The sequence below is a fragment of the Falco biarmicus genome, chromosome 5 (assembly GCF_023638135.1).
Source record: "Falco biarmicus isolate bFalBia1 chromosome 5, bFalBia1.pri, whole genome shotgun sequence".
NCBI classification, from domain to species: Eukaryota; Metazoa; Chordata; class Aves; order Falconiformes; family Falconidae; genus Falco; species Falco biarmicus.
In genome coordinates, this window is record NC_079292.1 from 5,757,905 (window position 1) to 5,829,993 (window position 72,089).

Here is a 72,089-nt window from a genome sequence, read left to right on the forward strand (position 1 = left end):
CTCTGTGCTTTTTCTGACTGCATCTTTGGGTTTTTTGCCTTGCTTCTGAAAGATCCTCTGCTCCTTTTCCCACTTTGGAGCTCACATCTTTGTAAAAGTGTAACTCTAAAATTTCCTCTGCTTCTGAGTGCTTGTAAATGTCTGTCTTTGGGATGGTGTGACACAGATGGGAGCACACTTGGGATAGAGGCATCTACTGGTTAAGCTCTTTGACTCCACTTAGAAACTTAAATATTTGATCAACTATCTTAGTGAAGGGCAAGGGGTAACACTCCTCTGTTTTTCAAAAAGGAAAATGTTTTCAGGCTGCAATGTTTTCCTAAACCCTATTAACCATATTTCCTAGTGAAGTTAGATAGCCTGCAGATTGAAGTTCAAGAAAGTGTGTTTGCTGAGCCCATGAATATATGAACATACCCTAAGGTATTGATTTGCTGTCATGAGCTGCTGAAAACCAGAAAAGCATTTCACTTAAAAAAACCCAGGGGTTTAGTAACTTGCTATACCTTTAGACCTCCTTCCCATGTTAAAAATTAACCACTGTAGTTAACAAATGTTTATCAGCTAACAGCAAGTTCACTTTGCTGATTCTCCAAGTATTCAAATAGAATTGACATCTGATCCATAGCAATTTCAGCTCACGTGGTTACAGACACCTACCAGATCAGATAGGTTCAGCTTTCACTGTTCACTGCCTCTAGGCTGGGATTTGCCCTTGACCCACATTTTTCAGCTGCTCATATAGAAAAGAAATGGGTAGATTATAATAAAAATCCAAAACAGGGCTACGTATCTATGGTATGATACATACATAAGACTTCGAGGCACCGAAAAAAAAGTGAAAAATCTATATATCAAGACCAGCATATGAAGAATTCAAAGCAAAGCTCTACATATTTTACACACACACAGATGCCATAGTAAACATACTCCAAAGAGCACTAAGGGAACTAGTTAATGAAATGTTCAATAAGAACATCTTGTACATTTTACTGAAAGAACATTATGTTGTCTGGAAGAACAATTTGAAGGAATGATTAATACCATCACTGGCCCCTGTGAAGAATAATTGCAGGCGTCTGATTTTATTAACCTAAAATGGCATACGCTGTATCTAGACTGTATGAAAGAGAACATGAAGAAAAGAATGTTGTATATATGCAGTAAAAAGGAAGCATTAATTACCAGTCAAAACATATATTATAATGGAAAAGAAGCACTTGAAATGCATCAAAATTTTTTGATAGCAAAGGGTTTTCTGGATTTTACAGTAATGATTAAATGAAGTTACACAGTAATATATGGAATACCTATTTGTTTCATATACCAGATCAGAGCTGTAGAGATTATTGCAATAACTATAACATGTTTTCCAGTGTGAAATAAATAAGCCTTAAGAGTCCCATTATTTCATATCTCTGTGTGGGGATTTATGCACATCCCTCCCAGCACCATTAACAGAGATAAGACTTATGTATGCAAATCCTAAGATAGCATGTGTAGAATACACCGGTAAATTTTGCAGAATAGCTATTAGACTGAAATTATAGAGGAAACACAAAAACGAACTGTCTTGTAAGAAATTAAGTATTCTGGGCTTGATCTTTATGCCCAGAGCATGACAGATGGAAAAAAAGTATAAATTGCAAGATTAAGATGTAAAATAGTACAGTAGAGAATGTTTCTGCCTGTACTCCTGGTCATGGGCAGGCAGTGCCAGAGTACGTTGAGGTTATTAACTGGAAGATGTTAATATGAAGGTGTGCTGAGAGGGGGAACAAAGGGCTCTGTTGAAATTATGTGTCATAGGTACCTGATTTAGGAGCTGGAATTGCTCTGGGATTTGAGGTCAGGAGGGTGATGAGTCAACCAAGCTCAGGTGCCCAGGGCTGGCACACCCTAGTTTCCTGCAGAAGCGATGGGGAGGTATGCCGATATTAGGTAGCCTGGTTCCTCCTTATATGTTGCAGGACATAGTTTCAATCTATGGAAAGCAATGTTACAAAAAAATCTTGGAGGACAAAGACAAATGTGCTAAGCACTCCTGGCTCTGTGGAGCCTATTCCCCAGAGCAGTTCATGAAGCTCAGGACTCCCAGTAACGTCCTGGGACTGGGGCACATGTTGCTTTCCTTGTGCAGTCTCTATCACTGGCTGGGCTTTGCCATTTCTGATTTGTGGGTAACCAGTTAGCAGAGCCCTTCTATACACGTCTTTTCTTTTTCCTCCCCCCTCTGGGGTTGAGCAATGGTTGAGTTCCTTTACCTTATTATGACTTTTAGGGTAGCTTTACGTTCAAGATCTCACCTTGCCCGTGACTCAAACTGTGCATGCTATGACTTTGATGTGTGCCTTAGATGTTTTCCAAGAAATGATGTGACACTATTTATTTACCTGCAACTGTACACAAAGCTGGGCAGATGTTGCATCTGTCTTTCTGGATGACAAGATAGTAGCTGATGACAGAAAGAATCTCTGCCACCTTCTCGTCTATTAATTATGGTTTTATGTAATTAATGTAAATAATGCTCATTTTGTACATTATGTAATTACAGTACAGCGTTAATTATACCATTTGGAGATCTACTGAATATGAAAAACATATGGTGACTTTGTTTTCCTGATCAACCAAATAATTTTAGACAATATATAATGTTTAGACAACTTGTGATTTAGGGAGAGTGGGAATGTTGTTGGGGTCTAGTTAATTTTGTTGAAGTTCCCATTCTGTCATGAAAAGTGGGAAAACACAATAGCTCTACTAGCTTTTCTGTCATTATATTGGTAAAAGAATCAGTCTTGTAATAGGCTATAGGGCCCATCGACAGGTACCAGAGCTCATTTGTGCTGAGAATTGTACAAAAATGTGACAAAAAGAAAGTCCTTGTTCCTGAAAGCCTAAATAAATTTTCTGATCTGCAACACAGCTAAGTGGAGCGGTTAATATTTTCAGCAACTCTTCATTCCTCTAGTATATAATATTAATTAATATTTATTTTTAAAGTAATAATTTTGTTTTGCAAGTGACAATGACCTTTCCAGGTTTCTTTTAGCAAGAATAATTTCCAAGTTCAGATAATATCTACTTCCCTACTGCTTGTGCTAATGGAGAATGCTCTTTCTGTCATTTTGAGCTATGAAATTTAATTGCCCAGAGTGGCTGATACTTATTTTCAACAGCTGCTGAAGAAACTCTTTAAAATGCTATAATTGCATATACAAGAATCCTTAATTTAATGTATGCCTTGTGGCATTAAAAATGTAAGTGTATGCAAAGGAGATAAAAAGCTCACAGGCCTTCTGAAGAATCTTCATTTGGGGAGGAGCACATCATGTGCTTTTTTGTGCTCTCACCTACATTTGTTATAGACGGAAGTAAAGTACTTCATTTATATAGACTTTTCCTCAATTTTACAGGTAGCAGTGAAGGGCGGTTTCAACTCTTCCTTTCATTAATTGCTTTTTCAACGAACCCGAACACCTGAATGCCACACCTCATCTTTGGTAGTCTTTGTGGTAGTGCGTCTTTGGGTGACAAGCGCAATATAATTTCTCCCTAGAAATATTTTCATGTCATAATTTGTAGTTCAGTATACAAATGAACCTTTTTACCTGAAAGGGAAAAGTCTTTGGGTGCAAGCTAGTATCTGCTATCACAGACCTATGCGACATCCTGACATGCATTGTGCAGATGATGTATTTGAATATGTTTTTGACAAAAGCAAAAAAATACTATGAAAAAGTCTTCAAGAGAAAGCATTCAGAAATTATCTGCTGTAGTAGGTAATGCACTGATTTTTGGGTGGTGGCCAGGTATTGCAGCACTTACCCTCCTTCATGCTCCCTGGAGGGTTCCTAAGGTTGATGGCTCTCCCTGGTCTGGTTGAGGTTCACTAAAAGCTGAAGAAAAATCCAGCAAAGCCCAGCATGAAATAGCTGTGAGCAGAACAGTACAGTACAGTAGCAGATAGAGGTTTTAAACATTTGACTGTTAGGTAAATCAATCCAAATATTTATATTACAGTTAGCAGTCTGGGGTAGGAAACTCTTTGTACTAAATACCAGGAGCTGCCAACTGAGACATGCCTTGATGTACTCTATGTACCAAAGAATTGAGAACTTCTGCCCTGGAGGGGTAGGCATATGAAAGAAAAGTGGTTATCTGATATCAAAGAGTACTGTCTAGATTAGAGCAGCAAGATGTAGCTGCTGAAGTGCTGAAGCTCTCTGAATTTAAAAAAAAAAAAGACATTTTACCTACTCTGTGGGGGCGTGCCTTTTCCATTATACAGGTCACAGAGTAATGGTTTAGCTACCTAGGCATGTCCTCTTTCCAGTGATAGAGTCACTGGCTTTGCCTAACCTAGGTCATATAAATGCTGCCAGGGGATCCATTAAGTGCACAGTGTAATTCCCACCGTTCCCATAGAGGAATGGTGTTTTTTCTTAGCTGTATGTTTGCTGTCGATGAACTCCAGCATTGAAGGACTTCCAGGATAACAGCTCTAAAATTAACTCACAGGTTCAACAGAGAGCCAAGTAGAGATTTCTTGCTTAGTGGAAGTTCTGAAAATAGAAGGGGGTGTCTTAAATAGGCTGGTTTTTGCTGATCAGCAACCACAGGTTTCTGTTCCCTTCTATTTTGAAGAATCCCAACAGAAAAGAAATCATTTCAATGAACTTGTGAAGCAAACAAAACACAACAAAACTCACTCAGCAATCAGAATTTACTTGGAAGTTTTTCTCCTCCACCCTTAATAAAAAGCCCTAGGTATTTGCATAATCCACTCTCTGGCTCTTGGGACTCAGCAAGTCATCTGTTTTTAGGATGTGCTGGAATGGGAAGAGAAGTGGTGCACATGGGCAGAAAGCACATTTATATGTTGTCACTTCTGAGCTGCTCTCTGGGGACTGACCTTGCAGAGCAAGCAGCATTTTCCCTGAAACAGTGTGGAAGCATTACCAGATTAATATGGAAATGTAGGTTAAAAATGTTCTCTGTCATTGGGAAGCTACAGGAATTACTTAGCTGCTACCAAGGGATTGTGAATGAGTTTCAGGGCAATTGAGCACTGAATTTCCTAGTGTATCACAATTACAGAAAGAAATGTGCTGTGAGTGGGAGAGCTTTTAAAATGTTATTAATTACTTCATCAAAGGTTTAATACCACTATTTGTGAGGATCATGCCTTTCGTCCCCCTTTTCCAGCAATCATCACATTTCCTTTATTCTTTCAGCTCATGTATTTGGATGCTTATTGTACTTATTTTCCAAGCTTGAGGTTGTCAAATACACTCTGGGATGAGGAGGGAAATGAGTGGAGGTAGGAAAATACAGAATTAGAAAGATGGTATTTATTACAAAATGTTTCAGTTAAAGGAATTTTACTGAGCTGGAAACCAGACATTTCAATTCCCAGATCTTCCATTGTCACCTACAAATGTATTTGTGTCCATCCCGACCACATCTGCTTAATTGAGATCTCTTATCCCACATGAAGGAAATTATTATTATGCACCCATGCCACAAGTAAGACAACGGAGAATTTGCAAAAAGCACACTGTCAAAACTGGGAAGAGATCCATCAGCGCCAGTTTGCTTTGCGGTGGACTGAGGAGCATGTACACACACAGCTGGCTCCGCTCCACTTGAAAGTGGGAAAGGGATGGATCTCCTCAAAACATGGTGACAGGGTTGCTTGTGGTCGTGTAAGCATTCCTTCATAGAGGTCCTGGACTTTAATGGATTTGTTAGATTCGAGTGTTGTTTAAAAGAATTGGCCCAGAGTTAAATAACTAGGGTTGCTGAATTGTCTGAAGGAATACAGAAAGCATTCACGCCAGCATCTGGTGTCTCTGTTCCTCTAAGCATCTAGGATCTCAAGTCTTTCTACTTACACTAGGAGCAAACACATTTCCATTATAACTTGGCATCTTCTCAGAGCATCTTGTATTATTCTGTAGACATCCCTAGAAAGCTCTTTTCCTTAATTAGAAAAGGAAACAGCATTTCAGGGCTACTGAACACACTTAGCTTATACCTACTTGTGGTAGAGAAGGTATTACAGAATGCTTTTTATGGTTTAAACCTGGTATAATTTTCATGCAATTCTGCAGATTTTGAATGGGCCTCTAACACTTGTTGTTTTTTTCTTTATTTCTCCCTACTTTTTATTAACTGCTGTTTAATCATGGTTGTCCTAACCTCAGCCTTTAAAGGTCTGGGTACATTTCAGATGGATATTATGGTAATCGAATTATTAAGGCTGGATAAGAACTGGAATACAGTTGAAGCAAAAAACTACATATGATATAAAACTTCAAAGACTTGGTCAGCTAAATTCAAATAGGGTTCCAGGTCATATTTAGTAAATCACCTCCAGCAACAAAAGGGGTCAAGTCAGCCATCACTTTTTTTCAGGAAATCTTGCAGGGAAAAGGGAATCTCCTTTCTTCTGTCCTGGAACCATCAATTCCATTCATCTCCACTGGTTGAGGCACATCACTGTAAAATGACAAATATTCCTGCAGAGTTACAAAAGCCAGTCCCTTTTGTTTTATTCACTGCCTGCGTGGTAGCGGAGGGAGTGACTGGGGGGAGAGGGCAAGTGCAACACAAGGTGCGTGTGGCTTTCAGGGGTCTGCGGGCAGCGGTGCCCAGGCGGCCAGGGTCGCTCAGCTGCTGTGACACTGAACTGCTGGTCGCCCTCACGCTTGAGAGCATGGGGTTGTGTGGTGGCACAGCTGCCCCCCCCCGCACCACAGCTGCCCCCCCCGCACGGCTGGCAGCTGTTTCGCACGGGCTGTCCAGCAGCCGTCAGCTGGCAGCAGCCCTCAGCTGTCACTCCTGGCCTCATCCGTATTCCAAATGCTGGGCAAAAAGGGAGGTTAAAGACCGCATAGCCCTTCAGCTCCTCACCTAAATCCAGTTTTGCAATAAAACTAAGACCATAGCATAAAAGATAAACTGGTGTTATCTAAGTCGCAGGGTGTGAGCCCGAGGTGTCCTCCAGGGGCTCATTCCAGGCTCTGAGTTCCGGGCAGCCAGTTTTGTTGTATAACTATGTCATCATCAGCTGAGTTTTGGTATTTTGTTTTCCAGAACTGCTAGTGCAATAATAATAAGCCCAGTAGTAATCTTTGCAAAATCCCTTCTCATTGCCTACTATATTGAAGTAGAATGGAAACAAATTGGCAGCAGGCATCTAGAAAATTAGATATTAACTTTCAAAAGTGCATGCTAGTTTGCCCTGTAATAGCTGGGAAGCAAGAACATTATGTTTCAGCACTGAACTTTTTTGTGGAATCAAAATATTCTCTCACTATAGCCTGGTTCACATCTGCTGTGGGCTTTAACGTTGTTAACAATACTTGTGATTGCAGTAATAGAAATGTAGTCAGGGAAGAGAAAAGGAAAAGCCCTCTTATTTGTATTCAGACCTCTAACTCTAACAATGCAGTTAATCCTACTGCAATTACTGTGAAAAAAAAAAAAAAAGAAAGGAACAAATCTGAGAAAAGAAAATTAATGTGAAAAAACCCCACTCCTCTGCATTTATTTAATGTTAAGGATGTGAAATAAACCCACACAATCAAAGAAGTGCACAACTGTGACAGGAAATTTGGATCAAAATCAGGATCTTGATAAAGACTGTTATTATAAAAATAGTGTAGTTGACCACAGAGGAAAAAAATACTCCCTTTGACTATTTAGGGCAAATCAGATAGCTGAGGCTGTTATTAAAGTGACCATGGGTTACAGGCTAGAGGTAGCAGCATTACTGGAAGGGAAGTTGCATAACGGCAGTCACTGCTCTGCCCTGGGCCTCTGAGCTCACCAGGCGCTGCCCGTGGGGCAGGGGCGCTGCGGCTGCTTGGCTTTCTCCTTCCCAATAGACCTGACCGAATAGCACAAATCATTTGCTGCAAGAAGTAAAAGAGAAGGTATGCCCACCCTTCCTGGTTTCAGCAAAGGGGCACCTGCCCATTTTATCCCGTTTTCCATTTACCATTTTTCTTTGAGCATTTTGGTAGGCTCCTTATTCCCTGTCTTTCACTGCTGCCTGACATGAAGCTTTTTTGGACATTTTCTGCTTTTGGCATCTGTGACTCGAGCCCCTGCCCATCAGCTTCTCAGGAACTTCAACATGAACTTTCCCAGATTTGCTCCTTCCTTCTTGTCACATGAAGATCTGTCTGTCCCACTCTCTATAGCTTCTTATTACTCATGATGTCCCTCGTGTTTTTTCTTCCCATCTACTAGTGTCACCATCCTTCCTGATTGGGTTTCATCTCCCTTAAGTTATGTACACATTAGATATCCACGCCTGAACTGCTCACCCAGGCTTCCTTTGGCAGCTGTTTACAGGAATAGACACTCGTATTGTGACTCATCTGACTTGTTTTAGATGTCCTCATTGGGATGAAATGCATTCTGGAAATGCCCATATATCTTACTGAAAATAACAGGGAGTTATCCAAATAGGCCAGATGGAGTTGTTGGCATTGTAGCTGTGTAAAATGAGGTATGATGACTGCCTCTGATATGTTTCTTCAGAAGGTAGCATAGAGAATAAATACATCAAGAACTTTTTCAAAACTTCTTATGCCTAAATCTTAAGTCAGTTTCTGAGAATGATTAAAGAACCCAGATAAACTTCACACAATACCTGACTTTTATTACAAACAAGAGCACTATTTTCAGACTATTAAATAATGCTAAAAATGATTCAGAAGCATCTGTTTTCCTTATATGTTGACTTGTTTCCTCCTGCCCATAAAATACATACTTTTAATCTTAATGACTGATAAAAATTGTGGTTTAGCAGAAACTTTATGGTATACTGTTAAAAGAAAAGAAAAGAATTTGTAGATGTTGGAACTTAGTGCATATATATTCTGAAACTATCTTCAATCCTGTGCAATAGGATATTGAAATTGTGAGCTGTCTAAAAACTACCTTAGGGCGTTTTTTTGGATATATATATATATTAAGCACATCTTTTTGATTGTTAAATTATATTATTTTATAATAAAACAGTTTTGGTTTTTAAGTTAGTCTCCTAAATCAGATCTGTCAAACTATTGGGTTACATCATTGCTCATTACACATCAGGACATACAATAACAGATTTTACATGACATAGTAGCGTTTTACAATTTCTCAAATCACCTCGAATATAACCGTGTTTAATTCATAGTTATGTTGGTCGTCTGAGTATTGGCTGGTTCTGCAAACACGAAGCTGCGCAGTTAATACATTACAAATGCACCTTCCTGCCTCTTGCAGTGAACCACTGCCCTGTCGCGGTGCGCTCTGCAGCCCTCTTCACCGGTGAGGCCAGTGCTGAGATCTTTCTGCTTTACCCCAGTTCACTGAAAAGATCATTGTGGTCTGTCTGGCCCAAGCATTTGACTCAACACCCTTTTATTTCTCTCAGTGGCTTATACTTCGCTGGTGCATCTAATCGGTGCCTTGCCCTGAGGTCTCCACAGAGTTTGTCCCTTCCCTATGTGACCATTTTTTGCTGCTTCTGGGTCATTCTTAACCCTGTTGCAGCACCAGTGATTCTGTATCCAGTTCTCTCTTCATTAATTTTTTTGTCTTCCGTTTGCGGTGTCTCCCAGGCAAATCATCACCTGGGATTCCTCTCCTGACTGGCCTGCAGCTCCCTCCTCCTGCAACTTGCTTCTCAATACAAACTTTTGCCAATATGGCTACAAAATTCAACCTATTCAAAATTGCTTTATAGAAGTACAGGTAAGGGTATGGCATAAGTTCACGATATGGAACAAAACAAAACAAAGTATGAAATACATCTCATATATTTTAGCCTTTGTTCCCATTCTTAGCATGTTTGTTTTTCTATAACCGTAAGTATTCATATCATGCATTTATAAAGCCTAACACAACCTGCATGTTACTGAAACATTAAAGATTTTCAGAGATGCAGAGGTAGAACCTGTAAACATTAATGCTCATTATGGTTCAATATTTGGTACAGCACCATATACACAAAACAGATGTTTTTGAAAGTTTAATCTTTTTATCTTGAATGCTTCCATGAATTCTGTTATTGTTGCATTTCCTAATTATACCTCATAATTTATAGTATATTTGTCTTCCTAATACCAATGCAATGCAAATACGTGCTATTGTTCCCATTTAGCAGATGGAGAACTAACGAATAGAGAAACTATGACCCAATAAAGAGCACTGACATCCAAAGCAGAGCAAAATTAAGGTGTCTAGATTATTAAAAACAAACTTAAAGCCACATTCGATAAACTTCACTCTCTATGAACATCATTGTAACTGACTGCATACTGCAATTGTCAGTCAAAAAAACTCAAAATAAGGGTTATTTCTAGATTTATATCAGGATTTAATGCACAGTATCTGATTACTGATATCAGTTACCCATGAGGCACCATGCAACAGTGGACACAGAATATTCAAGTTTCACATCCTTGTATATGTGAGAAAACTCGCAATAACAGTAGTGAACAAACATAAAAAAAATTAATCACACCCATGTAATATTTACCATTAAAGAACAAAATTACTTTAAACTGAGAAAACTAGTTAAAAAGAATAATTAGCTAAAAGGGTAATTTTTCTTCCCTGAACTAGTAATTGAACAGCAGACAACAAGGGATTATTAGTAGAAAAGAAATCATCTATCAGAAATGAAATAAAGCTTTCCCTCCCACCCCTACCCCCACCCCCCTACCTCCCCCCCCAAAAAATGGGGGGAAGAAGTATTTCAAATGTTTGGAAGGAAAGTCATCTGTTAAAGGCAGATTCATTCGTGAATAGGATTGTAATAAACAAAGACTCTAGTGCAAGCCTATAGATGATTTTTTTTTTTTTTTTGCATTAGTGGTCATTGTAGGAAAGACTAAGGAGGTATCTATACTGCAGATTTTCTTTATGGGTAAAATACACGAGGACTGTATCTGTGTGAACTGGTAATAGAAGAGACTAATACCTAGCAATCTGATAGCAAAACAATAAAAAACATCAAATGGGTCATCAGCTGTTAAAATGGGCTTTTATTGGCTCCAGCAGATCAGTAAGTCTAACATGCTTATCAGAAAATTTGCTAGAAATTATAATAAAAAATATTCAGTGGACAAAAGAGTAAAAATGATATATTGGGCAAGAATCAGAACAACTTCTGTGGAAGAAAGCCACACTTTGCAAAACTATGACAATTCTCTGAAGGAGGCAAGGATTATTTGCATAATGTTGATTCAAACTTATGAACTTGAATTTTCAAAAAGAGACCAACAGCGCTAATTAAACCGAATTGTCATGGGGTAGAAGGGTAAACCCTTTCCTGGATTACTTGATGAAAGATAGGAAACAAAGGATAGGGTGAATAATCATTTTTGACAGCAAGGAACCATCAGCAGTCCAAGGATCTGGATTCATAAATGCTGTGGAAAAGTGAGCTGAGAGGTGATTTTTTGTGTAATGATACAGAATTAATCAGGGTAGTAAAAGCATAAGCTGCATGTGAAGAGTAACAGAACAGTCTCATGATATTAAGTAATGAAATGACAGATGAAATCAACGTCAATAAATGGAAAGTCATGCACTGAGAAAAAATAACCTTCACTGTTCATACACAGTGATGGACTCTAAATTGACTATTACTACTCTTGAAACCAACCTTAAAGTCCCTGAAAACATCAGTGAAATGTTCAGTTGACGTGCCTTCTACAAGAAAAACGTGACAATTAAAGTAGGAATTATTGGGAAAAGAATGAGGAAATAAAAATTTCAGATGGATATGTAAATCTATTGTACACCCACATCTGAACAATAAATGTGGTTCTGAGTAATCCATTTCTGAAATGGATCTAGAGAGCACAGAGAAGGGTGACAAGGAAGAACTGCGCTACAGAAAAATTTCTATACAAGCAGAGGTTAAATAGATAACACTGGAAAAATGATTGAGGGGAAATTATGAAGCCTGTAAAAATAATAATAAAAAAGTTTGGAACAATGAGTAAAAAAAATAAATATTCAGTGTTTCTTACAGAATAAGAATTAAGAACTAGTGCATCTATTAGGTGCCAGACTTGAAACAAATGAAAAGAAGCACATTTTCATGCAATAAAGCTGAAAAAGACATGGAGGAGAGTCCGTCTTCATATATTAAATTGTAGCTACAGCTTCTGGCTCAGGAAGTCCCAAGGGTGCTGAACTGCAGAGGCTGGGATGCTGTATCAGAGAAAGGATCATTTGACTTGATCTATTTCCTATATTCTTTCCTTAACAATCTATTAAGCTACATTTATTCTAGGAAACTAAATAGAGCCACAGCAGAGACCCAAGTTTAGAGAACTCAGCGGTTCTGACAGAAGTTGTGCTGTGCTGTTTGTCTGCAAGGCTGAAAACGTGCCCTGACTTCTTTTATTCACTGTCAGAGGCACAGCCTTGGTGGCCACAGTGAAAGTGGTGGGCAAGGGACGTCTTTGGCTCCATGCAGGGCAATTATTTGCTCTTAACATTAGCCTCCCTTTCTTTGCCTTGTACACATTTTTTAAACATCTTGGGGCTGGTTAAGTCCTTTACCTCTTTTAAATCCCTTACCTCTTTCCAACTGCATCGTGCAGAAGTGCTTTGTTCAAAGTGTGAAACTATTTTTCCTTTTGTAAATTTTCATTTAGCTGTAAAAGATGTGCTTAGTAAATTCTCTGCCTGCTTATTTTTCTGGAGCATGGTTAGACATCTCTGTCATGTATGTATGGGGGACTCATTCTGGTGTAAAGGAAGTGAGTTTTGTTCAGATATAGGTGATAATCTGGTTCAAATCCAAACCACGATAATTAAAACTCAGGTCAGCCCAGAGACAAAACCAAGTGCAGATCTCTCACATGGGCTTTGTTCCATTCCCACCCAAGCACTAGGGTAACTCTAGAAACAGAAAGAGAACAAATGTTTGTTCCCACACTACTGTTACAATAAAACAAAAGCTTCCAATTTTTGGAGGAATTTTGGAAAGCTGTAACATTTTTTGTTTTACATGCTTGCTACAGATGAAAAAGTTTTTCTGAAGAGGCTTTTTGTGCTCTTATGACAGTCATTTCCATTTGTTGGACCAACCCTTGCATTTTCTCATGGGCCACTGTGTGCATCTACTATCACACTTCTAGTCAACCCATTTGTAAATTTTGCTGCTTAACAGTGCTCCACAGGCTCTCTTGCAAACCATCATGGTTTCAGACCACAGCTTGAGAACTAATGATGTGTTGGATAACTGAATTTTCTTTTTCCTGCTGATGCCTTTAGTTCAAGCTAATCCCAGGGGCACTGAGTTAACCACCATTCAAGAGTCTCAACATGTACGCTGATTACAGAACTGTGTTTACTGTACACAGAGCTGGCAGATCCCTTGGAGAGGGTCTCTAGACAGCAGATCACTCCTTACAGCTTGGTTTAGGTGCAAAGTCAGTGTGGGCTGAGGAGCTGTGTCCTGCAGCATGCCTGGACTCATGTGCCCCTCTCAGGATGACACTCACTGGAGGCTATTGCCTCCCCAGCCTTCCTTATCATTGTCCAAATGTCACCTACCTATACTTGCTCTTTCCCCAGTAAAAATTATTTTTTATCACAAGCCCATTTCTCTAATAGTTGTGTTGATTATGACATTATTCTGCAGCATAAAAAAAAAATAATTTGCTTCCATACACGTGTCTCTGACTAAAACATCTGCAGGGCCTGACAAACATATATTTTAAAATACAGGTTAGTCATATTTCTAACTGAAATCAGGTGATTTCGCAGATGCTTGATAATTTTAAAAAATAGGACAAAAAGTTTTCACTTTTAACTATATGCTTACTTGAAGTGCATTTATTTTCTGAAAAAACAGCATTGTAACAGCTGTTGATGCAAGGGATTTTTTCAGGAACTGCTTGTATGCTCTCAGAGAATGATGGTGAAGATACAGCAATGATAAGAAATGAAACAGCTATCAGAAGTGAGACTATAATCGCAAATATTTGGATGATTGTGTAACAATGCATGAGTGAATTAATTCTAAGAGCAGTCATCTGAGTACATACTGAACTGAACAAGAACATTCCCTTTAAGAAATTATTAAGAGGCTTTAACTATAACATAAATAACAATGTGGCACAAAGTGTTTGGATATGCCTTTAATGGAGAGGAGATAAGCTGAGATAAGAAAGGAATTGGAAGAATTTTGTCTAAGGACAAGAAGTATTATTCTCAGACCCTAATGTTATACATGTGATCATGGCCACATTGTTAGAATAACATGAAGTTTTTTGGTAAATGTACATGGTGGTATTGCTGTTACATAAATTATACCCGTTGCTCCAGGTAAACCTGGGAATTTGACCTTGACACGTAACACAGCTCTGATCCATTGATCAGAATGAAGCAAATTCATTAGTACCTAGACACTGCAGCCACTTCCATGCTCACAGATTTATCTCCTAGGCAGCAAACCCGGTGTGATTCTCGCACGTACAAGTGTGGCTGTGACACACAAGTGGACATTTTCCTGAGACTTGCTCTAGCCCTGAGGGTATACGGCTCAGTCCAGGAAACATGTCTTCTTGGAGCAGGATGCAAGTGATATATCCTGAATGTGTACACTGGTCAAATAAAAAAAGAAGTTAAAAATTACCTTTTTTTTTAAAAAAAAAAAAAAAACTGAAACAAAAACCCAACACTTTTTGCTGTTCTTTTGAATTAAAAATTTACTGTGAATAGTCCATATCTGAGTTAGCATGCTTGGTCAGCTCAAGCTTGTAAATCACATAATACCACTTCTAATGTGATGTTGTGTGAGGTGTTTTCAGAAAAAAGAATCATGTTAGCTGTTTCTTTTCCATGAAGGTATGGAAACAGGATCATTTCCAGTGATTACAAGGTAGCATCAGAATAGTTGTGAAGATGGCTGAAGAAAATTCTTTTTTTTAAAAAAAATCTAATATCTATTCACAAAAAGACAGTCTTCATGGCTGTGCACCTGTTCAGTACCACTGAATGGACCTAGTGCAGACAGGACAGATACTTGTATGCTCATGGCCAACTGATCTCTAAAACTGGTGGTCTGGGGGGATGGCAGGTGTGATAGTGTGGGCTATTTGCTATGAAACCTTCCTGAGAATGTGTGTAAGTGCTCAGGTGGCTAGCCTCAGCTATGTCCCTTATGGCAGCTATCACCCACCTCCACAGGCCATTTAAATTGCTTTAGTTGACAAAACTACAGACACCTCAGTGACAGCGCATCGTAAGTGTTATAAAGTCCAGTTGGAAACTTTTGACAAGTGCTCGCTAGCTCCCCTTTGCTTATCTTACTGAAAACCAGAGAAAATATATCCATGGCATGTTCTCTAAGAGAACCCTTAAGGGCATGTCTACACCAAGCTCTGTCTGAAAACAGAAACAGCATGAGAAAAATGGGAGAAAGTCAAGAGGGAGGTGGCTATGATGACCAGGTTATTGTCTAAGAGACTGGCACAGAAGGAAAAGTTGAGGCACCTGGTGATGCTTATTCAGAAAATTGGTGGGGCATAGTCATCTTCATGTATATAAAAAACCTGTAGAAAATCAAGGAATAAACTGGAAAACATATATTGCCAAGTCTGCTATGTCTAGGATGAGAAATAATAGGCCTAAAGTGAAGCAGTATTTAGCATACTAGGAATAAAATGGTGTAATAGATTGCTCAGGGAGGTTATGAGATGTTCATCATTGGAGACTTCAGGAACAGACTAGAAAAATATATGTCAGGAATTATGTGGACAGAGCTGATCCTGCTTCCGGGCAGGGAGTTGAGCTGGATGACCTCTTGAGGTCCTTTCTGGTCTTATTTTCAATGATTTTATGACTGTGGCAGTCTACCCAGCTTGATGTGTTTGGGTGCAAGATCTTACTAACATGACCATGCTGCATTTCAAGGCAGAAATGTTCCCTTCACTGAATTAATGAACCCACTTAGTGGTAGCTTGGGGGTCCCTGTAGCAGACTGTGATATGGCCTGCAGATCTGCTATTTAGCATCAAATAACCACCTTAGACATTTTAAAGATACACTCTGAAGAACAGGCTGGGTACAACATCTATTGAGAACACCGTTGTGCTCAGGGGTCAGCTAGGGAGACAGTTCTGTTAACCACTGTCAAACACCATCTGAGGGAGTCACACAAAGTGACACTTCTCCATCCCAGGCATCACACATTCTTTCCACGGTCCAGCGCATGTGACCACTTGGTTCAGTCTGCGACAGCCAGCCTTGCAGGGGGGTGCAAGCAGCTGCAATAGGCTGTCCTCAGGCTCTCTTTTTAGCTGCTTCTGTTAGGGCTTGTGCTTTAGGGGATGTACACCTATGTGTTGAGTGCTGATGACACATGGCGCTCTGCTTTGCAGACCATAATCTGCTGTTCTCTATTATAGGGGTCGGCTTTCCAACCTCGCCACTTTTCCTTTGATAAGCAGCTCACATTGCTGTGCTATTTCTGGTCTACAGGGAATTCCTAGGGAATACTGCAAATACTGTGGCGATACTGTCTGGTGTCAGCTGAAGTGTGTGAGAGGGTGCAATGTACTGCTTTGCCAGGGAGAGAAAATTGGGTCATGTTAAATCTAGTACGTATGTCAGCCATTCTTCATTTGGCATAAGTGAAGAAAGCCATTGATCTTTATTACAGAAGAGGTGGCCAAAACACAGGCTACATGCACAGCTAGTGTGCGAGCAAAGCCGTGGGTCCAGGGGCTGCCTGAGGTCCTCAGACTAGAAAGCTGGGGAATAGACAGGGCTGCGGGGCTCTCACTTTCTCAAGTTCCCACTATAAAAGCATCCTTTTGCTTCATACTGCATACAGGCTCTGGCTAGCTCATTTAATCTCATCTGTGAGACGCAGTGGCTGGATCCTAAGTGTCCCACTGGCTCTCAAGCTACATATCTGTAGGCACTTCAGTTGCACTTTCTATGTCCAGGATGGGCAGAGCAGCCAGCAGGGAAGATGTCCTTGCCCAAGGACACTCAGATTATTTTAATCCCCAGTTGTTATATGGAAGAAGTCAGCAAAGATTTCTGCTGCAGCAAAGATCATAGGTTTTCTTGAGATCTGGCAGAAGAGCTAGTGGTGCTCAGCCTTGCTCTGCAGTGTACAGGCCTTGACAAGAATTTAGAAGAAATATGCTTGATTTACATTATTGTGGTAATTTGTCCAATTTATCCCAAGAGGGACTGTGGGCAAGACAGAAATTCAGCATGGGGATTTTAAAACACTACACAATGCAGAACCTGTGTTGTCCTAGAGGACTGTTCCTGCAAGGAGATGTAGTAAGAGTAATGCTGGTGTTCATCTGATACGACAAGGGACCTTGAATCATGAGATATCTTGAATCTCTTAGGAGAAACAATAAACCCAAATATGAATCTCTTAAACCTTTCAACAGAGACCTAAAAGTATGCTAGTGAACCAACATTCAGATGTTATGATGAATTTCACAAGACAAAGCTTTTGTCTTTCTGTAGTTCATTTAAAGCTACTGAATTGTGATTTATACAGGACTGGCTATTTTTACTGCCAAAGGGACTAAACGTCACAGATGAGTTTCTTCCCACTGGAATTCAATCAACTTGAGTGCAGGATTTTAAAATCTTATGTACTCATTCTAGTTCTGAAGTTTGTTGATATTTTTTTTTCAGATCAGCTCCCTAAATAATATTGGCAAATGCTGATTCAGGTTTTCATAGCATAACATATGCTGCTGCTTTCTCTAATTAACAGAGTTTCCAAAGTTTCTTATCCACATGCATGTGTGCACACAAACACAAGCCTGCACATGTGTCTATGCGAAGCACTTGAAAGAAATCAGATGACAAATGCAAAATGGCATGAAATCTGAAAAGTGAAAACAGATTAAGATGTTCTTAAAATGTGATTTTACTCTAAAATGTACTGACAGAAATTTTCACTTTGTCAGGGTGCTATGGTAAAAAGCACATTTTTTCATTAGAATAATCAGGAGTATTGTTTTGTCACTGTATAATAACTTTAACCCTGGAACTCTTCAAAGACAAATAAAATGATTATCATAATGCAAATGTCTCTCAGCTCACAGTGCTGAGGACCGAAGGACACAGGGGCTGCATTCTCCTCAGAACGGGGGATGGACCCACTGCAGTCTCCCTGCTTCTTTCCTTGGTTATTCTGGTGTAAAATGAAGCTGTAACACTTTGTCACCCTGTTTCTCTGAGATGATAGAAACTTTTTCATCGTTCTGTGAGCAGCGACTGTTGCTGCACAGTCCCAAGGTCATCAACGCCATTCACAGGCACAAGGAGGAGGATTTCAAACTGCTGCTACTCCTTGGCCAGGGCACAGTCAGGTGCTTGTTGTAACGGCCTTGTCAAAGTTGGTAGATGAGTTAAATATGATTTAAGCTAATTCTGCCCTCAGTTACTAAACCACTTTGCTCCAAAATGTGTTACTAGCTTCTGGTTGTTGTTTTTCCAGGCTTGTCAGTTGGCCGATCTTACTGATGATGAGAGGGATTGGCAGTAATCTCTTGCTGGTATCAGCCAGATAGCAAGTCTGCATATCAGTGAGCTTTCGTAAACGTTTGCAGTGATCTCTAGAGGGACTTTGTATATTTGATGCTGGCTTTTTCTGAGTAATGGTCACAATGAAATGTCCTCCCTCTCCAAGTAATTTTTTTTCTTTGAGGTTTTCATAAGACATTTACATTCTTTTCTATTAACAAATAATCTTAATAAAATAACTTCATTTGCATAATATCATTTGCAAAACTGATAATCTTTTGATCTTTAGTGAAAATGGGCATGATTTCTTTACCCTTAGTCTTTTAAAGCTCATCTACTGCATCAGAGGATCACATGTCATGTTGGCTTCCCTTTTATTTCCCTGTGTGAGCTTTATTGCAAGATACACATTGTTTTGTCTATAGACAAACACGCTGAGTAGCCTTGTATCTGTGCAGCTACACTGCTGAAAAGTACAGTCAATAAACACAGAGGCATTTTGCTCTGTCTCATATTTAGACAATATAGTGGTCACGACAGACAACACCTACACAGAATGTCAACAAGCTCCAAGTCCTTGTGATCAGGCTCTGGGTTTGTCTTCGGCCAAACTTTGATTTAAGAGAAAACAAAAGCTCAGGTTAAATCCCTACCTGGTACAAACTGATGTAGTTCCACTGAATTCAGTTAACACCAGCTGAGAATGTAGTCTTGTGTTTGTTGACTGGAAGCTTGTTCAAGTACCTTATCCAGGCTAATTGTAGTTAAAATGATTGCATCTATTCTGACCCGAACAGCTGAAGGTGTCACATTTGGCTGCAGAAGGTTTTGTCTAAATAGAATATGAGGCAATGTGTCTCCCAGAGGTCTCAGTTCACACCTTGGGGTGCTGCAGCATGGCTGCAACTTGTTCACCACTGTATTAGCAACTGGGATTATATATAAACCTTGGGATGAGTGCAATATCATTTGGGAAGCTCTGTTTCTGTTGTTTGAAAGTAAGTTGGACAAACCTGGTGTAACTTTTTCATTTGATTGCCCTGCTATGAAATTTGAATTTACTCTAACTGAAAACCAGTTTCTGTAGCAAAATTAAGGAGCACATGTTAAAAAGAGCAAACATTGCCTGATTTAATGGTTGCCTGCCTATATTCATAGGGTCTGAATACTGGAAAATAGAAAAATTCACTAAAACCTGCAATATTAGAGAGCTTCATATGGAGATAAAGGAGAGAATTAGTCTAAAACAGGTTTAAATTTTTTTAAAAAAATCTATTTGTTTTTATTGTATTTTCAGTTTTATCAGTCATGGCTTAATGTGATTGCTCTAAGTTACACATATCAACTGTAACCGACTTGGAAGTGAGCTTGAATGTAGTAGTAATGAGAGGAGTCCCTGGATAACCCCATCTGGCTGGTGACTGGAATCAGCATTTTCCCTGAACGTCATGATTTTCTTACAGACATACAAGAACTTTTTTCTGCTGCTTTACAGCCAGATGTTGCCCTTTCTGGCTGGACACAGGATTATTCCAAAGTAGATCTATCTTTTGTTGGAACACCTGGGTGGAGAACAAGGTAGAGGAAAGTTGACGGTATGGTTAAAGTGTGGCAATCCTAGTTTCACAGAGGGCAGCCAGAGGCTCTCACGAGGCTCTGGACTCTACAGGAAAACTTGCAATGGATGGATGTCCACACCACACAGGCTAGAATATCTCTGAATAGTTTTAATTGGTTACATTTAGATAATCAGCTCACAATCCCTTCTGGACAATCAAGAAATAAAGATCTTGCCACATATATTACCAGCACTTGCCATACTGAAAATCACTTTGAACATAAAAGAGCTGGCGTTAGATATTGTTTCTTGTTCTGTTATTTTACTAAAGGCTTCTTGCACATGGAGGCAGCATTTAAAAGTTTCGTTGGATACTCATGTGGTCTTCATACAATGTGAAAATCAGATTCATGATAATTTGTCAGCTGGAACCTATGAATGATTTGGAAAATGGATTGTTGCTAGGCCATGCATTTATTCCTGCTTTTTACTATTAAGAAAAATAAAAAGTTAAGATTGTAAAGGAGAGGCAAAACATTGCATTTTTAAAGATTGGTTATGTTAGATCAGATTAAGAGCTTCTTAATAAGCCAAATACATGACAGCATAGTCATGTAAGAGACCAAAATGAAAACTTTTATGCTAAAATTGCAGGAAAATAAACACGTCTGACACCCCAGGTTGCACAAACCTCATAATACTACTGGTTGTTTTGTGAGAGCACTGCATTTAGCATAGGACAGTAAATTGCAGTTTACAAACCATTTTCCAATTTGCTTTCATAATGTAACATTTTTCCAAGCAGCTCTACTCCACCGGGCATCCCGGCTTTGGATTATTCGTCCGTTAGGTAACACAGACTCCTGCCAGACCACTGGCTTCCCTGGACCCAGTCGTGTTCGCTAACCCTGGGCCTTTGGTTGTTTACAACCCCTTTAACTTTATATTGCTTGGAAATTCAGCATGAACTGACCTCCTATTCTAAATCAGCTGGGCAAACAAGAACAAATTTGACACTTCCCTTAAGACAAAAAACTAACAACAAAACCAAAAGCCAACTACTGGATAGTATGTTGTTATGCAATATGTAGCAATTATACATATATGAATCTCCAAATTTGTTATTTCCATTAGGTATTACTTTATAGTGCATATAGTTCTATTCATCACACTAGGAGCACGCTGGGGCACAGCACGTTCAGTGGTATAGAAGCTCAGAAATATCGCTAGCTGCCAAACCATATAGAACTAGGTTTGCATACTTTTTTTTTGAAAATGTCAAGAACCTGGCATTCTACTTGCTTTGTTTGATAGTCACACACAAAGGAAAAACAACTCAAATTCTCAGTGGGTATGTTGTTATTCTGCAACAGAGCAAAATGCAGAGAGACCTGGCCTGACAGAGGTGTGCCTGAACGAGGAACTGCTAGGGTTGCTTCAGCTCTTTACTGAGCCAGAACTAGAAAATTGCCCTTACAGAAGGCCCTTTAGCAAAGGTACTTTGTTTAATCAATACGTGCTACATATTTCCAAGCTATACCATGTTACATTGCAAAGCATCAGCAAGTATGTTTTATTAAATTTTGTATAAATGTCATAAACCACAGACCTTCCCCAGATAATTTTCAGTCCATAATAATAATAAATGCAGTAGAAAACATTTCATTCTCCTGTCTCAGTAATACATCAGTTCTTTTGGACTCTAGGATGTCTGTTCCATCCAAATTGCCCGTTCCTCTTCTCTCTTTCCTTTTATCTGCAAATCATTATCCTTGCCTTTCCTCACACCATGCACTGCACACAAGATTGATCTCGCCTCTCTCTGCCACAGCTCCTACTGCCTACATTGTTCATTCCTAATTGTTCTTAATATCAGCACGCTCACTTTTTGCCTTGCTTCTGCCTGGTAACAGACCCCACCTTTACCACTGTTGATCAAATTACTTCTTCCAGATTGTCGGTCAGCAGAAATATTCATGTCTTTAGCAGGATCAATTAACAGCACACCTCAGAGAGCACTGTTACTGCTTAAGGGGAGAACAATTAGTAGCTTATATAAATGGACAACTTCTGAATTGATTAAAGTGATCTGTAAAACTGTCACACTAAATGAACATTCTAAAAGGCCTTTGTTCCTCCCCCCCAAAAAAAAGTCACAAAAGAAAGTACTGTAGTTAGCAAAACTGATATTGAAATTCAAGAACCGGGCAGATTTCCTATGCTGTAGTGAGTATGCATTGCTTAATTCTTCTCTTTTGGCTTGATTCTTACTTACAATATCAAAGAAGTAGAATGTTTTTTTCATGATGTCTTGGAGTGGGACAATTCAGAGGAAATCCCCAAGTGAAACAATGATTCATCGGTGATGACTCAGTCAGTATTTATCCTCTGAAGTCAGCACTAGCCCAGTGCTGGGCAGATGGCAAGGCTGCTGGTTTGTGTGGTAAAAAGCCAAGCTGCAGACCCCAAAATTTCAAGCAATTAAAGAAGCCAAAGCAATTTTTGTAAGAACAAGGATTTTAGTATGCTCCAGCCATGTTTTGTCATTGTCATGTTTTAATGTTTTTCCAGGATTTTTAATTCAATAAACCATAGTTTTTGGTAAAGTACAAAATTCCTAACAAGATTTTAAATGGTGATTTGGTCTAAACTGGAGGCAAGCAGCCAAAAAGCATGGTGAAAGTGAGTGGCTGAGCTACATATCTAGGGTTCTCATTTGGGCTCTGGTTCCACAGACTATAGGAGACATCCATGCATGAAACTGCAGCAATATGGTACATTAGAGAGACTATAACAACAAAATTTGTCAGTCCCTGTGACAAGGATCACATTAAAGAAATGAGGCATTTTTATGGAGAAAATAGCTCACATCAGTGTATTTGATCAAAAATCTCATCATTCGTAGGAGAAAGTCTACACATAGCTTCCAGTGGGTTCAGTAGAAATGGAAGACCTTCTTCCTCCATTAACATAGAAAACCCCAGTTTGGTATTCACAGCATGGGGCTGCCTCTGAGAAGAAAAGTCATTGTTCAGAGGCAAAATATCTGATTATTTCTTGTGTGCCAATTCATCACAAAAAATCTCAGGCCTGCTTCAAGAATGCAAGAGACAAAATTTTCTAGTATCTTGTGCCTAAAAGATGAATTTATTCATTTTTTTATCTGGTGCTCTTGTATTATGTGTGATGAAGTCACGTTCAGACCAGTCAGCATATAATTAAACAGCATCAATAATCTTTATCTTTTCTTTTACCTCCTTCTGATTGCAAAAATATTTTGAATGCACATGTGTATAGCCAAGAAGAAATTTAAGACAGAAAATTGTAGGTGAATTGTTCAGTTATGCTCTACCCCTAGTTAAAATAGCAAAAGTTATGTATGAAATCTTGGCCAGATCTTGCAAAACCTTTGTCACACTGTTAAACCATGGGACTTCCACACACCAGCTTGTATTTTCTGCAGTTGCTACTAGCTTGGACAAAGCTGGAGTGAGGCAGCAGAAGTTATGAGATACCAGTAAATGTCAATGTTACTGTTATCTGGTAAACCAGCTACATCTAGCCTGAGCCAGTGCTTATTCAAGTACAGTCAGATGATCTATATAACTGTTTCCAGGTACTCATGGTAGGAACAGCGAGACCTTTTGAGGAAGAGATAGCTGGAATAGGCAATCATTGTATGAACATGGTTGGGTAAACATTTAGACTGGGGAACAGTGAACCTTACTTTCAAATCCCTTTGTACAACTGCAACAACTTTGCACAACAATTTCAGAGAAAAAACCCTCTTAATAGTATGAAGAAAAGCATCCCTCAGAAGAACAGTAAATTCCTACCACTCTTGGCAAGTTATGCCAAATTGGTTAAGAATCTTTTTTCCATGGACATAAGGGTCCAGATTCTGAATCCAAATGCCCTGCTAGAGATTGCTTCCAAAGGATTTTTAAAGGTCCTTTGTCATTCCCCACTTTTTATGCTGCTCCCAGTTCCACCCTCTGGGCAGAACAGCCTGGTGCCACCCCGATTTATTCTGTAGGACTTGAAGTGGAGGCCAAGGTGAATGTGCCATGGGAGCATGAAAATCACTTGGAACTACTGATGATCACTTGTCTGGCTCCATAGGCGCCCTAATATGTGTGCAGTTATCCACAGGCTAATTGCCGTCTCCTTGGGGCTGGCAAATGCTGGCCTAACTTCTCTTGTATACACCAGTTTAAACGTATGTTGGACTGAGGCACTTACCCACAACACAGAGGGATTTTATTGCATTATTATCTTGTCTTGTTTGTCCCTCCATGTGTCTAGTGCATCTGGTTGTAAATCAAGATGTTAAACTTTATGGAATAAGAATTTTATTTCTGTTTTGTGGTCATAAGAAAACTAGTGTGGAAAATCTGTTCCTCATATGGCTTTATGTAATAGTATGACACATGCTTTTAAATATTTGGAGTAATTTAATTCCTTTTCAGGTAGCCAGGTCAAGCCTTTGGCATTACAGTTTCTATTTTCACAATTTCATATAATAGTGCTTTATTTCCTTCAGTGCTAGAATGCAGTTTGTAAAAATATAAAGGATTTTCTAAGTTAGTTACAAGTAAGATAGGTGGAAAGAAAACAAAATTCATGGAGTGTTCTTTACCTTTCTACTCTAGTGCTTGATGTTTTTCCATGAGTATTTTATGGAAAACCATGAAGAAAATAGTTATATGACAGTTTAAAGTGAAATATGCAACAGTTTTTAATTTCAATATTGAAGACCAGGGAAAGGCTTACTATAAAAAGGAAACAGCAGTCCCAAGTCTGATATATTTCCAAGTTCCAAATCCAACTATTTCTGCACACAACGTTTTGCTGTTGATTACAGTATATTGCGGTAGCATTGTTACCTACCACAGCATATAGCCAGAGCCTGAGAAGCTCTCTGTAGCTGGTTGTTTATATTCTTTAGCCTATGTCTGCAATGGAGATCAAAGGGGTGTTGTCGATTCATGTGGTCATACTTAAGTCGATTTAAATGGTATAGGTCAACCTTAGAGAGTAGTATAAATGACCTGGGTAAATGACAAGGTTAGATACTGTCTTCTGAGCTGCTGTTGGGAAGCTACTGTCAGCATCTGATTTGCATAGTGTAATGCAGAGGTCGAGAAATTTTCCTTGCAAAGGACTGAAATGGCTTTCTAAACAACTTTTATGCACCATAAAATAGTATGTATCTTAAAATCATGAGGCCGCGGATTATATGAAGTGAAGTCACAGGCTTTATTCAGTTCCCACCCTGAAAGTCCCCTCTAGCTTGGAAGTTTCCTCCTTGAAAAATCCCTTCTTGCTAAAAGCTAGGCTCAATTTATATGTAAATACAACAGACCAGTATCAGCAGCACCTCAAAAGACAAACTGTAGAAGAAGAAAAACCCACACCTAGACGTTACATACAATATCACTGATTTCAACTCGTCAACAAAGTCAAGCACTAAATTCAGGCATTCTGAATCTTACACCTGCAGTCTGTGCATGCAGGAAGGGAGTTTAATGATGCCCAGGACTGATTTCTCAAGAATGTTTTATGAATGGAATTTGAGATAAGTTCCCCAAGGTATAGCTTTCGTTCTTGTGCACTGAAAAGAAACACAAGTTACCCAGCTACTGAACAGACAGCACGACTGGAGGAAGTTTGTAATTAAAGATCAGGAGACAAAGTTATATCTTGGCCTTATTGGTTTATCTTGACAAGCTGCAATTGTCTGATTCTGCTGGTACAGATGCGTGACTGCCCGTGAGCACGCACACGGAGCATTTCCGAAATGCATCATAGTGTCTGTGGAATGTGGCTGTTATCCCAGCAGTCTCCGCAGACTTTCCCAGAGCAGATGTATATCTGCACCTGTCTGCCTTCCCTGCTCGTTCCCACCACTGCTTCAAAGGATCCTGCACTTCACAAGTGCTGTGTTTGCTGTGCGGCTCGTGCTCTCGTGCAGCTTCCCGTGAGTGCCATAGCAGAGGGCTACTGGCTGTGGGCTTGCATGTGGCCAGATGGGCTTGGGGTGCAAAGGCAGGGTGTCCTTACAGAGACATGGCCACTGCCATGTGAGGATGGGCTTCACTGCAACAAAGAGTTTAATTCTCATGGTAACTCATCACTCTTAGCAGCAGACTTTGTGGTATTATCATCTTCTCTCTTGTTTTGCTGACTTCTTTCACAGGTGAGCTATCTTCTTGTGTGTTTTAACTTAGTTCTTGCAAACAGGACTTGTCCAGGTTGAGCACATACAACCTATGCAGCACAAATCCCAGAAGGGTCCTTGCTTGACAGGTAGCCTGATACTTCAGCAGGGAGAGAGCAAGAAAATGTGTAGGCAGAGAGAGAGCCCCAAAGAAATGAAAATACAAGTTGTTAGTACATGTGATATGAGATAAAGTTGATCAAATGAACTGACTTGACATACTGACTGGTTCCTGGCAAAGTGGTACAACGTCACCCAAAATCCAGCATACAGCTTCCAGGCAGGAACCTCAGCATCAACTTGTAAGTATAGGGGTAATTTATAATCTTCAGTATAGACACGGCTTTTAGTCCCTAAATTTAGCAATTTGGCTTTCATAAGAAATGCCTTTTTAAGAGAACTAACATGTTTTTGCTAAAAGACATCAATGTTGATGAAATTTGATTTTGGAAAAAAAAAATCAGAGAAAAGCATTTTCTTATAGTCCATGTCCCTTTTACTCTTTTTCGTTTAGAAACCGACTGCTATTTAAAACTTAAAAGGTATAAAACTGTTACCTACAGAACAGTTGAGTTAAGCAAAGCGCTTTCGATTTATGCTTAGGTCAAATGCCCTATAATGAAGTATTTTCAAAATTTCATTTTTGTGAAATAGTTTTAAATGATGGCTTTCCAGTCCCCGTTTTGACTTTTTAGCTGCCAATATTTCTTTTTAAGGAAACCCATTTCTATGATGAAGTTTACTATTCATTAATTACCTTTTCTTCATTTGGGGTCCAAGGAGTAGACATATGTGGCTGAGGCAACACCCACAGAATCTACTTCTTTACCTTTGAGTAAAAAGTGATTTTTCTACTACTCTTGCACTGCATGACAAAGTAAAATGAGCCACATAAACTAAAGGAAGTTCTTATGCTTTAACTTTTCATCAACATACTTTACATTAATAGTTTGTGTCATTTGTTGCTGCTTTAGCAGGACAAAGCAGGCAAGGAACTGCCAGCCAGTCACCTCTTTTGTTCATGATCTGTCCCAAGCCAACAACTCTCAAACGTTTTCCTTTGTGTTCCTTCCCATAATGCCTCCCCAGCAAAATCCTGGCCTCCGCTCCCATAACGTGCTATGAGCTGGGACTGAAAAGGGTGAACCAGGAGTTGTGCTGAGGAGGAGGATGGCACTTCAAGAAAAAAACATAAAGCATTCCCCTGTTTGAATTTATGATGGTGGTCAGAGGAAGCCTATGTGTCCTAGGGCCTCCTAGCTACCTCCTGCCAGCCATAACCCCATCTCCGCTCCCAGCAGTTTTGTGGCCATGCACTTCCACTCAAAAATCCCTTAATTTTCTTTAAGGCTTGTTCCAAAGGTCACAGACTGCTGCCCTGAGCTGAGGTCATGAGAAAAGGGGTTTTCACAAGTGGTTAACATGTAGGTGACTGAGCAGTGGGGGAGAATGGAAATTTTACAAGATGTGTGCTGCTGAAATTGAAAACAACTGTTCATAAAGACATATTCTGTCTAAAAGAAAAGTATGCCATGAAAGAGTACAGGAGTAGGCATAAATGCTGTATCATAGCCTATATTCAAGGTATACTTGCTAGCGTACACACACATATGCAGAGTGTGTATATCTGCATATATGTGCATATCATCAGAAGCTACTTCTCAGTTGTGCCTATCAAAATGGTGCCTGTGGTGGAAGCGAGCCATCTGCTTCACAGTATTTCTATTTTTAAGATTTGCAGTAAGGCAGTTTAACACATCCAATGTCACTTCAAGCCCTCCTCCCCCAGATGAACTCCAATATGTCACTGGGTTGTCCCATCAGCTCTACGTTGTCTCTGTAAACAGAAACCCTACCTCCCTGCAGACTGAGTCAGCAGCTGTACCGCAGGACCTATCTTTAAGAGTTACAGAATGTGTAATCTGATGTCGAAAAAACCAAAGGAGGGTATTTGCCACCTGACTCTGGAATGAACAGCGACCCTTTAATAGGAGTTTCTGCTAGTCTGTCTTCACATACATGGATGAAACTTCTGTGGCATTTGCTTGACTTTTGCAAGGCTGGAGGAAACCCCTCTGCTCCAAACTATTTTTCTGGGAGTTCTGACTCTGAACTTCTTACCTGCCTACATGCCATTTTAGAACTGTTGTGCAATGTGCTTATCAGCTTTGCATATCAAATGTGTTATGTGCATATCATATTCACTTTCAATTTGGGGATTTAGACCAAAATCCCCTTCAGGTATCAAGAAATTAAATATGACAATTCAAATCTGACTGAAAAGCCTCTGTGGTGTACAAAAACCCGATAGGAGCATGAGCAGACCTAAAGAAGTATTATGAAACAGTGTGTTGACATACAGCGGCTTGCATTCTACACGCCATTAGAACTTCTGCACACATTTTAGTGCCCTCCTGCCAGCACAGCTTATATGAGTTCCTCCTAGCATTATCATGAAATGTACTCAAGAAATAGGCCACAGATAATGGTTCTAGTTAACACTATGGGAGGGCAAAGATGCTTGTGCTAGAAACCACTACAAGAGTTTTCCTGTTGTAGGACACATATGAGAGTACCTGGGTGGACAGGTTCCTTTTCCCTGTTGCATTTTGATGGAAAAGTTACATGACTGCTTTCACCACAAACCTCAATGGAATGGAAATACAGTTGAGATCACACCAGTTTCCTGTGGCTGATGATATGGCATGCTTTATTCATAAGAAAGTGGCACAGGTATATCAGTACTTTTTGTCTTTTATTGCTTGAAGGGTTAAAGTCACTCATACCAAGAAGTGACTTCTCCAGAAAGAAACCAACACAATTCTTTGTCACAAGTTATGTTGTGTGGGAGACTAGACGAAATGGAATTAGCAGTGTTCTCCACATCAACAGTGCACAGCATGATCTTGTTAAAGAATTATACAGCCTCATAATCCTCAAACAAATAACATTATGCTATAATGGATTGGTTTTTACTTCCTAAGCAGAAGTTGGTAGGTTTGTTTTTCCTATTAAACCTAATTTTCATTTCAGACAAAAGATAAATGATACATTGATGTATTTACTTATCCTTTTCTTGAAGTTTACAGCTGGGAAGAGGAACTTTATTTTGTGAATCTGTTGTTGTAAACAAAGCTTACTCTTCTGATTCATAATTTATCATTTTTTTCTTTTCTGCTGCTTTGCATCTGAGTATTGATGGAAGAAACTGTTGGTTAATCAAATGCACTTGCCATTCTTGATAGCAAACAACAATGAATTGTTAAATAGACCATTTATTTAATCTTGCTTTCACAAGTGGGAAAAAAAATTATTCCTAAGTCAAAATAATCACTGACTAAAAACTCCCCTCTTCTTGATTTTCTGTGCTGCAGCCCACTGGGAACAAGATTCACTGGGAAAGGGCATCCCCATCGAAGTTCAGTCCCTTACCCTGCAGAACCTCTTCTTAATGTATAAATGATAATAGCGATGCAAGCATGGTGTCAGGTCAATTAAAATTTTTATATAATTTTATTTTTTTCTTACTCTTCTTGTTCAGTGCCTCAATCTTTAAATGAAACATTTCCAAATAAAAAATATAAATGTATCTTTCAAAAAATATTGAAATAAAGCATTCTAGCTTTAAAAGAAAAGGAACATTTTTAAAGCCAAAATTATTTAACAGTTGTTAACACATACTTCTAAATAATGTTCATGTACTTGAGAACATATTACTCAGATGTAAAATTAAAGGTCTGAAAAACATTATGCCATGTAATTAAAAATCTTTAGACACTTTTGGCCCCTGGCTATTAGCCATTAATAACTGCTTTTCTGCATTGGATTGAGAAGGGAATAATCTCCCTGCAAATTAAAAAACCTTAAAGGCAAATATATAAGAGCTCTTTCTATTCCTGAATTTCCTGGGCTTATCTCATCATGTTGCCACACTCTACAGTTTCTTTTCGCCATGACACTGTTTTCTGCCAAATTGGAGGAAAAAAAATTAAATTGTGCAGTAGCAAGGATCTGGTCATGCTCATTTTTCTTTTTGTGGTCATGTTTTCTTTATGGTAGCTAAGTAAAAATACGACCTCCCCAAACACTGTCATCAGCAGCTAGTTTGGAGCAAAGCTCGGTCTGAAAAAACATTAAACATAACAAAAAAACCCAGTATGTCCACAAAATTTGAACGATGGTTATATCTTCCATGATGGATCCCACTTTGACATTTTTAGTGAATTACAATATGTGTACCAAGGGCATGTCACATGGTTTCCTGTTGCTTTTATCTTTCCACCCAGTGCCAAGGTAGTATAGTCCATTACAATATGTGTACTATTATTCTTTCCTGGAAGTGATGAAGACAGTGACCTACTGTTGGCAAATATAGCCCTTCCTCTTAAAGTCCTCATTAATCCACTAGTTTGCAGCTCAACTCTGTCCTTGAGTAAGCAGTGTGTAGAACCTCTTCCTCACTCCCCTATCTCCAGCATATATGTTTGGTGGCTGAGCAGGCCTGGCAACGTGGTGGAGGGACAACCGCCCCATATGACACTGCCATAATCCAGTACTAAGATATCAAGCAGAGATGGGATGTTATAAACATAGCAGACACATGCTTCATGGAAATTCTGCAATATATTTACCTAAGCACCGTAAACATTTCCCAAACACTGGGATGGTATAAATAGATTAGTAACAATCAGGAGGAACAATATTTTTGCAACAAAATTAGTGGTAGTAAAGGAGACAAGGGACAGACAGCTAAAAAAAGAACCCAACAAAAGCCCCAGTTAAAATGAAAGGGATGTTTGTAGAGGAGAATTAATTAACCCTCACTATAACAGAAAAAAAAATAAATCACTTTGGCTGCTCACAGGAGCTGGAAAAATGCATTCATTGTGAAGTTGTAGATTTCCCTACTGACAGGGAAACTACAGTTAGAAGAGATATAGTTTACCAGTCCACATCTTCCCTCTCCTACCCAGTGGGGTTTTGGCTTGCGGGTGGGGGGAACCCACCCATTATCTCCTGCCAGGCTGCCACCTGCACACTAGCCCCTGCGCTGCTGCTAGATGTCAGCAGTGCTTAGAGCAGCATGAAGGCTGGTGAAACCAAAGCCAGCATGGAGCTGCATTAGCATCCTAGTGTTTCTTCCTACTGTTCCTACTGACCATTTCCTAGTGTTCTCTGCAAGGTTAGATCCAATGAAAGACCTGATTGCATTGACCCTGGATGCTAAGGCAACTGGTATTTCAGCAGTCAGGCCGAGAAGATGACCCAGACCATTAAGGGCACCAAGGTTCTGGATTGAACACATAAGTCAAGGCAGGCACTGCAGAATAAAGTTCACTCGAAGTTGGAATTCACTTATAGCTAGTGAACAGAGAAAGCTGATCCCTCCTCAGAAACCGAGCTCCTCCTCTGGAGACACAGGAAGTCATGACCAGCTCTTCCCATCACATCTTTTCTAGAGAGCAGGCGCAAGGACAGCTGCTCTTTCAAAGAACTGGGCCAGGAATTGCTCTTATAAAAAGATACAGCTGATGGACACAGTGCTCTTTTTGAAGTGATAGTTTCAGGATGGGAGCACTCATTCAGGACTGGTAGGCATCAGCCGGATCTAGACTGCAAAGCAAAGCAGAGCATGGGACTTTTATCTGTCTCTGAGACCAGGTTGCACTGACTGATCATGTTCATGGAACATGCCACTTGGCTCTGCATCTCTTTTTGGTCAACAGTGGTATTTCTAAAGCCCTCTATGGAATCTTTTCTTTTGAAGTTTATTTTTTCCCACTGGAAGTGCCTGAATAAATGTAGGGGTAGTGATGCAACCCATCAGAGTGGTGTCTTTATAGCATGAGAGTGAGGATGTGGGCAAATGTGGCCTTGCCTAAGCTGTGTAGAAGCTGAGTCAGGCTCTACTAATAGGTAAGTCGCGAGGGTGACTAGTAGTGCCATGCTTGAGTTTGTTTTTCGTGACAGTATGAGCCCAGCTTGGTACTCTAGGTCTTCCTACATTTCCTTTCTCCCAGGACAATCTCAACCATGAGCTGAGGGAGAAAAGTCTCTAGCCCTCAGGTGGGAGTGCAGGCCTTGGCGAGAGTTAAGAGTACAAGGCTGGCTGGATCCAAGTGTCTACCCTGAGGTAGATCCCTCCCCACAGGCTCATGTTGAATGCAGTGAACTTCCCTGGGTAAAATGCAAAACTGCACAGCGAGCTCCCTGCCTGCATGAGGAAAGATTTGGGCTTACATCTTCTGACAAACCTCTGATTGCTTGGCAGACTTTTGGAAAAGAGAAACAGGGCCTATGTGTGCGAGCATGCATGTGTTGGGGGAGTTGTCCCAACATCCACTTTTGAAGAGATGCTGCTTGCAGATGCATTTTCTGAGGAGCTTAGTTCTGTCAGTACGGCTATGTTTGAAGCCCATTTACTTGGTTTGCAACCCCTCACCCCCACAAAGACAGTTAGTCAAAGTAATGACTAGTAGTTGTATTTCTACAATGCTTCACGGAGCATTAATGGCTGAGTGGCTTTGGCTGGGGCAGTCTGCACATGCACAGAGAAGAGTCCTGGGCACCACAGGACCTTAAAAGTTAAACATGGAGGGCTGTAGAGAGCAAAAGTCTTCTAGGGTGAGAAAGTGAATCATTTTTTTATTATTACTGTTGTCCTCAGTTTTATCTCTGATCTGTTCCATGTCCCTTATTAGATGCACTTCTGACTTGCACTGATTTCTGCGTGTTGGTGCTGAAATGGGGTGGCCTTGGGTCTAAAAGCCATGAAAGAGTAAAATTATTTTCCCCACTGATCATGTATAGAACCTGGAACTGATTTTTCAGTTCTCTGTTCTAATTAATACCTACCACGCCCTCTCTGGGGGTGGGGTGGTTTAGGGTTATTAGAAGGCTGATTGTTGAATATGGACCCCTCTGACTCCTTTCCTCGCTGATTAATTCTGTTATGTCAATATTTATGTTATAATCTCAGGAATCTCTGTATTTGTGTTTGGGAACCTATCCAGAGTTTGACTGTCTGGGAGAAAGTAGTCTGTTTTGTGTATGTAAAAGCTTTTCCAGGTCAGGCAGAAAAGAAGTAGGTCAAATTTTATATCCTCAAATTTTGATCTGAGGGATGGGAAAACAAAAATAAAAAAACATCACATGACTTAATGCTTATGCTTTGAGATTCTTTTTCTGCTAGAGTTACTCTGAGGGCACTCACACAGATCTGTATACACAGATACTAGGCCAGTGACTTATAAACAAGCTCAGTTACATGAAATGACGCACATCAATTTCATTAACAGTTGTATGATCCAGGTACTCATTTATACTCACTTCCCTTTGTTTGCCTTGGAACTGCAGTACAAGCGGGGACAGTAAAAGGCAGAAGAATAAGTCTGTCATGTATTTAGCTGATATTGTGTGGAGTTGCTATCTGCACACAAAAGAAGGTGCTCTATTCATCTCATTACTATGTCTTATCAGTCCTAGATCAAGCAGTGTATCTGCTGTCATTTTTTAAAATTGTCAATTAGGTTTTAATTAAATTGACTTAAAGCTTTAATGACAAATTGTATAGCTGAAACCATTTAGATCCTTCTTCCTTTATGAGTTACAGCTTCTGAAATAGAATTGTGCATTGACACCTTTTTTAGGTAAGTTTTTTAACAGCAACAACAGACGCAGTAACGTCCTGGACCTTTAGCAGCCAGGTGTCTGTAAAATAGCTCTTCTCTGGGGAGGTGAAAGGAATGCAAAGGGAAGCATTAACTGGTTTGGCTGGAAGCCTAACCTGCAGTGGCTTCGCCTGCACTGTGGGAAAACTTACTGCAGTGTCACAGCCCTGCTACTATCAATTAGTGTCAATATGCACAAAGAACACCAGATATAAGGGCAATGTTCTGGAAATACAACAAGCAAAATTATGTTTTGCAGCAATGCTGAACTTCCACTTTGTATGTGAAAGAGGATCCAGGAAAGGGAAAACAAAAGCAGATTAGTCATATATCTAAATTTAGGGTTTTTTCCATATATTGCTACTGTTTCAAATAGGTCATGGAAACTAATGAAGTCAGTGTTATGAGATGAAAGGAATCCCACAGTGACCTGATATGAACTCATGGAAGCCTGATAGGAGGATTTGGCAGAGAATGTGGAGGAACTTTTTTTATCATCCAATGACTCCTTTTAACAGCAACTCCTATCATGCTGTCAGCTGAGCAAATAAAATTGCCCCACTTCTCAGGCCTTCCCTCCAGTATGTTCTAATATCCGAGAGCTGACTTGATTTTCATAGAACCATAGAATGGTTTGGGTTAGAAAGAACCTTAAAAATCAGCCTTCACTGAAGTGTCCAAGGGACACTTTCCACTAGGCCAGGCTGCTCAAAGATCCATCCAACCTGGTCTGAACACTTCCAGGGAGGGGGCATCCACAGCTTCTCTGGGCAGCTGTTCCAGTGTCTCATCACCCACATAAGGAAAAATTTCTTCCTTATATTTAATCTAAATCTACCCTTTTGCAGTTTAAAGCCATTACCTCTCATCTTATTGCTTACAAGCCCTTGTAAAAAGTCTCTCTCCAGCTTTCCTGTAGGTCTCTTTAGGTACTGGAAGGCTGCTATAAGGTCTCCCTGGAGCCTTCTCTTCCCTGGCTGAACAGCCCCAACTCTCTCAACCTGTCTTCACAGGAGAGGTGCTCCAGCCCTCTGATCATCTTCATGGACCTCCTCTGGACTTGCTCCAGCAGGTCCCTGTCCTTCTTGTGCTGGGGGACCCAGAGCTGAACACAGTACTCCAGGTGGGGTCTCATGAGAGCAGACCAGAGGGAGAGAATCATCTCCCTTGACCTGCTGATCACACTTTTCTGCAGCCCAGGATATGGTTGGCTTTCTGGCCTGCAACACACATTGCCAAATTGTGTTGAGCTTCTCATCCACCAACACCTCCAAATCTTACTCCTTAGGGCTTTTCTCAACCCATCCTCTGCCCAGCCTGTATTTGTGCTTGGGATTGCCCTGACCCAGGAGCAGGACCTTGCGCTTGGCATTGTTGAATGTCGTGAGGTTCACACAGGCCCACCTTTCGAGCCTGTCAAGGTCCCTCTGGGTGGCATCCTTTTGCTCCAGCATGTTGACTGTACCACAGAGCTAGTGTCATTGGCAAAGTTGCTGAAGGTGCACTCAATCCCACTGTCCGTGTCACCAACAAAGATGTTAAACAGTGCTGGTCTCAATACTGAACTCCCAAGGAGCGCCACTCTCCACAGGTCTCCACTTGAACATTGAGCCATTGACCACAACTCTTTGAGTGCGACCATACAGCTAATTCCTTATCTGCTGAGTGGTCCATCCATCAGATCCATGTGTCTCCGGTTTAGAGGCAAGGATGTTGTGTGGGACAGTGTCAAAAGCTTTGCACAAATCCAGGTAGATTACATCAGTTGTTCTTCCACTATCCACCAATGCTGTATCCCTGTCATAGAAGGCCACCAAATTTGTCAGGCGTGATTTGTCCTTGGTGAAGCCATAGTGGCTGTCAGCAACCACCTACTTATTTTCTGTGTGCCTTAGCATAGTTTCCAGGAGGATCTGTTCCATGATCTTGCCAGGCACAGAGATGAGACTGACCAGCCTGTAGTTCCCCAGGTCTTCCTTTTTTCCCTTGTTAAAAATGGGCATTATGTTTTCCCTTTTCCAGCCACTGGGAACTTCACCACACTGCCACAACTGCTCAAATACGATGGATAGTGGCTTAGCCACTTCATCTGTTAGTACCCTCAGGACCCATGAATGCATCGCATCAGGTCCCATGGACTTGTGAACCTTCAGGTTCCTTAGATGTTCTCAAACCTGATCTCCTACATCAGGCAGTTCTTCATTCTCCTGGTCGCTGCCTTTTTTTTTTCTGTGACTTGGATGGTGTGGCTAGTGCACTTGCCGGTGAAGGCTGAAGCAAAAAAGTCGTTGAGTACCTCAGACTTCTCCATATCCCAGGTAACGAGGTCTCCCATTTCCTTCTGGAGAGGGCCCACATTTTCCCTAGTGATCCTTTTCTGACTCTGCTTGAGGGCTGCACATGATTCTCCCCAGACGAAAAGGGGATATGTTGACCAGGAGAAGTGTTGCCCCACAGACAGCATACAGACCTCCTTCTCAAAGAAGGATAGGACATGGCACACAAGACACCTGCCTGCAGTACAGGCATCCTACTCTTTTCTGGTCACTGTGGACACAGTTTAGAAATAAAGACGGTTAACCAGTGGTTGTTCAATTATCTGTAACCTCTCTGCATTTCTCTGTGCTCTGCAGCTCTGCACTGGTACAGTAAAAGAAGTGAATGTAACAGCCTATAGAAACTGAACCTAATTACATGCAACTGTTCTAATTTATGTTTGACACTGCTAACTGCCTCCCATGGGTAACAGGGGCAACACTGACATATCCTTAATGTCAGTGTGTACTCGCCAAGACCTGAATAGAGCTTGTAAATTGGAGCACAGTTTGCTTAATATTGTTAATAGTAATTGTGATCAATTTTCTAGCATCTAAATTCATCAACATGACTGTAACGGCTGAAGCCTGGCTTAAAATCCATTCCAGGCTATCAGTATTTGTGGGTCTTTTGCCCTGGTATACTGCTACATTTATTTGCTTACATTTATTCAGTTCATTTATGTATGTGGAAATGACCTTGCTATGTGATTTTAATGTTTTTTGGAAATGAATTTTTGCCCTATCTAAGGACATATTGCTCAGGTGTTCAGTCTGTGCAAATCAGAATCAGCCTGTTATTAATCACAATTTTGTAGACCTGCTTGGAAAATAATAGTGTTGATAGGGAATTTTATTATTGTTTTCCTGCACATTATTCTAGATTATACACAGTTCAGAGAACGCATGCTGTGCTCTGCCTTTCTTAGAAAGGGGTAATGGGTGTGACTCCTTGCTAGTGGTAGAAATAATGCAGTATTGTGCACAACTACGTGAGCCAACTCTAAGCAAACCATCTTGGATACTGGGAGCAACCCAAGTTTTGCCTGGGTTAAAATTAGGGCTCATAAAATGCTGGCACCTGAGCGAGTTCATTTAGAGCCAACATCAGCGTGCCCGTGTGACACTGCACTGTACCATCCAGAGAAACTTTGAGGCCCAGGGACTTGGGGCATTTCTGGGCAGCAAACACGGGAGTTTTGAGAACCTAGGACTTGAGGTTATCTCTTTGGCTAAGTGTCCAAAAACAGTGCAGTAGTACCTGATCAATAGCTTGGCTGCATGATAATGCTGATGGTGTAAACTGGTGAAGACCCTTTCCAAGCTGTTGAAGCTATTGGTTTTGGAACACCTACCCTGGAAAGCAATAAAAGCAGCCCTGGATGACTCAGCCAGAATTCCTTCTGATGATACTAGTTGCAATACAATTCCCTTTGCAACCGTCAGTCTCTTCAGTTTACTCGTATCTTTGGCAGAAATCTTGCCCTTGAACAGTCATTATGCAAGAGAAAGACTACAAAAGCAGTTCAGAAAAGTCACCCTCTGGTAAGACCTAAATGTCTTTTATAGAAGTATTCTCCTAACCTGAGTATACACATAGTAATTGCCTATAAACCAACAGCTCTTTTTCTTTCAGGTATTCTGCAATATAAAGAAAATAGATACAACGGAGTGAGAGTTATTTTTGACTCAAGATGGCCACACCAACTTGAGTAAAAGTAATGTACTTCAAGGAATAAGAAAAGAGGCACTGACCTACTCAAACTTGTGTCTTCATGATTCTACTACATGGTAAATCACTTTCACACCTTCACATCTTCACAGTATTTTTGAAGTAGTGTTTGGTCTTTGATTCCCAGCTTTTAAAAACCTGAGATGCGGACCAAAATTCTTGCTTGTCTGTCTGCTTACCTAGTCTTCAATGTATTTTTTTTCGATAAAAAGAGGACCTGAGCTTCTCTAGATTTTATCAGCTTTCCTGATATGCCATTATGTTTCACAAAAAACCAATACAAAGCTACCACCTCAAATTGTCAAATAGTATCAGGTGTACTCAAAGGATCATGCATGTCCATGACTGGCCTATCTTGTGGATTAAACTCCGTCCATGCTTCTGGACAAAGAGCTGAGTTTGTTTAAAATAAGATTATTTTAATCTTGTAAGACAGCACAAATTTGAACCCCAATGTGTATGTCTTTTGGACATATTATTTTATTTCAAGGAATTGACAGAATTCCAGGACCCTTATTTCCCTTAACATGGAGATGGGGAAGAAAGAGTAACTCTCTTTCCCAGGGATAATAAATAAGATGCATTTCCTTAGTAATGTAAGTTCCAGCCTATGTGGGACTTTGGACTTGCCAGCACAAAGGGTCCTCATACACGGTCTTGTGTCCGTGCGTGTCCATTGTGTTAGAGCTCAGCAGTCTGGGTTGGCTTTTATCTTTGCTTTTAGAAATGTAAGCACAAGGGGCTTACAGTAGGAAAAACAGTATTTCACAAATATAACATTTAAACAGGCTATTATATATCATATATTTTTCCTTGCTGCAGTGGGTTTGCATCAGGCAAACATATTCCGCCCTTATGTGTTCTGTTGTTAAATATTTATGTAAAATACCAATAACTATTTTTAAGAGTGCTATTTAAACTTGTTTACTGATTAAGGCTCCCTCCCGCCCAAACTGGAGGTCTGAATATCCTGTTTTGCATAGCACTTTTGCTATCTCACACTAGTACATGGATCATGAATGAACAGGAAGAAGATGTAGATGAAGTCTTGGAATCAGCAGCACAGAAACCTACATAACCAGGCCAGAACAGTCCAAGACAACTGTCACAACTAAGCTAGAAAACACCTCAAAAGATCACTCAATCTGTCTTCCTGCTGAAGAAAGCTTTACCTATTGTACTCCTGACAGTTCATCTAATTTATTCTGAAAGACCTTCAGACCTGGAGATTTCATGACCATCCCATACAATCATTTCAGTGCTTCACTATTTGTATTGTTAGGAAGCTCTTCTTAACATCTTAAATGAAGTTCCCTTGTTGAAATTCAAACCCATTGCATTTGGTCAACAGCGTGCACGTGGACCATGTTGTCTGGGCTGGCAGACTTCAAAGTATTTGAAGACTACTAATAAGATTTTCCTCTCTCTTCCCTTATCTAGGCTAAATAGCCCTACTTCTTTCATTTTTCCCTCCTAAGCCATGTTTTCTAATCAATTGCTCATTCTTGTTGCCCTCTTCCTGATGGCCTTCCATTGCTCCCACCTTCTTTTGAAGTTCCTTATCTAGTCCTGGGCAGAAAACTCCAAGAAAGACCTTGCCAGGGCGAACCATTGCTCATCTTAGAGATCACGCTCCTGTTTGTCTGATTTTGTTTTCCTACAGTATGACTGCTGATTCAAGTTCAGGCGGTGATTCAATGCAATTTCTACAACTTCTTATAAGGAACATTTTTTTAACCCCTTTCTGACTTACCTAGATCATTCCTTCCAACAGTACAACTTTGGTCTTGTTCTTATAGGCATGCTGGGTTTTTTTCTCCAGATCATTTCTTCAAATAATCAAAATTATTTTGAATTCTGGTCCTATCTTCAAAAGTGCTTTCAGGCCCTTCCAATGTGATTTTATCTGAAGATCTAATTAACGTATTCTTTTTTCTATTAGTTGGGATTTTTCATTGAAAATATTAATTATCAGGTCCAAGACACACATCTGACAACTTCACTAAATACATCCTTACATTTAAACAGTGAACAAGGAGGGGAGAGAACAATCTGTGGTTGAGCCAATTTACTTCTCTCCAACCCGAAACAAGAGGACAACCAGTGATCAGACTATGACTCAGGTGCAACTTGGCTTTTCATGTTCTTCTGAGGCCTGTGTGATCAGTCACTACACTAGATATGTAATGGAGTCTACTGTAAGTCTTTTCCTGCAAGGAGCAAATCCTGTGCACTGGGATATTAAGTAGAGCTTGTGATACAGTGACAAGGAAGATGAAGAAATCAACATTAGAAAATGAGATGAAAGAACATGAAGGGTATTGCAAGGTTCCTTGAGTGTGTGCAAGGGGAAATTTTCTAAATGAAATTTGGAGCAGCTCTGACTGCAGGCTGGAGTTAAAGGAGGAATGTATATTGAATATTAGACAGACGTCCAACCGTGAGTGTTGGACAGATGTCAGAAACATCAGAGAAATCAGAAGGACCAGAAAGTGAGCTGTGAAAGGGATCATCATGTTCTCTTCCACAAGGCAGGAGAAAAGAAGGATTCAGGGTTTTTTTAGCCCAAGGAAGAGAAGGTTTTACAGTGAGGATATGACTTCGCAATGGAACTTTAGAGAAAACTGGGCAGAAAGAAGTTTCAGTTCAGTAGGGAGACTGGAGAGATGTCTTTACAGAGGTTGGAAAAGACAGCAATGACAGATACCAAGGTTCAAGGACTGATTACCCAGTGAAGTGGTTTACCTGCATAAAATTATTTACTCTATGAATAAAAAAGAAAAGAAGAAGCAATAAGTAGTTTAATCCTTCTGAAACTTGATCCAGACCCACAGAAATCAATGGAAAAGCTACACTGACTTCATGTGGTTTGGAATAAATCCCTTAGAGTGTGCCATTGAAACATTACAGGATAAATTAATCCCTGGTGTAATTTTATTAAAGCAAATTGAATTTATCCTAAGGATCTGTTATTTCAAATATGCATTCATTCTTTCATTTACACATTCTCCCTTTTCATTGATACAAGTGGGATCTCAGTGTGCTGTAAACCGTGTGCTTACTGGAAAAAAGACAGGAAATGTACACTGTGAAGAACATTAGCTAAGAAAAAATAAGGTTTCAAAAAATATTTGTTCCAGCATATATTTTTAAATACCTTTCATAATTATGAAACTTCCAAAAAAAAAAAAAAAAGGAAAAAAAAAGCCACAGAAAAATCCCCCATACACCATCAGGGGGCCACTCCTCATATTCCATTAGATTTGTGGTTCCTATCTGATGAAAACGGCACTGAGCTGGAACAAACAATGCGTCAGGGATGATTATGTAACATGAGATGAAGAAATATTACTCAGCCCAGTGCCAGGAAAGCTACAGGCAATTCTGGAAGTCACATGCTTTCTGGTGGGTTTTTTTTGCATTTCTGTTTTTGTGTCTTGTACAAAAGGGTAGCCCTGTTTCGGAAGTCAAGTTGCAGGAGGAAACAGCCAGTAGAGAGGATCTTTTCTGTGTTTGTGAATTCTGGTTGAACCACAATGAGCACATTCTTCCTTCCCTCTTTTGTGTGTGTTTGGAGTTTTGTTCTTCTAGTAGTGAAAGTTAAATGGATAGAAAGGCGTCAATGGGGACATTGTTGAACTGACCTCTGGTGACCATCTGAAAACAAACGAGGGCCACAAACAAGATGGACACTGCCCTAGCTAGCCATATCTGCATCTATTTTCAGATTAATTATTGTATAGTGGATTCTGTATTATCGTGTTTTGCTCACAGTGTCATTAAAGACTAAATGTCGGGGGGGGGGGGGGGGGGACGGGGACAGACACGGACAGGACCAAACCAAACCAAACCAAACAAGGGATTTTACATAGTAGCATACAATATGTCTGAAAAGCAGTGATAAAAGGATAATTAGAGCTATGAAAAATTTAAATGCCATTCAAAACAGATCGTTGTGAGCACAACTGTCAGTTTCAGCTGTCCCAAACTGGCAATACCACCTCTGTGTGAGGAAGGCAGGGGCTGAACAGGTCCTAAACCTCAGTGCAAAATTCAGTCAGTCCATGGACAGGTTGGTTACACAAGGCTGGCAGAATGACTATCACACTAAGCAGATCTGCCTAACCCCATAGTCTGAAGTTAGTCCCAAGCTTCAGTTGTGTAAGATACTGGATCAGAACCTATGAAAATTGCATTTAGAACTAGGATCCTTCTATACTAGCATGCATCCACTAATTTTTATCTTGATAATTTCCAAATTTTGCACAAGTGTCACTAATTCAGTCTGTGAAAGACTTAATAAAGTTACCTCAAAACACTGTCACGTGCCATTTGACACTTCAGCATTTAGATGGTCAGTGACAGCTGCATGTGATGTGGGACCTGTAAGAGACAATCTTCTTCCAAAAAGGACAGCCTGATGTAAGAGGAACAGCACTGTACATTCCTGCTCTGGTAGCTAAATCCCACCCTAATCACCAAATTCAGATCACAAAGGAAAACACCTGTATTCAGGTATGTAGATATGCAAGATACCACCTGGACACCTAAGTATCACTCTTAAATTTCCATTGACAGTAGTGATCAAATCTCAGTTAATTTACAAGGACAGTTTAGCCACATGTTTAATGTCTGCACAATTTGGTTTTGGTGTCTTGATTTGAGGGCTAAACAGGGTTCATATCCTGCTAGTATTTCTCATGTTAGGTTATAGCTTAGCCACCAACACATCAAATTCTTGTAGAAGCAGCTAACTATTGTGTTGAAACCAGAGTTATAGTGAGTCAAAACTTTGGGACAGTACATGAAACAAGCCTATTCTTATTTATTTCTCTCTTGGGAACTACTTAGATGCTACAAAATAGACACTAAATACTAAGTTTCAGAGAGCTATTTCAAACTTGCACCTTAACCCAGATTCATTTGCAAAGTAGGTAAATAAGATTAATTAGTTGGAGGATTACGTTTTGTGTTGTGGAAGTAAAAAAAATAATTGTCTGATCATGTGAATCACTGGTAATATCTAGCAAAAGACTTTACTCATGCCTGTGGGTAAATCAGGCGATCAGGAAAAAACAAAGATCGCTAAGGGACAGGTGCAGGAGGAGCTTCCCATCTACTGAATCAGGAATCTCCCATGGGCGCTGTAGTGTTTTGTCTCCCTGTTTTCCATAAAGTCACTTTCCTCAGAAAAAGAGAAGCAACCTCCCCTTCCCCCACCCCCAGAAGAAAAAAAAGGAAAAGAAAGGAAAAAAAGTGGGGTTAATTTTTTTAGAGAACATCTCTCCTTTCATTGTTCTGTATTCTTTTCTATGGAATGACCCTGGATAGCAAAAACAAAACACAAGACAAAAATGATCCTTTCATTCTCTTCTATTGCACTCTAAAACAGATGGTGTTTTTGACTCACGTTATAAGTGGTATATAAGGAATGGTAAGATTTTTATAGAAAATCCCAGGTAGTTTCCTCCCAGGTTTGTTTCTTTTTGTTCATTGTCCTTTACTTACCATTAATGAGGAAACTGATATCAAGAGAGATATGCATTGTCTTTTATCACTTTTAATTTAAATATAGACAGCCACAGCCTGGCCTCAATCCCACAAACTATCCAAAAGGTATGATTCAAGTATATTATGTATCCTTATATTTTGAAAACCCTTTAAACAGTTTTTATATTTAATGTTTTTCTTCCACAGCTGATGATCCAGTGGCTCAGGGAAGGGTGGCCACCACACAGAGAAACTTTCCTAACTTCACAGACATCTTGCAAACACCTGACAATGCCAACAAAAAGAATAATTGAAAAAAATGCCAGAAGGATGTATTAAACATTCTTGATTGAGGAATGGATTAAGCTACTTTTTTTAAACCTAAATCTGAGCATATTTGTGTTCTGAGGACTTCAAGGCTACAAACACTGTCCCAAAATCAGACAAAACAGGGCAGATTATTCTCTCAGTTATATTGTTATACAGGACATCTGTATTGAATTCAGTAGATTTATGAGCAGATGTAAACCCAGATAGTCTCCACCAAAGAATATTTAAACCCTAGATTAAATGTTCTTAGCAAATTTTGAGTCTATGCATATTAACAATTATAATATTTATTTAATGTTTTCTTTTAATATCCATTTCAAATGCACTGTTTGGTACTTGGAATGTACTTCAGCAATGAAAAGTACTCATGCCTCCCTAACAGGAATAACGCCTCTAGAAAATTTTCAAAAATAATGTCACATTTTCTTGAGCCCTGGGGTGGTTTGGCCACCAATGAACTGCTTTTCTGGGAAGAAAAAAGAATGGAGAGGAAGTATAGCCTGAATTTGTGCTGTGTATTTGCTACTCTTTGAACTGCACACAAAAGGTGATTCAGATCAGTAGCATCCCTAAAAGGCATCACAGTTGAGTACTGAGAGTCCAACCACACTGTACTGTGAGCATAGAATCTATTACTATGGCTTCTGTGGCTCAAAGTTAAAGGTGATTTTTAAGAACAAGTTAATGACTATTAGTTTTCCTCCTGCTTCACACCATAATCAGATCATTTCAAACACCCTAAGCAGATATTAGGGTGTATTACCGTGTGTCTTCAGGAAAATCTAATGAGAGGAACCAGTAGATAGTAAGCAAAAACATTGTTGTTATTTATGTGCTGACACGAAGTGCAGTTCAGCTCTGTTCTAGGGATTTTATGTACACTTGGGGGAGAAGACTTGTTTTCTGTTTGCAATAGTTCAGGCTGACTGAAGTGAGGAATCCTCATTTCACAGAGAGGAAACAAAGCATTTGCTGAAAAAACTTCGCTGAAGCAGCTATTAAGCCCAGACCATGGTCCATATATGAAGTAAAAGACCTCAACAACGGTCATCTTTCAACTAGAAAAAATCAGAGTGCTGCCACAGAACACTTCATGGGTAGTAACATTGAGCGTGAACTGGTAACTCCACTGAAGATAAATATGTGTGCTTGTTGCTTATTTTCTTAATGATGGCAATAGAGACTCCCTCTGTAGAAATTGCAGGATGTGTCAGCTAGAATGTATATATGATTTAGTCTACTGTACCTTTGCCTATGTAGTTGCTTTCTGCATACCAATTTATCTCTCTGAGAGAGAATTTCAGACTTGCAACAGATTAACACAGTTCTCCTGTACTGCTTTTATTTAATGTGCAATATAAACAAGTGGTTCCTCTTCTGGGCCCAAACATGGAATTCCCCCAGAGCTACCCTGGACAAAATGAGCACACCCAAGGTGAACAAAATTAAAATGAAAATCAATAAGCATAATGATTCCATCACTGTCATTTCCTGAGTCCTCGGGATAGCCTCCGTTTTGAAAAAGGTCACTTAGATTTGAGGTTTCAGGGTCGAGTACTCTTCAGTGCTTACTGCCTAGCAGAATTTCCAATCTAGTCTGAGGTTACCAGGTGAGTGAAGGGAATTCAACACCTGAAAACTAGTGGTCCAAAAAGGGGGTTGGTTTTAACCATTATTTGAATACCGTGCTTGCCTCACACTCACAGTGGGGAAAACTATTCATCACAACTTTTCATCATCTCTTCCATATGTAGATGAATGAGAAGTGTAAAAGCATGTGCAGTAGCAAAAGTTACATTGTACGCCTGGAGTTCTACTCTAATGCCTATTTTTATTTGCTCATGATTCTATATACATCAGTGGAAAATATTATTTTCTATATTGTAAGTGAGCATACATCTCTGACTTCTTGTAAATTTTAATTTTAGGTATCATCCTCAAGTGATTCATATTTTATGTGAAAAAAATAAAGTTCCACTATGATTTAGATATATTTTTCTTAAACATGCCAATATATCAAAACCAGAGAGATACTGAAAGCCTTCTTTTCCAACTCCTCTATTGATCACCCAGAAGCAGATAAAATGGAATTCAGGCTACTCCCTAAGGAAGTACAGATGCATTCAAAATCTCTCACTCCAGCTAATAGTTTGTTATGTCAGAATGAAATCAGAAAACTGACTGAATTTATTTGCCCTTTCAAGGACATGTTCCTGCACACAGCATGATCTGTGACCTGTAGTAAATCAAGCATGCATAACGATGAATGAACTTACTACTTTTGTATGCTGCCTCCCTTCAGTTAAACAGATGTATGGTTTATCTCAGCAAATATTGTCGATCAACCAGAAGCTGATATACTTCTTTTTCTTTTAACTAGAACACCACCACCACCACCCCGACAGTAAATTATGTTACTGTATCTTCCTAGGTAAAATATATTTTTGCATTATTTTCTCCTTAGCTATTTCTTTCCTGGTTAATCTTCCTATATTACTGTATTTCTTATGAAACATACTGGCCGTTGAATGAATCTAGTCTGGAGGCTGGACTGGACACAATGATTAAGGAATAATTAGGATAAAACAGGTCCCGATATGCTTCTGTCTTGATTTTGCACCAGCAAGAACTAACACTAAAAGGAGGAGGAAGGAATCCAGAAGGGGAGGCAGGGAGGGAATGTGTTATTGAAGATTGGTTTGATGCTTACATTAATGGAGTAAGATGGTATTTGAGCAGGCACATGCATGTTTTATCATTTTCTGCTTTTTAAGTAGATTAATATTTGTTTAATTTTGCTTCAATCTCTATAGACTCGAACAATGATACACTGCAGTTCAAATCTCCAAAGCATGTCGCAAACACTATTCTGCAACTTCAGAAGGGGGGGAGCAGCAAGAGATAACTGCATCTAATAGTTGATGAGGAACAGAATTTGGGAAAAGAAAATAAAGGGAAGCTTTATCCAGGAATTGCAACAGATTTAAGTCAGTCAGGCACATACTTGCATGTTTGAAGGCCACTACAGTCAAAACAGGACGTTCAAATCTTGTTGTTATTTATATAATACTGGAATGTATGAGCCCTGAACATATTAGTTCAAGGCCAACAAAGCTCTCAGTGGTTTATGTCTGAATTTGATTTATGTATATAAGAAAAAGTTTATTTCTTCTGTGAAAACACAAGAGGTTTCTCAGAGGGTTTCCTATGACCAGGGCACTCTAGGTCATCATGGCATCATCTGGAAATGCCTGTAACTGCATATGCCTGCTTTGGTGACACTCCACAATGTGGAATGTACTTTTGCAAAAATGAAACATTTCCTTAGATCCAAAGGCAGCTATAAAAAATTACCTGAAAAAAGTGAAAATGACAGTGCAATTTGATGGGTGGATGTGGACACACACATTGATAATATAAAGAACAATAATGAACAAGATGGGATGGATTTCGCTTGGTCGAATTTTCTTCTCAACATCTATGAAAAAAAGAGACAACATTTTCAACACCTTTTAGTAGTCCTGTTAGGTGAGACAAGGAGGTCTGACTTTGTCGATGCTGCAGCTTGAGTTAAAGGGCTCCCTTTTTTCCTCCATCCCCCCCTCCAACTGTTACAGTGGCACGAGCAATTCAGAGCTTTGCCAGGCTGCTTCTGTTTTCTGCTCTCCATCATGCAAGCAGTTATTAGCTTCTAAGGACTGGGCACGAGAAAGAAATGTGCCCATTTCTCACACTGGTCCAGGGCTCCGAGCTGCCCGTGCACATACTTGGGCTGTGCTTGGTGCTTGAGTAGCTCTTCCCTTGATCCCCCAGGAAAAGCAGAGGCATCAGATGCAGCTGCAGATTGCTGGCTGGGTTATGCTGAATAGGGTAAAATTCATCTTAGCGCAGGGAAACATTGCACACCTAAACAGGGCTGCAAGACTGAAGAAGTGAAAAGCAGACACGAGGTGAGGTATTATGGCAAGTGCTGGAAAATTTTGGTGTGTGCCCAGAGAAATGAACCTTAGAAAGATTTGGCAATGTAGAGAAAAGGGGAGAAATGTCTGGTCCTTTTCGCTCTCTCCAGCAGTAGAGGGTGAGAGAGAAGGAAGGTCAGCAGATGAGCTGGTGAAAGGGGAAAAGTTAATCCTTCAACCTCAGCTCTACAACTAGCATCAGGCCCAAAACCTGTGAGAGTCCTTGTTTTTCTAGGTCTTGTCATCTTGCTGGCAGGTGAAGGGCAGTCAGAGCTGCCACGTGTCACAACTAGCACATGGCACCTGAGCATCTGTCATGCTTTCTCACATCCCAGGTAGAAGGTTACTCGCTGTACTCCCAGAGAGCACTATTTGTCTCACAGGAACGTGCCGCAGGCCAAAAGTCAAGCAATCACAGGCTCCAGACTCAGTTGACTGTTGTTAATAATTCCTTGTAGTTCACAACCTTTGTAACCAGCCTGGGCTTCATTTCCCTAAGCAACTTAGCAGGCAGGTATCGGGAGATGTGCAAAAACAGAGATAAAGCAAATGTATTATTAAACAAATTGACACAGACTTAGGAAAAGTAGACCTTTCAAGCTTTAAATCATACCTGTTTAGGTTCATATTGTGATTCAGGACCTCGTGCAATACTGACTGGTGTGATGGGTGTGCAGAGCCCAACATGCTGGAACCCCTCCAGACTCATCCAGAGCTCAGCAGCAACCAACTGAGCTCAGAAAAAGCAGCATAACCAGCATGGCTTCTTAAAATAACCAGATCCATACAAGTGAAACAATCCTGAGAAGACACCCTCAGCCATCAGTAAAACTGAAAACCATAAAAAACCAGGAAAATCCTTATTGTACTAATCTGTGACCCACTGGGTGAGTGAAAGAAGAAAAATATTTTGGGATTCATCCTAAAGCATACTATGAGGCTCTTCTCTATTCTTAAGAGACTAGCATCTGCTGGGGGGAAAAAAGCTATAAACAATAAACCCTAAGTTGCTCCCATTGGGTCAGCTTGATTGTTATCTCTGCTCATTCCATTTTCAGTGAAGTGTGCTGTAGCTCTAACCACTGAGCAATAGAAAAGAATGAATGTATTAATTGCTAAGCTGTATTAAGGGTTTAAGTAAACGATAAGTTTGGAATTTCCTTTAATGGCTTATTTACTATACTTACAGTAATGTTTTGAACTATGTACTGAACTTTTAGATCTGTCATAAGACTTTTCTTACTTTGCCTGGAGACACATAACATGTCAGCCTACTGCCGTGAGCTGTTTGTGCAGTGTTGGGGATTTGTTCACTCTCACGCAAATTGGCACAGACGAGATTGCACTTACAGGACAATTTTGTTTTCAGTAAGCAAGAATGAAAATTTCAATTAGGAAACAAATTCAGGTTTCCTAGGATGAGAAGAATTTTACTCTGTGAAACCTTCTTAAAGTCAACGGAAGGCTTAATTTTCCCATGCCTTAAAAAGAACAAAGAGTAACTGTGAGATTTGCAGTAGGAGTTGCAATAGTACTTGTGAAGTAGCCCCAGCGAAGACATAAGGGCAACGTGTACAGAAAGCTGATATATTTAGAAAGTACGGACAAGCTTTTAGACATTAAACCACCTTTTCAGTCAGAACTTTCTGGAGTTTTTTTATATACTGAGGTGTATTTGCTGAACTCTGACACAGGAGATACCATACAGAACAACTTCTGTGAGAACGGTTGTGGACTGACAAGAATTACACCGGAGATGCCATGGCCTCAGTGGCCTATCCAGTGGGACTTTGACTATGGCAAAGATGGGGCAATGTGTGTGCAACAGCATTTTTGAGCTCTGAATGTTAGCTTTGCCCCAGTGTAACTTGTATTTTTGCATGTTGGTCTATAGCTTTGGGGCTTCGGGAGAGGTTACGGAAGGGCTTTAGTCAAATAGTAATGCAACGGTGGCACAGCAACTTAAACAATAACAGTTCATTAACTAGCTGGAGTCACCCTGCTACTTCGACCTCTTTGGTAACCAAACAACTCTGGAGAGTCTGAAAGCCTCCCTGTACAGCTACACTTACACAAAATAAGTTGCCCCAAATGGTATAATCCAAATGTGCTAAATTGAGCTAACTCTTTAGCTCAGTGAGTGGGTATCATATGTGATACTGAGCAACCTCAGTTTATTAGTGACAGACATATTAATTCATTCCAAAACACTACCTAATCTGACTGTAAAATTAAAGTAACTATGTCAAAGACAAGTCTCAAAAGAAAAAAACATCAGCAGAAATAACTGTGTCGTTCCCTTATAAACCGTTATTGCTTACACAAACTCCAAGCTGTTCCATTAAAATATGCTCTGCTTCATTAAAAAGGACCTGTTGGTTAGCTAGGCTAAGAGTCATGTAACCTGACTAAAATATCTAAAAGATGAACATTTCAGTCTGAACTAGTAATTTTAACTTTTCCTTATAGTCAGAAGCTAGCAACAAGGTGATTCACGTGACCTGTCTCTCAATTGCTATCTGAATGAGAAGAATCCGTCTCTGCCTGTTTCTCCTCATTGACTCTAAAGAGTTTGAGGTGAATGGTTCAGGCTTAGATCTTTAAGTTTCTGATGTTTAAGTTATGGTACACTAAATTTTATCCTTTCTATATCTTCATTCAAATATTATTTCTTTCATTACATTTTCTTATGTATTCACTCTGCCTCAGCAGTAAAACTTCCTCAAACTATCTTGACTCCACAGTGCGGCAGATCAGACGTTATGTAGCTTACCCTGATACTCAGTAATATCAAATTGCTTCCATAGATTATCTGAGAAGCAAATGTCTTAAAACATTCAGCTGTCACTGACTTTCCCTGGTGCTCTCCTTGTCTTTTTTTCCTTTGTTAGCCTCCTTTTCTATATAATTATTATGTAATAGGAACTCTAAAAGTTTAAGTTATCAAGCCATGCATGTGATGATCAAAAGAATATGTAATGGTAACAAAGATATCAGTAGTGTAATAAGTGCAGTAGTTTGTTAATTTTCTCACCTCGCTCCTTGGGTCTTGGCTTTAGTATGTGGGAGCTTGTTCTAGAGATGAGAGAGGAGCTCAGTTCTCCTGCTTGTTGAATCTTTGAGGTTTATATTTTATTTGAACAAAAAGCCAAGGCAGTGGCTACTTTGGAGGCATCCAAATAGCAGAAAATATGAGCAAGAGAGCATGCATAGCAAGTAAAATTATTTTTTTTCTCACAATCCATGATGATCTAGAAAATCATTACTAGTGACATTTGTTGAAACAACACTTACCAGGCTGCCTGACTTCTGGCCTTATTTTACAAATCCACGCAACACAAAATGGTACAGAGCAAGCAACTTCATCAAGCATATTTTTCCCTCTGTTGCTGCTGCTACCTTAATGCAAAATTCAAAATACGTAGTCAGAAATGTAAATAGCATTCTTCAGTTTTACCACATTTCCTTTTTGGCAATTATGTTAATTTATTATATGTGAAACATATTGTATTTATTATATGTGCATACTGTATAACTTGCCACATTTCTGTACAGCATGTGTTACTCTAGGATTTGTTAATGACACAGTAATTGTGGTGTTTTTCCGAGTTGGACTGTCACAACCTGTCTGAGCTCTACAAGAAAGACTGGTTAATGTGAGTTCCCATTAGGAAAACAAACAGAAAGGGAGACAAAAAAGAAAACCAAACTGTGCCAATATAAAATTATTACTATCATCCCAAAATTACTTATAAAACATCAGAAAAAATAGAATTCCATGTGAAAATATTGCATTATCTACAGGGAAACATTGCTGGATTTTTTTGTTCAGCTTCCACTCTGCTTATACCAATTCTGAACAAGAACTACTGCAAACCTTAAACAGGATACTACAAAGTTTCCTCTTGGATGCATTAACCTAGAAAGTAAATAAAATGCAGGCTCATCTGAAGTCTATAGAAAAACTGCTGGGAAAACTGCAGGTAGCTGAGGAATGTGACACAGACTGCAGAGCTCTGTGGTATATTCCCACACTTTTCTGTGCTGGACAGAAGATGGTGGCTCTGCTTCACAGCAAATTTTGGGGTTTGGAATTTTCAGGGTTGAAAGAAAATATTTGGAACACATTTTCAAAATGTAGTTCTACCAAAACATAGGTTAAAGGCCTTTTATTCAGAAATCTCACTGAAAGCGTCTTCAAAATCTGTTCAGCTCCATTAACGTTTCAGCTTAAATAAAACAACACCTTTCAAGAAAAATACATTTTGTCAAAAACTGCCTGACCAATACTGCCCTGTGTTTAGAGAGGCCATTTAAAAATAGGTTTAAAGGCATTTTTAGAATTGCAAATTAGGGGAAATCTATTTACTTGAGAAGTGTAGATCCATAAATAATGCTGAACTTCTATCTTCATCTAGAAACAACTGGTATTTCTGACAAGTTGCAATTACTTTTCAAGGACAAAAGCTGCATGTGACTTTTCAGGACAAACCCTTCAGTTCCTGCTCAGAACTCAGCAACCTTTCTGTTACTGACCTCTGCTACAGAGCTATCTGCCTTTTTTTTTTTCTTCCCCAGCTACCTGACCTTTTGCAGAAAAAATAATAAACCTAACAAACAAGAAATGCACTACAAACAGAACAGCTTATAGATCTGCCTGTAAAGCAGCTCTCCGCTATCAGTTTGTCTCTCTGCTGTTTACTCGTAGTCTCCCCTGTCTCCCATCATCCATGATAATTACATTGTTGTGTTACGTTTTCTAAAAAAATCTTCTTTGGACAAGATCCTTGTATTTTTACATCTCTGAAGACCATCTTGCTCACGGTTGGAACATAAGTAATAACAGATACTCACCAGGATTTCAAAATGACCTTGCAGAGAAGTAAGGCTTATCTTTGGGGCAAATTTAAAAGGAGTAAAAAATTCCGAGCTGATTACATTCTTTTCTGAGACCCCTGTTCTCAAAAAATGTCTTGCAGGGTGAATAAAGAGAGATAGACTTTACTGCCTGACAGCACTAACCATGGAGCTCTAGTTTATATATCTGGTATTTATTAGGTCACTTGAAAAAGACATGACCATAAAACCCTCTAATCACATTGTAAATTTTTCATACTAAGCCATTCTCTCACAGTTTGTGCTAGTTCATATCAACAAAATTATAGGTGGCTTTGCTGAATGTAAGCAATCAGGATACGAAGCCACAGTGCTAAGAAACTCTCTCTAATGTCTTTGGGTTAAAAATGAGAAGGTCATGGAAGACGGAAGCCAACTTGTCCACTCTATAACCTTCCATCAGGGTTTCAAGCCTTGTTTCTTAGCCACAATTAAATAAGATTGCAATCTTCTTTAAGTAAGAAAGTGAGTAAGCAAGCACAGTAAGTGCTTGTGAGAGATTGTGGGAAAGGCTGATTTTAAGAAATTAACTTTCATGGATAAAATATCTCCATCTGAAAATAATCCAAATTTCAGACTAACAGGAGTTGAGGAAACTGTCTTTTCAGCCAGCGTATGTTTGCATTTCAGAAGCCTAAAACACTTTTTGCCATGCTATTATCAGACCTTAAAGGCATTAAAAGTACAAAAATCCTTCAGGTGACTTTTCATTGCTCAATGTATTCTTGTTCTGAGGTACCTGGAAACAGGTCTGGTTTTCAGCTCATTATCTATTCAGCCCTCTGAACAGAAAATCAGGCTGGAGTGGTGTTTTATGTGTTACAGTCTCCCTAGGAGAAATGCAGGCCATGAGGAAAGCATGGCTGGCAGATATTTTAAATTCACTTTAGCTCTGCCCTCACAAGCAAATCCCAGGGGACAGGATCTTCCAAACACACAACATAGCAACCATCAGGCTGCCATGGGATTGCTGGCGCTTCACAGCACCTGAGCACAAGAAGGGTGATCAATAATCCAGGCAGTGACAATCTGGAATTGTTGAAAAATCTCAAATATAAGGTATTTTGAAAGTTTTGGACCTGACAAAGTAGAAATCCCCTAAACATTGTTTTCTGCTAAATTTTCAATATATTCTAATTAGAGAAGCTATATTGTTAGGTAATAAGAAATAGTTGGGGAAGGAGCATAGTGTTTGAACTGGATTGATTAGTTCAACTGACAACACAGAAGTAACTTAAAAAAAAAATCTGCTTTCTCTGACAGACAATTTCCTACCCTTAAGCCAATTTTATCATTGCAGAAGGGAGGTTTTTGTGGGCTACCATAGGATCTAATTCTCTAAAAGAAAGAGAGGTATGCAAATGCAAAAAAGAAAAATCTATATTACAGATAAGCATACATATCATATTTTTCTTTATTCCAGTCTGAGAATCTTTAAAAGCACTTTAGGGTGGTTAAGATTTTGTCTCCACTGACCTGTGTTGAGCTTGCTGAAGATTTATGATCAAATATAGCATTTTTCAGAATCAATATTTTGCTGGTCAGAAAAGATTTCCTCAAGCATGTACAGCTAAGAGGCTGCCCAAAGATGCTGAACACTCTCCTGCTCTGCAGCAAAAGGCCATGGGGGGGGGGGGGGAGGGGAGGGGGGGCGTTTATCATAAGGTCAATTACATACAGGTGGATGGAGTTTTCAGGTCTTTTGCACAATTACTTTGGTCATCTTTTTTGTAACCAGGAAGGAATAAGATACCAAAATGTCTCAGTAATTTTATTCAACATTGGGGTCAAATTCCTGTTATAAATTGTTGTAACTGTTTGCTTCAAGAAAGCAGTGTTGATTTCCCTCAGCTGAGCGTATACATGTAGCTGAGTTTTCTGCCTCCTTGCTCTTGCTTCTCAGATACCATGTTGTAGAAAAACAGCATTTTGTATTATTTTTGGAATTTGTTGAGGGATTTACAGTTTCTATTGAAATCTTTACTGTTAGACTGTAGCTCTATTTGCTTATTGCTATTCATATACCAAATAAGATTTCACCAGTAGCTGGAACCACAGGGATGTGGTGCCCAGACGGTCTTCAGGAGCCAAAAGGGAGCAAGACAGAAGCAGTGCAACAGGGTGAGACCTTCCTTGTTGTTCAAATGCCAGTGCTGACCTGAAAGAAGCATGGCTGTAGTTGCCTGCTCCCAGCAATGGACTCAAAGGGGAACCATGGTGAGCAATCTCTTCTGCCCTCACTCAAATGAAATGCTTTTTCATTGAGAAAACATTGAGTGAGACGTTGGCTTGGGCCACTAAAAGAGCGTTAGCACCAGCTGCCTACCAGCTATCTAATATATGCTTTCTGAGATGAGTTTTAAAAGCTGTCAGACACCTAATTGCTGTTGAAATTATGTTGCATGTTAGTGCTTTTTATAACATCTCATTTGTTCATGTTAGTAGATACCTCACTGTTAAAAGGAAACTTCCTCTGAAGAATCCAAAGAGATTGTTTTGGGGATCCAGTATGGCTCTCCATACTACATTTACTAACACAGCTGAACTGAAGGGATGGTGAAATAGCTACCAGAAGGAAAAAAGCCATTAGGAAAAGCAATAAAAGGGTATAAGCAATGCGTAAATCCAGAGAAAGAGAAGGTAAACTGAAATGCAGGCAATAAGAAAAAAATATCATTTAATCATTTGATTAAGTGAGAATTCAATGGACAAATGAACTTTTTATTGTTTCCTGAGATGGTATAACATATGTGTTGAGTAGACATCCTCAGAAGGTAACAAAATGCAGGCTTTGCAATTAGGGAGCTAAACTTGCTAATAACTGCCTGCTTTCCCACACATAGATTCTAATACAATCACAGAGAAGCATTTCTCTGGGTCAGACGTTTTCAAAGTGTGCATCTAGATAAAAGCAATACAATGTTAATGTCCACCAAAGGCATAAACAGAAAAATCAGATATGGGGCAGTGATTTTAGGATTCTCTGAATGAACATCCTACTGCAGTCAAAAACTAGTGAATGTTAGATATTCTTCCTCCTGTATCAGAAGCATCAGAAACAGGAGGAAGAAAGAAAACCGTTCCTTCAACTAGTAACTCTCTGTGTTTGCCCTCATCTTCTCCTATATTTGTACTCTGGTCCTTATTTTCTCAGAATTCCTGACTTAATCACAACTCTTAACTGATCTGTTCTAGAGCTCAACTTTATTTGTTCATGGGAGACAGTATTGTAGGACTGTCCGTCCAAATATAGCAGACAAATGTTCTTCCTTCACTATACTAGATTAGGCGCTGGACTGTCTTCTACTCATTGCTACTTACTACTTAGTTTTGAACGCATAGTCAACCTTCACATATTTTTTAGTAACCGGCACTGATTTATTACTCTCTTAAATTCCTTTCCCACTTGCTATTTTTTCAGTACTCAGCTGGTCATATACATTCTCCATGAGCTGTTTTGTTATGTATGAATGTACACTATGGTATCTGCCTTAAACAAAAGAAGGATTTTATTTTTCTGTGTTTTAATTATCTCATTTTTTTGGTTTTGTTTGTCTTGCACACCCTGAATTCCTGCTGCAATCAAATCTGGGGTAAAATGAAAGAAAGATTGGCCCTTACTAATTATCTCTCGAATTGGCTGTTGTACAATATACCACTGAATATTATTGAAATTAACAGTTCTACTCAGGATTAAAATTTACCAGATAATAAATACTTTCCAGTCTTCTTGAGTTTGCCTATTTCTCTAATTGATGCTTCTATAGATAGGTCTGTGATGCTGCGTTATTTCATGGTTCTTGTATTTCTTGTTCATCTGTGTTTTCATTTGTTGTTTAGTATGCTAATAAACCTTCCCTAGTACTTGCTTTCAGGGAAAGTCTTAGTGTTTACAAAAAGAAAAAGGGATAAAGAGACTCCTTTCTAGGCCTGGGCATTGTTTTCCCCTCGGTGCTCTATTCTGTTTGCTTTGGGGAAGGTCAGATTTTCCCCTCACCAGATGGTCTTCCACACCACATGACATCTGCATCACATTTACAGGTGCAGGCTATATGTGCACCAAGGACCCAGGTAGCTGCCAGTTATACATAAAAGCTTTGAGTGTTATTAGCAACTTTAATTAACAGCATGTGAATCATGCACTCACATGTCTTCTAATTATGACCAGTTAGCTGAAACCCTTAGCTGCGCTACAAACTAACAGCACCTGAGAGAACACACTATGCCAAAGCATTTTTGATTTGTGAAAGAAGCAACCTTTACAGACCTATAATTAAGTATTTGTGAGATATGTTTCCACCAACAACAAACAACTAGAGAGCTGTCTGTTCAACCAAAAAGGTACCCATTTAAATAAAAGACAGTCATACAGTTTATTTACATGGACACTGATTTAGTTCAAATGGGTGTTGAACTGAGCTCTTTTAAACTGTTTCATCTGAACAAGCATGAACATCTTTCCAGTAATATGCCAGCTGAGGCACAGTGAGGTTATTTTCCTTAAAGGAAAAGCAATTAATTACATCACTAAAGCAAATATTTTCTGGAATTTCTGACTGGAAATGTCTTTTATATCCTATTGTATTCTCGTATAAAGGGACTTTCCCCCCCCCCCCAACTTTTACTGAGATTAATAAAATAGATCTGACATTTGTGTGTTATAGATTCCCATAAATCTCCGAATACCTTTCCTCCACTAAATTATTGGGACTGTGTTAAAAGCAAATAATAGGGTAATTAAAGAAAATACAGATGATAAGGTATTAGAAATCCCCTTGTTACTTAAAATATCTGATGGGGGAACTGAAATATTCTAGAAAACTTTGGGTGTTGTCTCTGCTGATACACATGATTAAGCGCCTTTCCGTGGTACATGCAACTGAGCAGCCGATGATGTAAAGTGCTACAGGCGTCTCATTGCCTTGTCCTGGGAAGCTCTTTGAGGAGGGCTGAGGGACCCTGGGGATTTAAGGCTCTCTCCAGTTTCTCATGTTGGCTTTTGCTGATGGGAAGAGGGGGGTCTGTGAGCCATCTCGTGGAGAATGGCTTCCCCAGGCCCTGCTGACCCGGCTGCTCTGGGGAAGGTTAAGCCCGAGTTGTGCAACAGCTTTTCCCTGTTTGTCCTGAGACTTCTCCTCTGCCCCAATTCCATAAGCTTTAACTTCTCTCCAGAGAGCCATTCCTTTACTCTTTCTGAGCCTGATCCCAGAAGCACTGGGATGACAAGAAATCACGGAAGGGAGTTGCACTAATTTTAGTAGGCTTGGGAATAGCTTCTGTGGAAATCAGAGAGAATAAGCCCCAAAAATACCTAAAGGAAAAAATGCAAAAGCTACAGATAAAGTCCTGTTTCACATTGAAGTGAAAAGGAATACTTATTATTACTGTAATTTACTTCAATAGTTTTATGGCTTAACTTTATGTATTCTTGAGTATTCCTAGCAAGAAAATAGATGTTTTAGTAAACAGAAAGCATTTTGATTACTTCACCATAAGATCTTTTCAAATCTTCTGTGGAATTTTTGTCTTCATGGTCATACAAGGAATCCAGTAGAGAAAACATCTCTTTAGCAGTAGGATGCACTAGGATTCAAGCACTATATGGTGTTTGGTTAATACTTTATCTCCCTAGTCTTTGGGTTTTCACTTTTCCTGGAAGAAAAGAATCATTCTATTCCCTGCATAAATGTCATGCAGTTACCAATAACTCAAAAAGGAAAAATGTGTCAAAGCAATCTCTTTGATAAGATGGCTTGTGTTGCGGTACATGTAAAGGGATTTTTGGCAACTAAAAAGTAAAAATCACAGCAATGATCTCCCAATCTGTTCTCTCAAATACACACATTCACACACATATACACACAGTTATTTATGTATGGGTTTTTTTCAAATTTGTACCAAAAATTTCATAGATCACTTAAAATGACTTTTCTATGTATGACAATCTCACTGGTATTAAACTGGCCTGTAGAACTGATTTTTTCTTTTTGTGGTTCTTCCTCTCACCCAGAGAAGGTGTAGCCAAACTTCTGCAGCCAACAAACCATGTACTTAAGTCTTCACCTAGCAGAGAGCTGTACCTCACCTTTTGATGAGACGGAAGATGGCAATGGCTACCTATTAGTCCACTCCGTTGTGGAGGGCAGGGGGATGGTTTGCCAGTGCCCACCAAAGCCAATATTCCGAGACGTGGTTGTGCCTGTACTGCAACAAAGCTGCTTTTATCTTTCCACACGTGCCATCCAGGGGACTCATAGGTAAGATGTCCTGAAGCCCCCAGTGCCTGCACAGTAGTGACTTCTCATATTCCCTGAGGCTCAGAGTTCCTTATGGTGGTGATCATGTGGTGAACTTGGATCTGGTTCACGAGTAAGAAGACTTTGAAATGAGTCTTTATTCAGTAAGCTTTGGTGTAGAGGGCAGAGATAAAGGGTGATGCCTTCACAGTGACATCTGTTGCTGAGCAGATGGACTGTTGTGTTCTGCACTAGTTGGAGCTGTTTCTGGGTGTGGAGTATTCATTTCTATGCTTCAAAACACTCCCATTATTTTATTTGTCCATTAACCAAAACTGGAAGAAAAGAAATTACATGTAAATGTTCAGCAAACATCAGGGAGTCTCTCTGTGCCAAACTAATCCATTCTGGTGGAGTACCTGCCTACCAAGGTTTTATTCACCAGCAGTGGCAGATCTCACCTGGCTTTGCTGATGCTATTTATCCCTCTGAAATGGAGTACCTGCCACCATAAACACCAATATTATCTTCCCCCCGCTGCAACATCACACACCACCACGACCCAGAAATAGGGCCCCAGAAACAAAGAGAAAGGTCTTTAGCATTTGTATTTATGATTATCTCTCCTTCTGACAGAAATGTTTGATCTTATAGTCACAAAGGCAGCTTCTGTGGCATTTATCATTTCATGCCCATTAACAAATTTATGCTCACAATACCCCCACAGATTAGGAAGTACTCGTCTGTATGTGTGAGAAACAAGGAGAAAAAAAGTAAAAAAAAAGAGGCAGATTTTTCTTAGGGAACCTCCAAAGGACCAGATGTTTGTTGTTACTTAAGCTGTGTCATTTCATATTCACCCACCTCATCAGAGACAGGTGTCTCTTCCTTACAATGTAGCAGAACTCTACATTCACTGACACTGACCCTGACTGCAAACTCACAAAGCTATACCTTGTCTATAAATCATTACTTCAAACCAAAAGTGATATAAGTTTTAGTATTTATTGCTAAGGAGTAATGGAACTTAACAGGGAAGGAAATGCTATTTAAGCTTGAGCATAAAGGGACCAAACATTGAAACTGTGAGCTGCTCCACTGCTTCATAAGGCAAAGATCTGTAACTGAAGTAGCAAACGTTATCTCTGTGTTCAGAGCCATTTATTATTGAATAGTTGTTGCTTCTAGGTTAGGCTTTATCAAGAAAGCAGCAGTCAATTAGATGAAGACCGAGAACTAAAGGCCTTTGAGTGGGAAAAAAACCCCAAACTATTCTGGTCCTGTGGTTGCTCTAAGCTCTGCTTCAGTGGCTGAACCCTACTGTGAAGTTAACCACATTTAAAAGTGGTGTGAAGACCTGCTTATCTGAAAGCACAGGGCTGTCACAGAAACAGGATTTGGTCAGAATATGCAGATTTCCCCAAATCCAGCCACATCACAGGAAAATACAGTTTTGGATAAAAAGTGGAGAGGGGGAGAGGGGGAAACTGAAGGCAGAGTTTTTGGTTGGACTGAGAAGACTCGCTACAGAATTATGCTAGTTGGTACCTGTCTGGTCAGCAGGAGAGTGAGAAAACGTGGGCTTGAACGTTCATGTCTTGCATCCTGGATAAATGCCTTTACCACAGACATACTCCCGCCACCCCAGAATGCTTTGAAATGTCATTTCATAACGACATGGAAATTGAACATTTTTGCAATCTCAAAATTTTTCACAGCTCAGACATTTCATCCCCAGCTTTGCTCTGTTGTGCCTGTGTCTTAACCAAACCCTGTGCATTAATATAATTCAACCAGAAATAATGCATGTAGAAAGAGCCAGCAAGCACAATCAGTAAAAAGGTAAACAAGCTAACTGCCCTGTCAAGCGATCATTTTATTCTTACACTGAACAGCATATAAATAAAACCTGATTTATCTATATAATGTTTATATACCATCTTGTCTCTTTAGATATGAAGCATTTTGTAAGCAGTAAGCTTTAATTCAGGATGCCCTTTAAGCATGTATTTAAACTGTTCTTCTGAAAAGGGCTGAACTGAAACACTTGTTTAAGTGTTTTCCTAATTAGAGGCTAATTAATGAAACCTCCTGGCTTTCCTGGGGAGGGATCTTTTTAGATGGAAAAATGGAAGCCAGACTAGTTATCTTGCTAAAGGCTGCGCAGAGAGCTACAAACTGAGGAAAGACGTGAGCACCTCTCCCCTCTCTCCAGAGAGTGCCGTTTTCCTAAGATCCACGCAGTCTTATTTCAAGTATTTATGCTGCGTTCACAGGCCAACTGGTAGAGTTTCATCGCAGACTTTGAAGTCAGGAAGGGTGGTAGACTACCAGGATACAAGCTGACAACTTTTGAAACATTCTCTAATGTCTGTTTATGGGTCAGGACGCAGCAGAATAAATGAGAATCAGGACACTGTTTTATTGACACCTTTTCTGTGCAGTTCTCAGACGTTGTAAATCACTCAAAAAAATCCTCATTTCTGTGCATCAGACAAAGAGAAAGGGAGAAGCATTTTCTGTGACAGAGAAGGTCAAGGATGTTTCTCACTTTCATCTCCAGTTCTGGCAGCTGAGGGAAATCCAGATTCATGAACAAGGAAAATGATTCTTACGGTCGATTAATCTATTGCTTTAATTCCCTTCAGAGTGATTGCTGTGATCCCCAGGTGTTTTTTACCCTGAGCAGGGATTGCCTGTCTTAGTCTTTGATGACAGTCTGACAAATTCCTTATGGACAAGTGCTCACTGACACACATGTTAATGCGTCAGCCACATGGCAAAATATTTGTTAGGTTAACTAAAAGCCTACGTATTATCGGTGTGTAAGGGCTAATGCCATAGTTCTGTAAACAGAGCTGGGTAGTTGTTGTAGCTGTGTATGAAGAAAAATACACCTTAACAAAGTATTTTCTTAAAAATATTTAATTTCAAGCTATACTTCTGTCCTTGACAGCAGCAGCCTTTCTGAATAAATCAGGGACTTCTGCAATAAATTTATAGGCACATTTATCAAAACCTAGCAGCACCACAGTACTAATTTGGGATTCAGCACTTTACCAAATGTGCTAGAAAGTAGCAGCAGGAGATGTTCCTAATTTGTGAATGAATTCAGTGCTCAGGGAAGTGAATGAACCAGGAATAGCCCGGCCAGAAGATGTGTGGTTCCTCACCCAGCTTTCCCTCTTCTCCACAAGACAACTCTTTTTGGACCCATGAATTTTGAGGGCTGGTTTCAGAAATGAATCATTTTCTGAACCAAAATATCTTACATGGAAAGTAGAGTCTAAAATGTTTAGCCTCAAAGGAATACTTGCTTTGATTAAACATATTTAATTAAAGACTACCCAGCAGAATATCTATGGCTTAAAAATTCCTGAATCCGCCTTCTTACAAGGTTTAGTCATCTACCTTTTGATTTTGTCCTTTTCTCAGCATCAGAGACAGTAAACTAATCCTTTCCACTCATTGGCACAGTTTCTGGCTCTGTTCTCAGCAGCTCACCAAGCCTCCTACTTCACCTTTGTACTGCTGTACCATTTGTGTTCAGCTTTTTCTTACATTCCCACGTCTTATCCCAAGTCCCGTTCTTTCAAAGGACATCTCTCTCTCTTCCACTAGTTTTATATTTGATCTTAAATCCCCTTTTTAATCTTTCCCTGACTGTTTTCCTTATATAGATACACTGAATGGTTACAAATAGTAACAACATTAAACAAAAATTTAGCTTTTTAAAAGGATATCTCATTTGAGATTAGCACGAGAGCTGTTTGAACAGCCTTCAGCAGGCCCAGCTAAGGCTTTCTGCTTTTCATTTTTGTCTTGTTCTCTTTTTTCTTTCTTGTTTCTCTTTTTCTTTCTTTCTACTCATTCTCACTTCAGCTCCAAAACAGATGAAAACACACAGATTTAATCCATACACATAAATTTTAAAAAACCCGAGGAAATATTTTCCCCTTGAATACATCTCTACTTATGCAGACATTTAGCTGATACTGAACCACAGATAGTAACCACAAAGTGACCATGTGCTTTCCTTCCTTCCCAGGAGCCCTGTTAATCAGACCCTCAGCTTGCATTAGCTGGTACAGTCTGTTGACTCAAAGGCAATATGCCAATTTACCACAGCTGAAATATTACCTTTTTTAATTGTGTTCCTTGCATTCTCTAGTAGGCATATCACATCAACAAATACTTGCCACACAATAAAGCAGCATGGCAATAGATCTGTTGCACACCTGTGCACTGAAATGCAGTTCTTCTGCTGTGTAGATGAAGCCAACATGTTTGTCACTGACATGTAAAGAAAAGCTCTTGTGCTGACAGTTACACAAGAGTAATTCAGGGTTTAGAAATCTATCAAGAAAGAGGCACTATGAAGAAGTTCTTAGCAGCAACGGATATAAATACACATGTATTTGTGCTGCTGGATCACCACTTCATTTACCTTCTGGAAACTGTACATAAAATATGTTTTAAATACTTATGCAGGAATCCAGATTTGTAATTTTAATTTTTCCCACTCTCTTAGCTCTGCTTCCCCGTCTCTTATAAGCAAATACATCAGGGCTTTTACCTTGCTTAGCTTTAGCCTTCTAAAAGTTAACCACCTCTTCTAAGCTAGTTGATCACATCCCCTCCAAGGCTGATTTTCACCCAAAGGTACTTAGCTCTCCATATAAACTTCCAGAGTTTACATACAGAAGCTAGATAAGCTTACACACTGAAATTATAAATAGCTGAAACTTTGTGAGAACAAAGTCATCATTTGTGATTGGATCTTATACAGCACAGCCAGGCTGTAGTTGTAGTACAGTCGAGTATTTTAAGTAAAAAAAAGAAACCTCACAAAATAGATTAAAGACTTTTATGGACTTTAAAGATACAGACATGTTACTATATACATACCTAAAAATCACAGCAGTTGTTGTTACAATCCATCTATTAACCATTTCATTGAATTATTCTTTTTATGATCTGACCTCAGTTTAATGCTTCCACTTTCCCAGTGAATGAAGGACAGCCTCATTCCAGATACTTCATGACCCCACTCAAATCCCATCTAAAAATTGAATTTATTTGTAGATCCATGGGTAGTACAAAATACAGTCTGAGATCGGTGAGTTGAAACTGCTTGACACCGCTTGATTTTTGTTCTTTTCCTGAATCCAAACTTTTTCTACTTTTAATGTAATGAACTAGATACGATTTGTTCATTTGGTTCATTTCATACAGTATTTTCAGTACTTTATAAATACACCAGTCATAGTGATGGACATGCATAATTGCAAAGAAAAAGTGTTAAGTCAGGTTTAAATACTCAATGGTTTATATGTACATAGGATTTATTTCCATTATAGTCTGAAGATGTTTCTCAACACTCAGCTGCAGAAAGGCACATAATTTCTTATCGCTGTAGATCCTACCAGGTAGATGCAACACTGGCAGTTCCAGCACTGACAGACCTGATGCATCCCATCTGTTGGGAGCGCTAAATGTGTCCAATGGAGCTGGGTAAGCACAGCAAGAATAAGACAACATAGGAGCACCAGCCTTGTATCCAAATCACCTTCACCTCCCAATACAAAGAACATTCTTCTCTATTTCTGAACATCTAGAAACCTGAACTGCTGGATAGCTGTAAATCTAGGGAGTTCCTAGACAAAATTGTAAATTACTTTACTATGGAAATACATAAAGTGCCACACATAGGGATGGAAAAGAAATGTCTAAATGAATAAGGGAAGAGGTATCAGTTCATAGAAAAAGATTTTGGAGATATAGGTGGTCAGATGTGATCTTTAATCTATATTGCCCTACTTTTGCAAAAAGGTAAACCTTATTCTAGGTTAGACAATCAGCAAGTCATATAAAGTAATGCTTCTGCTCCACTGAACATTTGTAAGGTCTCAGCTGGATTATTGTACATGGGTTTGGATGCAACAGCTCTGAAACAATGGAAACTAACTGAGGAAAAGCTACCAAAGTTCTGAAACCCACAATAAATGGAGGATGAGTTAGCACTGTTTGTTGCACTTCTGCCCTTATTTTGGCATCTACTGTGCAGTACTGCAGGAAAAGTCTTGCTAAACCCCACTTCCACCTAAATCCCTCTTTGTTTCTGTATGGAGATATGAGCAGCAGGCTGTCTTGCTCTAGGTGCCGGCAGCAGTGCCAAGGATAGCAGGGCATATGCAATGAAGTGACCAGTTTTTGTTTATAACAAAAAACAGTGTGCTTCTGTGGAATGATTATTATACAAGCTAAGCTACTCTTACAATTTTTCAGAAGCTATACCTAAAAAACCACAACAAAATCTATATCTGGTCTCAGTATATACTTTTTCTTTTAAAGGCTACAGCTGACAATATGGCATATATCTCTAATTAGGGAGTACAAGAAAAAAAAATATGAAAAGGCCTGCTCTTCTCAGTTTGAATTTTTTCCTCTTCTGGATGTTTGTGACGCATTTAGTCATTCCAGAGATATGAATAAAGCAATAGCATTTAGGCTGTTCAGAACTTGCTTTTGACATGCAGACAAAAAAGAATTGATTCCCAGCTCCTTTAAACGAAACATAATAAAACAAGAGAAATCTGGAAAAAACATAGCTTTACCCAATAAAGTTAACAATCTGACAAATATGACTGCCTACAGAGCAACACAAAATATCTTTGAAGCATTTTGAGTAATAGCAAGCCCAAATTTATTCCTCATGAGCTAGTACTTTTATCCAGAATCAGTAGTAATTGAAACAGTGTTCACATCTTTTAAGTGATACAAAATCAGTACAGACGAGGGATTTGGGGTGTATAGATGGGCATACACTTCCAGGGAAGCTTTCTTACAGACAATAGTTTCATTCATACAAACAATATCGTCACACAGAGATATCATTTCTTACCAGAGTCTCTGGGCCCAACCTTATCCCTCCTGAAACTACTGTTGGCTTCATAGCAGACAAGATGTGGCTCTTCATTTTTTTAAAACTCAAAGCAGACCTTCTGTCATGTAGACATGTAGAGTAACACGGGAAAAAATTTGCCCTACTTACTCTTCATGTGGGTCTGCGTACCAAGCTAAACACAGCCCTGGCTGAACACGTGTGATGCATTTGATGTTAGGGATGTTGGATGGATAAAGAACGTGACTGACAAGTTATTAAAAAATAAGATTTGTCACATTGTGTTTTAAGCTTAAAACCCCCTCTTTTCAGAAATACAACTGCTCCTCATTTTTAAGGCTGATAATATTTTCCCAACAGCAAATGGAAATAAGGAATGATATAAAACAGATGATCACAGAATAAGAACATTTGTTGCTGATTAACTTGACTGGACCTGATGTGATGAACTTGTGAGTATCGGAGCAGTTTCTATAAGTGTTTTGAGAAATGTCTCAGATGTGGTTCAGTCATAATAGACTCATTTCTTCAGGCACAAGATAGACATGTTTTCTCTGAATGGATGAAACTGGCATCTTGTTTGCATGTGACACTTAAGTCCTTAATTCAAGAAGTTCTTCATTTTCCTTCTCTTTCTTTTCTTAGAAAAATGGAAAATGTTACCGTGAAGCTAGTGAACTGAAGGACCTAACTGCAAAGAATCAGGAATAAACACATATAAAGTGCATGTCTCATCACTGGCTCGATGTGCAATACTTAAAGAAGATAGCTGGTCTGTGTTTCTTAGTAAAATGTCCTGCCACGCAGGATCCTTAGCATCGCCAGTGTGTGCTGCACTGCAGAGAAAGGAGAACAGTTGAAGTTTTCCAGAAGAAAGGATTCAGCTAAAGAAGCTGAACTGACTTCTGCATGCTTCTTCAGGAGAATCAGGCAGTGAATATGTGTTAGGAAGGTATAATATCAGGCAGCTTGGGGCAGTTTTAGCTTTTGCTATTTGCAAAGTGTGCCAGGGAGCAGCTGGGACTTCTCACAAACACTAGCCCAACAGTATCTTTTGCATTGGCCCTCCTGCCAGTATCTTGTATCCCTAAGGCATGTCTGTGCCTAAAAAAGATAGGCATACTGCTAGAGCTATGCAATCCATCCTCCCTCTGTTCCTATGGGAACAGCTTATACAAGAGCAGGAGTTCCTTTGCCAGTACCACTTCTCAGGATAAGCTGCACAGGCAAAGGAACTGTTTGCTTGTTTCATGGAATCTGTTAGGTGTTCAGGAGTTTTTTAGCATATTTATGTTGGTTAAAGCCATGAGATTTCTCTAGTCCTCACAGACTTAGTTATGCCTGCAAAGATTCAAAACGTAGGTCTGCCTTGGCTACATAATTCAGTGGCTAATTCAGCAATAGCAAGAAAAGTTCTGTGTGCCTCTTTTATTTTGCTTAATGCTTAACATTATTCAATGGAAATACCATATTGTATTAACAAGGACTCCCACAAAAATTTCCAGATGAGTTGTTCCTTAATCTTATGCAGCCTGCAGCCACGCTTCTCTTTTTTTCATGTTATTATTGAATAATGATGTGGATCAGCAAAGGTATATGAAAGGCTTCCTTGGCCCTCAGGACTGAAATGGCTCCTTTTACCTACTCTAGACAGCATAATTATCTGCGCTATTAGAAATGCTTTACATGACCTTTGAAAAGTCAGATCTGTTCAGAGCATTGATTTTGGGGGAAGTCAGATGCAGAATTACTTTTAAGGATAACCCTCTGCTGTAGTTCCACAAACACCATGAGCTGGCATAAAGCTACTCTGGTGCATCCTGTGCTTCCCCAGCACAGTGATCTACTCCTTCCCCTTCATGCCCGCAAGCCCTCCTTCCCTTACTTCCCAAAGTAAGACTTTGTGCAACTATATAGTGAACTGAAGCAGGAAAGTCATCAGGGTAAAAATAACTTTTCAGAAAAATAGTTAATTTTAATCTGAATTAACTCCTTGACAGAGCTGACCGTGTGGCCACGCAGCAGAAGTGGGGAATATGGCTCATGTGAGGTGTCTTCTTCTGGCAGAGGTCCTCACTTGTGCCTGCCTGGGGGTCTGGGAGCTGCAGTGTGGATGTATGCATGTGCCTCAGTACCTCCTCCATAGTACGGGGAAAACAGTTCTTTCTCACTTCTCACAGATGCTGTGAAGATAAAAATTTACAGACTTGGTGATCTTCAGTTCTAACAGCTATTAAGACATATGTGTTCCATAGGTAAAGTGGCAACTCCGACAGTAGAACAAAAAGAAATCTTCAGAAATACAACAGGAATAGATCTATTGAATTTCCATCCTTCCATTCACTTTAGGATTGGAGAGTCACCCCAAGACTGTGTGCCTGATCCTGTGCTGTGCATAAGCATCTCAGGATCCTCAGCATGTGCAAAGCCCTTGGACCTAAAGAGGAGACTTAGTGTTTTCATGCATTCATTGAACCAGTTTGTATAACTCCACTGGCAAAAATACTGATTGTGGGTGCTACTTCTGAGGATAATTCACAATTATGCTGCAACATCCTGACACTCTCTTTTCAGACCTGAATCTTTGTGGGGTCTAATGTGAAATACCCTTTGGGCAATTGGACAGTCACTGGTTATACACACCAGTAAAAGGCTTCTGTAGCTACATTCTGTAAAGTAGGTTCTCTAAAACTGATATAGTAAAAAATGCTACCTTTTAAATATTTTAATTGATTGTGGAATTGTTCTCAAGAGACACTGTAAATATGCATTTCAGTTAAATATTGATCAGGCTAATATTGAGTTACTAGTAACTTAAATGTGTGATTATCAGAAAATATACTATTTTTGTTAGGCGCAGAGAGAGCACAAGCTTAAAACCAAAGGACTTGGTGGACCCCTAAATTCTCTGGGGCTATCCCATCAGTAATGAACACCAGCTGTTCCACCCTGCTGGCCAAGATCCCAGAGGGTAGGGCATGATTTGCTTCATGCATTAGGCGTTTGAAAGAGCATTTAACAGCAGTTACCAAGCCATCCAGCTTTTCAGACATAACAGAATTATTCTTAAAAGCTGCTTCATCACACTTCTTTCACAAGCAGTCAGTCAGTCAGATAGCCAAAGTTTTCTCAAATGCATATACCCATGCAATGCAGATTTTAGTGGTATATTTTACCTGAAGATGAAGTACGTGAGACTGGCTTTGTTCTTAAGAGCAGTGAAGGTCATTTACAGTTTTGGAGAAAGCAGAAGCCACGATATCTGTTTTGATGGGGAAATTATAAAGAACTCGGAATATTTCAGCATCTGTTGAAAAGTTTAAGTTCAGCACTGCATCACAATTATGCCTCCTTTGTTTTGGGGAAAAAAATGGCATTTTTTTCCTAAACTTACATCATATCTTGAGTAAGTAACTAGATAGATGGGGTTAAACCTCTGTTCCTCAGCACTAAGAAAAGGACTGGAAAAAAATGACGAAAGGAAGGAAATAAGGACTACTTTTTATGTAGGTCTAAGTTCATTGTCTATGATGATACTGTTTCCTGCCTGATTTAAGTCTATGGTGAGTCAGATTCATAGAAGCATCAGGCCCTCGTTTTTTGTAAAATCAAGCCAAGTGCACTCATACCAGTAGGAATTATTAAAAAATCTTCCTGTTAAAAACACTGTCAGACACCTGTATGCTGATTAATTAATTGCATTTATAATGCAGACTGCATATTTTATGAATAAACTCAGAATCTACTAAGGCACTGGCATGATAACAGAAAGGATGTTCACTGATGCCTTTTCTGTCTCTTTCTTCATTAAAATAATGAAGAAATGCAGCCGTAGGTACATGTGAAGCAATCTTCTGTTTTGTGTTGTTAGTTGGTAAGGCTTGATTACATGCTAACCAAAAACATTGGAAAGACTGCCACTCACCTGAAAAAGCTTTGGATAAGCCATTTGTGGTAGAATTTCACTCCTGATGAAGACTTTGCCTTCATGTGTAGTGCCTGGAGCTGCATTTTCAGAAAGTCTTGAGACAGCTGGAGGAAGGAGTAGTGTTAAATGATGAAACCCAGAAAGAGAAACAGGGAGTGGATTCATCATCCAGCACCAGAAGAAGTTGAACTAAACCAGGTAATAGCTTTCCTTTCTGCAGGAAACAACCATTTGGGCAAGTTTAGAAGGCAGAGAAGTATCTAATGAGCATGAATTTTGTGTCCATGAAGGAACACCTAACAAAATGTGTTTGGCTGATGATTTAGTGATGCAGACATATAAAACAGATAATCATTATGCACCTGCCCATGCTTTTATTGTCAAACATTCCCTTTTATACTGTTTCTGCTCTTTTTGTTAAGCCACCTGCAAAGCTGTCAGAAGGAAGGTCACCTTCCGAAGGAACTGTGGATAATCCAGAAACCTCCAGTAGTTACAGTGATATCTTTGAGTTACTACTTCCTTGATACATTGGTTTGATTACATCAAGACTGATTTTCACATGATTAGTAGTGGTCTTTGGAGGTGAAAACATAATATTTAAATGATTGATTATTTCTTGAAGATTAAACAAATGTTGAATACATTTTCACATGTTGCTTCTTTTGAAATGTTCTATAAAAAATTTATTCTGTGAGATCATTTAATAATCTGCGAAGGAACAGATTCTATTTCTATACTACTTTCATTGCTAGTTCCATGGAAATTAAGAATGTGGATATTGTGAGCCTGGAAATCAAGATCTAATCTTCTAGTCTTATGTTGCCATTATCGGATGTTTAATTCAGAAATTAAAAGATAGTTGTTGCTTTGGTTTCATTTTGTGTGTTTATTTTTGTTTGTTGTGGGGGGTTTTTTGTCAAGTAGCAGTTTCATTATTTGTGTAACAAATAGAACTCCAAAACTCAGTCAAAAGAAAAATAAAGCTTCCTAAAAAAAAAACTTTTACTTTTCTACTCACTGCTTCATGACACCTAATGTGTCTTTAGTTTATCACCCAAAATTCATTTCAGAATTCAAACCTAACATTGAAGTCACCAGCTGGTATATTAATCATATCATGTCATGTCATATCAGTCTCTAAGTTTGTCCTACCAAAACTCAGTGTTACATATTATTGAAGATCTTTGATACACATGCATTAGCAAGCTCTGTGCTCATTATTGAAATGGATTCTAGAGTGTTAAATGATGATGCATATTTTATGATACATATTACAGCTCATCTTTCCAGAGACCAGCATCTGGCTATTTGTTTGCATTTTGATATTGCTATAGTGTTAGTAAATGTTTACTTTAATAAATGTTCATTTCAAATTATTGGTTTTAACAGATTTTTTTTTAATAGCTTATATATCCTTACAAGCAACCTGAATTTGATACGTCTATTTCATTCCAACTGATAAAATAAAATGGTCATTAGGAAGTCTATGAGAAAATGACATGACTACTAAAAGCTGAAAATCCTAACTCCTGATCATTTGATTAGGAAACACTAGTACATTCTCTCCCTGACTAAAACACATATTTGTTCATAATGGACAATGAGGCTAATTATACAGTATCTCCTTGCATGCTGACTGAAGCTGGTTTGCATGTTAATGTGGAGAAGAAACAGCATTAAGACTGTCAGTGCTGGACATGCTTCAATGTTGCCTTTTAATTAAAAGTTCAAATTTCTGAAAGAATAGCTGGAAAAGAATGTACCGGAATCTTACACAAGAGCTCGACTTACAAAACACAGCAGTCACATGGGTTTGTTTCCTGTCACACACTGTTAGCATCAATGACATTGCTGCTGCCAAGTTCACTTGATCTATGCATAAAAGAGATGCTTACTTTTCAAGAGTTATTTGCCCAGCAATAATGAAAACATCCAAAATTCCTTCATAGTTAACATGCCCCCATCCCCAGCCATTATTAATATGTGGCTATACAATTCAAGGAAAACAAAGTACTGAATCGCTGACCTCACAACTTTTTCTGTGGGGTGGGGGTTGCTTTGATTTGGCGTGTTTTGCTTTTTCTCAGGAGTGGAGTTTTCTTTTTATGGGTGTTGCATGAATGCACATTTTCTGTACTTACTGGCTTATCTGCAATATTTTGCGTGGATTTCTAGACTGAAGCTCCTCTATCATTAATGGAAATTGAGATAGCTGGTAGTTCTTTCAAAGCTAGATTTATGTCCTGAAAGTGTAACAGCCCAAGGAAACTAATGCCCCAAGTTTGTGATTTAAATCATTCATTCCTAG

General features: G+C 39.4%; 1 long non-coding RNA gene across 1 annotated transcript; it reads left to right on the plus strand.

Moving 5' to 3' along the window:
* The first annotated feature begins 7,830 nt into the window (after window positions 1-7,830).
* Window positions 7,831-45,844, plus strand: LOC130150756 (uncharacterized). The gene is made up of 2 exons (XR_008822366.1): window positions 7,831-7,943; window positions 43,733-45,844. It is a non-coding gene; the product is annotated as an uncharacterized LOC130150756 (long non-coding RNA).
* The last annotated feature ends 26,245 nt before the right edge of the window (window positions 45,845-72,089 follow it).